Source organism: Heteronotia binoei, chromosome 12, assembly GCF_032191835.1.
Source record: "Heteronotia binoei isolate CCM8104 ecotype False Entrance Well chromosome 12, APGP_CSIRO_Hbin_v1, whole genome shotgun sequence".
Lineage (NCBI taxonomy): Eukaryota > Metazoa > Chordata > Lepidosauria > Squamata > Gekkonidae > Heteronotia > Heteronotia binoei.
Genome location: NC_083234.1, coordinates 13,638,886 through 13,710,526, shown reverse-complemented (window position 1 = coordinate 13,710,526; position 71,641 = coordinate 13,638,886). Strand labels below are relative to the sequence as shown.

Here is a 71,641-nt window from a genome sequence, read left to right as displayed (position 1 = left end):
AAACATTCATAAAACCATTAAAACCATTTAAAGGTATTTAAGATACCTTGCAAAAGACAAAAGGAACTTTGTTCCCAGGGGAAATTGTTTGGCTAATGCCAAGGTTGTGATTACTAGCCACACACACACACAAAGCTTTGGCCTCCCCTCCCCCTTTTCGCCAAGGCTTTTTTGTAGAAAAAGCCCAGCAGGAATTCATTTACATATTAGGCCACACCCCCTGACACCAAGCCAGCCGGCACTGCATTCCTGCTAAAAAAAAAAAAAAGCCCTGCTCTTCACCCATCTTGGCTGGCTTAAGTAGGAGCGGATCAGAACCTTCACACAGTTCAGGAAAAAGATTAGCCAAGCGAGCCCATTTGCATTACTCCTGTCAGGGCTTTTTTGTGTGTAGAAAAGCCCAGCCAGAACTCATTTGCATATTAGGCCATGCCCCTGGTGTCACCTGCATATTAGGCCAACTGCAACTGTGTTCCTGTGTATTCCTGCTCAAAAAAGGCCCTTGTTCCTGCAGCCTGGGCCTGAGCCCTGCTATGCTGTCAGACCGACAGAGCCCACAATTAATTTCACTCTTAGCGCCAAGGACGTAGAGTTGCCAATCCCCAGGCGGGAAGGAGAGAAGCTAAACCTCCGCGTATACTGTCTAGCTACTACTAATAAGAATTTCTTAATCAAGTACAGACAATAGAAATAGAAAAAAAAAATCTTAAATAGCTATTATTAAATCACAATATGCATTCATACAAAAATACCAACAGAACAGCACATTTTCAAGGGAAAGCAACGGTCAATTCTCATACGGTTCATAATTCAACAGGTTCACTTCTCCAACAGCACATTGAAGAACCTTCTTTTGGACTGGAGCATATTTTCCTGAATCCTGAAGTCAGTCTTAATATCTACATAAAATGGGAGAAGTGAACAGTCAACCTAGGAAGAACAAGAACTGGACTTACCTGTTGAATTATGAACTGTTTGAGAATTGACTGTTGGGCAGTCTATATGACTCTAACAAATAAATACATGAAATACATAAAAATGAAATAACATTTGGAGTAAAAGCTGCAGACAGGGATTCATCCGGCTATGCAAGTAAAGGAATCAGGAGGAATGGAGGCCAGGCCACGGTGGGCTTTAAAGTTAAAGACCAGATGGCTGCAAGAGACCAGTGAAGCGATTTAAGGAGATGCTGTTAGGGGAGGGGGTCAGAAGGAAAAGTCAGTGATTTGAGCAGCTGAGGGCTAGAGAGAGGTGAGGGGTTTGTCTTCCTGATTTCCTGTGCTTTGCTTGTTAGTGTGGGCAGCCTTGATCCTTGTGGCCAAGCAGAGAAGAGGGAGCTGAAGAAATCAAGTAGGGCTGCCAAGTTTCCACGGGGGGGGGGGAGGGGAGGGCAGGGGATCCCCTGATTTGGCAGGTCCCAAGAGGCCACCGGAGGATCCCCTTCCCCACAGAGTCGTGTCAGCTTGCGGCGCAATGACATCACCTGGAAGTGATGTATCGCGCCAGGCAATTTGCACAGGGATGCTCTACGAAATCACGGAAAGCACTATGTATTTCACATGGGGACACTCTAGCAATTTTGAGTGAAAGCTCTATGATACCATAGAGTTTCTCCCCCAAATTACTAGAGCATGCCCACATGAAAGCATAGTTTTCTCAGTGATTCCCTAGAGCATCCCCTCGCAGTGTGCCTGGCATGATACATCACTTCCGGGTGATGTCATCATGCCATGCGCACAAAGCACACGCACAAAAACGTCCCCCACTGGCAGCCGCTGGGGACTTGGCAACCCTAAAATCAAGGTGGGAGACAACCGCAGAATGCAACGTCATCCATTTTGCTACATTATAAGAAAAGTACTATAATTGTTTCACACAAGGCTTTTTTTTGTAGAAAAAGCCCAGCAGGAACTCATTTGCACAGTAGGCCACACCTCCTGATGCCAAGCCAGTTGGAACTGCGTTCCTGTGCGTTCTTGCTCAAAAAAAGCTTTTGCTTTTCCCATCCACTACTTACAGGGTCATCAAGCCCTGTTTGCTCCTATAGTCCAACTCAGAAAAACCCATCAAGCCTCTCTAATCTTTTTGTCCAACTCAAGAAAAAACTATTAAGCTATTGCTTTACTGGTGCACACATCAGCTTGTCCCTGGGAGCATTTTGCCCTATATCATGAGTACCTAGCCACCAGTGCATGGTGTGTATGTTCTTGGATCCATAATCACATCCCCAATCCGTTGGATCATCTCTTCTTCTATCCATGAAACACTGGTTATTTTGCTGCTGCCTCTAAAGACTTCTTCTGCCTGAGACTGATAATTATAGCCCTCCCCTGAAACGCCTTTTTCTCCTTCCACCCTTACTTTCTTTAGCTAGCTTCTATGTGTTTTCAGGTGTGTGCTTTTTAATTTTCCTTTAATAAAAATCTTTCTGGTTGAACGTCTGCCTGGTTTATTTCGAGAGTTCTCTTAAGAGAAAAGTCCCTATATGCACAGGTAGAGAATCCTAGTTACCTCCTCTCACTCTGTTTCCTTAAAGCTAATTCCCCCGAACTAATTAATTAGGAGACTGCCTACTTAGGTAACATTTTAAGGTGTGATAATTGCTACTATTCCTAGCATTCAAACCCCCCAAAAAGGATATTTACATCACTTTTTTTAGAAGAGCCCAAAAGAGGACAGACACACACAAAAAGAGGAGGAAACATCCTCTAAAAAGAGGGTATCCGGTAACCCTAACTTTGGGCTTTTCCTGCATGTTTGACTTACTCCTGATTTTATTGGCAGCTGATCCACAGGCAATGGAATTGGGCTAGGCAGAGTTCTTCCTGGCAACTGGTGGAGGATCGTGGGGGACTTATGAGGAGAAAGAGAAAGGCCCAGGCCTCATTGCCGGTATTGCACAGGAAGTAACATCATCACACCAGGAAAAACAGGTTGCTTACCTGTAACTGATGATCTTCGAGTGGTCATCTGTGCAGTCACACACATGGGTCTTGCCGCAGGCAATGAATCCATTCCTCGGAGTTCCAATAGCTCGCCTATAGCGCTTTTGGCGCGCTCCCCTCCCGCCCTGGGGAGCAGGCAGCGACCGCGCATGCCTGGAGCGGGGGGGGAGCGCCCATTCCACTCAGTTTCTTCCAGCCGCCGCTGACATAACACAGTACAGAGTTAAGTAACAACCACAGGAAGCCAGCAGCGGGGAAGGCTGGGTGGGCGTGTGTGACTGCACAGATGACCACTCGAAGATCATCAGTTACAGGTAAGCAACCTGTTTATCTTCTTCGTGGTCTCTGTGCAGTCCCACACATGGGTGACTAGCCAGCTGAGTAACCTGGAGGAGGGTGCTGGTAAAAGAAGATAGTTAGTCACATAAGAAAACAGATCATGTTCCAAGACATAGAGGCAGAAGCGAAAACACTCACCATACTTCAGTGGAAGATGGATCGGAGAACTGCTTGGCCGAAAGAGGCGTCCCGTCTCGCACGAACGTCCAAAGCGTAATGGGAGACGAACGTGGAAGGAGAGGACCACGATGCAGCTGCACAGATGTCCTCTAAGGAGACGCCCTGTAGAAAAGCCGAAGACGTGGAGACCGCTCTAGTAGAGTGGGCCTTGAGGCCTTCGGGAAGAGGCTGTTTAGCCAGTTCGTAACACAACCTGATGGCACTAACTACCCATTTGGATAGTCTTTGGGTAGAAATTTTGTGTCCTTTACGCGGTTTACCGTAGGCCACAAACAGGTTAGGGTCCTTACGGAAAGGTTGTGTGCGATGCAGATAGAAGGCTAACGCCCTTCTGACATCCAGAGAATGCAGGGATCGCTGTCCCTGGTCCGATGGGTTAGGGAAAAACGTTGGTAACGCAGTGGAGGTAGACAGATGAAACTTGGAGACAACTTTGGGGAGGAACGTAGGATCCGGTCTTAAGACAACCTTGTCCCTATGAAAGATGGTGTAGGGAGGGTCATGTCTGAAGGCACATAAGTCACTTGCCCGCTTACCCGAGGTGAGGGCTATTAGCAATGCTGTCTTCCAGGAAAGAAGATTGAGCTGTATTGTCGCCATGGGTTCAAAGGGCGCCTTCATTAGACAGGAAAGAACAAGGGATAAACTCCACGTTGGGACGAACGGTTTAACCAGTGGATGTAGGTGCAGCATTCCTTTGAGGAAGGATTTAGATAAGGGGTGAGAAAACACTGTCCTGCCGTCGATAGTGTCATGGAATGCCGAGATGGCAGACAGGTGTACTTTAAGTGAAGAGTAGCACAAGCCTGATTTCTGCAGGGATAGGAGATAATCTAGAATCAGGTTTAGAGGTGTTACCTCAGGTGTCAAATGATAGGGTGCAACGAAGGAACAAAAGCGCTTCCATTTGCGTTGGTACGAGAGTCTAGTGGAAGGCTTCCTTGCGTTGAGAAGAATATTGGTCACTTCTGTGGAGAGGCAGGTGAGTGTATCCTCCAAGCAGTGAGGGCCAGAACCCGAGGGTTGTGATGTAGTACCTGGCCGTTCGCCTGCGATAGAAGGTCTCCCACGATCGGGAGGCGGCGGTAAGTGTGTTGTGACATTTGCAGAAGTTTGGTGAACCATGGTTGCCGTGGCCACCACGGTGCGATAAGGATGCAGTCCGTGCCATCCCGTGCGACCTTCGTCAACACGCGTGTCAGTAGGGGGGTTGGCGGAAAAATGTAGTGGAGGGGACCTCTCCAGAGATGTAGGAAGGCATCGTCGCCCTTCCTGCAGTAGAAGTGGTGACATTTGGCATTGTCCCTGGAGGCAAAGACGTCCACCCTGGGGGTCCCGAAGCACCTGAAAATCCGACGAAGGTAGGTCAGATTGATGGACCATTCGTGGTCGTCTATACGTATCCTGCTTAGGGAGTCGGCCAATACATTCTGTACACCTGGGAGGTGGATGGCGGTCATGTGGATGCTGTGTTTGATACACCATTCCCAGAGCAGTGTGGCTATGCGACATAGTCGAGGGGATCTGGTGCCTCCCTGCTTGTTTACATAAAATACTGTTGCCATGTTGTCCGTGGAAATCTGGATGTGGCGACCCGCAATGAGAGGAAGGAAGGATTGAAGAGCTCTGTGTACTGCAATCAGTTCTAAGCAGTTTATGTGCAGGGTCCTCTCCTGAGGGGTCCAGAGACCTCTGACAGTCTTGCCTTCTAAGTGGGCTCCCCATCCCCACATGGAGGCGTCTGTTGTCACGATAGCCGTTGGAGTAGTTGGTAGGAACGGCATGCCCTCGAGGAGGTTGTCGAGGCTGGTCCACCAAGTGAGAGAAGGAAGGACTCTCCTGGGGACGGTGAGCAGGGTGCTCTGAGGTTGCACGTGAGGCCGGTAGGCACGTACGAACCAGAGCTGAAGTGGTCTCATTCGTAGCCTGGCGAAGAGGAGGACTGCTGTAGTAGCGGCCATCAGACCTAAAAGACGCTGAATAGTTAGGGCCGGTTGGATGGGATGTAGCTGGACCATCCTGGCAAGGGTGATGATTGTCATAGCACGGTCCTCTGGAAGGAAGGCACGGTGTAAAGAGGTGCGAAGATGGGCCCCTATGAAGCAGAGATGTTGAGTGGGGGTGAAGTGCGATTTGGTGACATTCACCCGCAGGCCTAGAGACTCCAGGAGGAGAAGGGCTTCGTGGAGATTGGCCTCGAGCTGATTTGGAGTTGGTGCAATGAGGAGCCAATCGTCTATGTACGGGAAGACTGTGATGTTTCGTAGTCGAAGAGCCGCTGCCACCACCGCCATGCACTTGGTAAATACCCTGGGTGCAGTGGAGAGGCCGAATGGTAGGGAGATGTATTGATAATGATGTTGGCCGATCGCAAACCGGAGGTATCTGCGATGCTGAGGTCGGATAGTCACATGGAAGTAAGCGTCCTGAAGATCTAGGGAAGCCATCCATGAATCCTTTGGAATCAGGGGCAAGATGGACTGCAACGAGATCATTCTGAATTTTCTGTACTGGACAAATTTGTTTAGCTTCCGAAGATCTAGAATAGGACGCTTGCCTCCATCCCTCTTGGGGACCAGGAAGTACCTTGAGTAGAGTCCCATTCCCCGATGTTGGAGGGGAACCGGTTCTATGGCTTTTTTCTGGAGCAAGTCCAGAATCTCGTGATGGAGGTGATGGGATGGAGGGGTAGCCACGAAGTAGTGGTGGCGAGGCAGCGAAGCGAACTCTATTGCATTGCGTACCCCAGACGTACGATGGTGAGTACCCAGGAGTCGGTCGTGATTGAAGTCCAAGTCCTGTAGAATGGGGAAAGACGCGTGGGGTAGGGTGACTGAATGGGGAAGTCAAAGAGACTGCTTGGTAGGGGGGGATGATTTTTTGGACTGCTGAGGGCGTTGCCTTTGCTGAAAAGAAGGCTTCTGTTGCGCAGGTCTTCTTTTCCAGTATTCAGACTGTTTAGGAGAACGCTGGCGTCTTTGGAAAGATGGTTTCCAAGGTTGTTTGCGGCCAAACGGTTGCGAAGCAGGTTGGGAGACTCCTAGGCGCTTGGCCCTTTTACGACCGTCGTCAACAGAGGACAAGACCTCATCAGTAGAGGCATGAAAGAGGCCGAGGCCATCAAAGGGAAGATCCTCTATCTTCTGCTTGATGTCGGGTTGAAGATTAGTGGATCTCAGCCAAGCATGACGACGCAGGGCAACTGAAGAGGCGAAGACACGGGATGAACAGGAGACCGCATGTCGAATCGAATTAATTTGTTGTTTGGAGACCCTGGAGAGTTCGGAAACCAGGGCTGATGCTGTTCTCTGAGAGGAGTCGGGAAGCGATGGTATCAGTGGTGTGAATTGGTTCGCCAGATTAAAAGTATAAGCAGCAAAATAAGCCAGGTAATTGTTAAGCTTCGAGTTGGTGGAGGCAAGTGTGAAGATTTTCCTTGCCAAGGTGTCTAATTTCCTTCCCTCACGATCCGGCGGCGCGGGATGCCTGGAGGGTTTGGCCTTCATGGCAGAATGAACAATGATAGAGTTCGGAGCTGGATGTGAGGCGAGGAACTTAGCGTCGGGGGCATGGACTCGATAGAGGGAGTCCAGCCTCTTAGAAGTGGGAGGTACTGATGCAGGTTTGTCCCAAGTCTCCTGAAGACCCTCCAGGTGCACCGGTAGCATAGGAAGCAAGGACCCGGGAGGGAAGTCTGATTGCACCAGGTCATGTACCATGTCCGACACTTTGGGGGAGTCCGCCTGGAGAGGTATCTTCAGTGCCTCCGCCATAGAAGTAATAAGGTTGAGATACGCTTTGGATGCATCAGACGGAGAGAGCCTGAGCTGTTGCGCAGAGTCCGAGGGGAGAGATGGAGAGTGGTCCTCCGAATCCGAAGAGGCTGGGGACTCCCTACCCGAGGAAGAGGCCCCCGTGGAGGGGGAGGGTGGATGAACGATCGGTTCTGAGATGGGGGCTGCAGGCTCCGAGGTCTTGGGAGGAGACCGAAGTCGAGAATCCGGGGCCACGGATACAGTGGCAGAAGCAGTACGCGGTTTAGCCACGTCTCGGTACCGAGGGTGCTCACGGCGTTGATGCGAGGGGCCAGCCTCTTGTTCAGATGATAGGAGGCGGTTGAGGAGTCTGGGTGAGTACTCGAAATGGCTTCGAGGGTCACGAAGTCGAGAAGGGCGGTCGAAGTGGAGCTGAGGTGAATCCTCGCGTCGGGTTGTGCGCGAGTAACGAGACCGAGGCGAACCGCCATAACGGACCCGTGGAGTAGCGGGATCACGGTGGAAGTAGGAGTCTGACTCCTGGTATCTACGATGGATGTCCCACTCGGAGTGGGAGCCGGAACGGTGACGGGACCTGCCCTGTCGAGGTGAGGGCGATCTGGATAGAGGAGAGTATTCATATCGCCTCCTGGAGTAGTAATCTTGCTGTTCATAGTAGACGGAGGAACCGGAGTCGTGGCGGCTACGCGGAGAGCGTGATCGAATTCGAATCCGATGGGAGGAGACTTGCGTTGCCGATTCACGGTACAGCGGAGAGAGTGCAACATCGTGGAAGGAGTCAGGTCGCAAAGATGGGCGTAGGTAAGTCTGTGTCGGGTCGGTGGTACGGTCGGGTTCAAGGATCTCAGAAGGTACCACGCTATGTACTGAAGGCGATCGAGATCGAATCGGAATCACCTCCACGGCCGTGGAGGTGTGAGGTGTAAGCCGAGGCATGTCCGTGATGACGTCAACCGGGGTCGACAACTCGGACGGCAGGAGTGGTTGAGCTGAACTCGATTGAGCAGTCGAGGACATGGTGTTACGGGGCTTTATGGGCGCCGCGTCCGCTGACTCGGAATGACGCGCCGGTTCGGAATGGTGAGGTTTCTTAGGCGCCGAATCCGAGTGTCGAGGCTTCTTAGGCGCCGACTCCGATTTGGAATGACGCAGTTTTTTCGAAGACTTGTGGCCGGCTTCGGCGTGCTTCGAAGGTCGTTTCCTGGACTTGTGCGTCTTTTGAGACTGAGGCGCAGCCGGGGCAGCCGAATCTCCCGCTCGAGGTGGGGGAGGCGGCGAGTCGGAAGTGGGCATAGCCCGCAGGGACCGTTCTAAGAGGAAAGCCTGTAGTCGTGCGGCGCGGTTTTTGCGTGCCTGCTTGCCGAAGTTCGCACAATGCGGGCAAGCGTCGACTCGATGGCCCTCCCCAAGGCAGAAAAGGCAGTGACTGTGGCCGTCTGTGGTGGGAATTTTAGCCCCACAGTGCCTACACTTTTTGAAAGTAACCTTCCCTTCCATACGACCCGGACGGTGGGGGGAAGGGAGGGAAGGGACGGGTAGGAAAAAGAGAAGAAAAGCGCAGAAACGGTTTTTTTTTTTGTTTGTTTTGTTTTTTTAGGACGAAACGGGGAAAGAGAAAACGATACCAGTCAAAGTAGAGATGAGATGAGCTGAGGAGAGACGAGCTAAGGAAGAGCGCAGCGAGGAAGGTGTTGTCCGGGCGGCGGAAAGGAAGAAACTGAGTGGAATGGGCGCTCCCCCCCCGCTCCAGGCATGCGCGGTCGCTGCCTGCTCCCCAGGGCGGGAGGGGAGCGCGCCAAAAGCGCTATAGGCGAGCTATTGGAACTCCGAGGAATGGATTCATTGCCTGCGGCAAGACCCATGTGTGGGACTGCACAGAGACCACGAAGAAGATCATCTGGAAACACGCTGGTATTTCGACAAAAACTCTATGGTAAAACTGGCTTATACCATACAGCTGTTGCCCAAACACCACAGCATCACTCAGACGTCACTGGTGTGATGATGCCACTTCCTGTGCAACACCAGCCACTATGTGAGACAGGATGCTGAACAAGATGGATCACTGATCTGACCCAGCAGTAGGGTGACCATAATGTCTGAAGGCCAGCCAGGGACACATTGGGGGGGGGGGGAGGTAGGGGTGTGCGCGCGCTCCGCCGAAGCAGCCTGTCACTAATAACACAGGTCGAGATGCAGGACAGGAACCCGGAAGTGACCGACAGGCTGCTTCAGCGTGCCGCTGCGCCGGCCCCCTGGGCCCCACAACGATGGGACCGATGCCACAGGGACGGGCTCGAAACACTCTATAACCCCTCAAAAGAACAGCAGTCTAGCTCGCTTCCCCCGAGCCCTGCCGCCATAAGCCTCAAGGGGGCTCATTTTGCGGCATCTCCCGGCGGGAGGGTGGCACCCGCACGGGACACATATCAAATGAAAGAGGGGGCGCAGGGCTATCAGAAACAGCCGGCGGAGGGAGTCACGAGACCACCCCACTGGGGGATCCACACCCCGAAAGTGATGAAGGTGGCGCAGACAGAGCCAACAGAGCCAACAGGACAAAATAAATAGGCTGCATTATGCAGCACAGTTGAGAAAGTGCCTTATCCCATATACTGATGAAGTAAATACAGGATCTGAGAACAAAATTGCACCAGAAGACACAAACACAAAGCTCCCTTACACTGAATCAGTGCTTGGGTCCACCAAAGTCAGTATTATCTACTCCAGTCACAAACACAAAGCTCCCTTACACTGAATCAGTGCTTGGGTCCACCAAAGTCAGTATTGTCACATAAGAACATAAGAGAAGCCCTGTTGGATCAGGCCAGTGGCCCATCCAGTCCAACACTCTGCGTCACATAAGAACATAAGAGAAGCCCTGTTGCATCAGGCCAGTGGCCCCTCCAGTCCAACACTCTGTGTAACATAAGAATATAAGAGAAGCCCTGTTGCATCAGGCCAGTGGCCCCTCCAGTCCAACACTCTGGTCACATAAGAACATAAGAGAAGCCCTGTTAGATCAGGCCAGTGGCCCCTCCAGTCCAACACTCTGTGTCACATAAAAATATAAGAGAAGCCCTGTTGCATCAGACCAATGGCTCATCCACTCCACCACTCTGGTCACATAAGAACATAAGAGAAGCCCTGTTAGATCAGGCCAGTGGCCCCTCCAGTCCAACACTCTGTGTCACATAAGAACATAAGAGAAGCCCTGTTGCATCAGGCCAGTGGCCCCTCCAGTCCAACACTCTGTGTCACATAAGAACATAAGGAGGGAAGGGAAGGGAAGGGAAGGGAAGGGAGAGAGGGAGGGAGGGAGGGAGGAAGAAAGGAAGGAAGGAAGGAAGGAAGGAAGGAAGGAAGGAAGGAAGGAAGGAAGGAAGGGGGAGGGAGGGAGGGAAGGAAGGAAGGAAGGGGGGAGGGAGAGAGGGAAGGAAGGAAGGAAGGGAGGGAGGAAGGAGGGAAGGAAGGAAGGGAAGGGAGTGAGGGAAGGAAGGGAGGGAAGGAAGAAAGGAAGGAAGGAAGGGAGGAGGGAGGGAGGGAAGGAAGGAAGGGAGGGAAGGAAGGGAGGGAGGGAGGGAGGGAGGAGGGAGGGAAGAAAGGAAGGCCGCCCCCCGCCCCCCACCCCCGCTTTCGGCCCCCTTACCTGATTCCAGGGCGGCATCCAGCGGCGGCGGCCTCGCGGCGAGGGAGGGAGGGAGCTGCCGGCGCTGGCCTCTGGAGGCCTCCAGGAACCAGCGCCGGGCCTCTCCGCTACCGGCGCTGGCCTCTGGAGGCCTCCAGGGACCAGCGCCGGCTGCTCCGCGGCTTCCCCGCGGCCTCCGCTGGTCCCTGGAGGGCCTCCAGGGACCAGCGGAGGCCGCGGGGAGGCCTTCGCTGGCCAGCGCTGGTCCCGGAAGGCCTTCCAGAGGCTCTGGAAGGCCTTCCGGGACCAGCGCCGGGTGCCCCGCGGCCTCCCCGTGGCCTCCGCTGGTCCCTGGAGGCCCTCCAGAGACTCTGGAGGGCCTCCAGGGACCAGCGGAGGCCGCGGGGAAGCCTTCGCTGGCCGGCGCTGGTCCCGGAAGGCCTTCCAGAGGCTCTGGAAGGCCTTCCGGGACCAGCGCCGGGTGCCCCGCGGCCTCCCCGCGGCCTCCGCTGGTCCCTGGAGGCCGTCCAGAGACTCTGGAGGGCCTCCAGGGACCAGCGGAGGCCGCGGGGAAGCCTTCGCTGGCCGGCGCTGGTCCCGGAAGGCCTTCCAGAGGCTCTGGAAGGCCTTCCGGGACCAGCGCTGGGTGCCCCGCGGCCTCCCCGCGGCCTCCGCTGGTCCCTGGAGGCCCTCCAGAGACTCTGGAGGGCCTCCAGGGACCAGCGGAGGCCGCGGGGAAGCCTTCGCTGGCCGGCTCTGGAAGGCCTTCCGGGACCAGCGCCGGGTGCCCCGCGGCCTCCGCTGGTCTCTGGAGGGCCTCCAGGGACCAGCGGAGGCCGCGGGGAAGCCTTCGCTGGCCGGCGCTGGTCCCGGAAGGCCTTCCAGAGGCTCTGGAAGGCCTTCCGGGACCAGCGCCGGGTGCCCCGCAGCCTCCCCGCGGCCTCCGCTGGTCCCTGGAGGCCCTCCAGAGTCTCTGGAGGGCCTCCAGGGACCAGCGGAGGCCGCGGGGAAGCCTTCGCTGGCCGGCGCTGGTCCCGGAAGGCCTTCCAGAGGCTCTGGAAGGCCTTCCGGGACCAGCGCCGGGTGCCCCCGCGGCCTCCCCGTGGCCTCCACCACTGCCGCCGGGCCCCGCGCGCGGGCGGGGAAGGCGGCGAGGGAGGGAGCGTCCCTGCGCCTGCGCAGGCGCAGGGACGCTCCCTCCCTCACTCGCCGCCTTCCCCGCCGGCGCCCGCGGCCCACCGGCTCCGGGGCTGCCTAAACCGGGACCTTTAATGGTCCCGGTATAGGCAGCCCGGGAGCCGGGATTGGGTGGCCAGAACCGGGAATGTCCCGGGAGACCGGGACGGTCTGGCCACCCTACCCAGCAGTGCAATCCCCCCACCCCCTGCAAACCCCAGCAATATTATCTGCCATACAGCATAAGCACCTATGCAAATGTACTCAGAAGTAAGTCCCACTTTATTCAGTGGTGCTCACTCTTAAGCAATGGTGCACAGAATTGCAGGCTAAGACATCTGGAGATGGGGGGGAACAGGCTCGTAGCTAATCAAGGACCCACAGGGCCTGGCTCCCTGACAGCTTTGGGGGGCCCCTGGACTGCCACTCTCCCTCCTGCACAATTTAAATCATATGGGAGGGGCACCCAAGAGCAGCTGCTGCCCCTCCCATGCCATTTAAAGGGTCCACAAATCAGCTGATTGGTGGGATCCAAATAATGAGGGAGGGGCGGCAGGAGCAGTCACCAGCCTCTTGCATGATTTAAAGGGTCCTGCCTCCATGGCCGCCTCCCACTGTGGCCCCTAGCTACAGGGCTGGGCAGGGAGAGAAGGAAATTTGTGCCTAGCAAATGAATGCTTTGATGGCTTAAGAGAGGAGCTCTGAAAGGTGGCAATAAAACAACCCAGCAAGAAAGGCTATAAATATTGCTGGCTTTAATCACACCCCCCACAGTAAATTTGCTTTTCTTTCTAACATGTAAATATGGGAGGAAGATGTTCTCATTCTTAAAAGCCTGCGGGGTGGGGTGGGGGGGACTGTCTTTGTTCCCCATTCTAGTTGGAAATGTAAACTGCAGTCAGCGCACGTCGAGAAGACGTAGGCAAGATCTGATCTGAAATGTCTTTCTGCAGGCCCTGATGCTGTTTTCCAGACAAACATATCCAAGAATCCACAGATGGGCTTTCATTGCTTGGGAATTAACTGGCAGTTGCTATGTTCAGCCACTGCATTCACTGGAGTGGTCTCACGGGGGTGGCGTGGTCTTAAAATAAAGTGAAGCGACTACTTTAGTTCAAATAGTCAGCTTGGGTCTGCTCAGCCAGAGGGACCTGCTGCAGAGGCATTCAGGGCTCCTACGCTTTTAATACAGGTGCAGAATCTCAGCATATTAAGATTTTGTTTTTGACCCCAAGAGAAGCTGCTTCAGCTGGAATTCTTTCTTCTTTGCAGCTTAAAGGGACACTGACCCTCTTCTGCACAGTTTAAATGGCACAGAACTCCTCTGCGTGTTTTTTTTGTGTGTGTGTATAAACTCCAAATAACATTGAGAAAGCACATAAAAAACCAGGGGTGGAATTCTAGCAGGAGCTCCTTTACATATTAGGCCATGCCCCCTGATGTAGCCAATCCTCCAAGAGCTTACAAGAAAGAGCCTTGTAAGCTCTTGGAGGATTGGCTACATCAGGGGGTGTGACCTAATATGCAAAGGAGCTCCTGCTAGAATTCCACCCCGATAAAAACTACAAAGGAACATGCTGGAAATGTCAAGACATAGATGGGACCTTCTTTGAGCCAATTTGGTGTAGTGGTTAAGTGTGCGAACTCTTAACTGGGAGAACCGGGTTTGATTCCCCACTCCTCCACTTGCACCTGCTGGAATGGCCTTGGGTTAGCCATCGCTCTCATAGAGCTGTCCTTGAAAGGGGAGCTTCTGGGAGAGCTCTCTCAGCCCCACCCACTTCACAGGGTGTCTGTTGTGGGGGAGGAAAGTAAAGGAGAGTGTAAGCTGCCCTGAGACTCTGAGATTCAGAGTGAAGGGGAGGGTATAAATCCAATATCCTCCTCCTCCTCTTTCCATGGTGTACTTGTGAAAAAGCAAAAGGATATTGGAAATAAATACTACAGAAAATGTAGATTATATTAAAGTTTAAATTCCCAATGGAATCCAAGAGTATGCTATTAGGTGTTCTGCCTAACAAATCACCAAAAAATTTAGAAGAGATATTCAAATTCATGGTGACAGTGGCTAGAATTATTTACGCAGCAAAATGGAAACGAGACGTCATTTAGAAGAATGCAAAAATAAACTCGCTGAATATGCAGTAATGGCAAAAACTGACAACCTATTTGAGAAACAGTTCTATTACAAAATTTGAGGATAGACAGTGTGTATTATGTGTACTATGCTAGAGGTCACAAACTTAAAGTGAGACAAATATCATATACAAGCAGATGATAAAAAAAATAGAATGAAAATCTGTTCCAAATGTAATATCTTGAAATAGAATATCTTGAATACAAAAGAGTTCTCTATATGAGATATATAATAGACTTTCTTTCACACCATAATATACTACTTATCTATTAAAGGTTTTAATGATTGTGTAGAAGTGGCATAGATATGTTGAATATACAGTAATGTTGAAACCAGTGTAGTCAAAATAGATTAGTTATGAAGTTTGAAACTTAGAATTTAAATGATTAATACAAATGTACACTGACAGAAATAAGAACAATTATATTTTATAGGTCATATCTTAAAAATTATAATGAAGGGGGTGAAAGGTAAATTATTTTCTGTTCTATATATTATGTACTATACGACTGATAAACGTAATTATGCAGTATAACCCCTTTTTTCATTTTCTTTTCTGTACCTCCCCCCCCACGCCCCATTTTCCTAAAATGAAAAAAAATCAATCAAAGCAAGCAAACAAAAAGAATTCCTGTTTTTCACTTGTGGTCACCCTAGATGGAACACAAGCCCAAAGGGACACTCCATCAGATCTGATGAAGGGCTCTTTGACTTTGGAAAGCTCTGAAAACCTCAGCCTCAAAGGTGAAGTTTGACTCAAATCTGAAACGTCCTCAAGGAAACCGATGATATCAGACAGGCCAGCAAGGAAGGACAGAACGAGAACAACCTGATTTGATAATTCTGGGAATAGGAACATCAAACAATGATCTCAACATCAAAGAGCTCTTATAAAATATTTAAGAGTTAAATGTAGGTCAGACAATGAAGGCATATTTACACTGGAAATGTTTCCTGAACAGCATTCATAAAGGTCTTTCTTCATCTCAGGAGGGTCAAAGGACATTGTTATAATTTTCTGGGAACTTTCCCCAGATCCAAGAAGATAATTTCAGGTGGTCAGCCATGTTTGGCCTACATTAGAAGATCAAGATTCGAGTCCAGTTGCACCTTAAAGACCAACCAGATTCCTAGGCTACGAGAGAGTCAAAGCTCCCTTCATAGATCTGACCAAGGGAGCCTTTGACCATCCAAAGCCTCTATGACAAAAATACTGTTGGTCTTTAAGGTGCAGCTGAACTCAAGTCTAGCTCTTCTCAAATCCAGCTGACAGATCTGAGAGGACCAAGCTTGGAACTCAATTGACAGGAGTTTCTGGAGCCTCATTAGGTTGGGGATGACAGTACATAGGGAGTCATAGAGTTGGAAGAGACCCCCAGGGTCATCCAGTCCAACCCCCTGCACAATGCAGGAAACTCACAAATACCTCCTCCACACACACACCCAGTGACCCCTTCTCCATTCCTAGAAGATGGCCAAAAAATAAAACCACTCAGGATCCCTGGCCAAATTGGCTTGGAGAAAAAACGCTGACTGACCTCAAAGTGGTGAACAGCATCCCCTGGGCATGTAAGAAGGGGCCATGAGAACTGAGCACTGATGCAACCCATCCTGCCCTCTTTCTCACGATCTGCCAAAATACACGGAATCAGCATCACTGTCAGACGGCTGTCTAGCCTCTGCTTTAAAACCTCCAAGGAAGGAGAGCCTCCTGAGGAAGCCTGTTCCACTAAAGAACCGCTCTAAATTGTCAGGAAGTTCTTCCTAATATTTAGTCAAAAACTCTTTTGATTTAATTTCAACCCATTGGTTCTGGTCTGACCTTCTGGGGCAACGGAAAACAACCCCGCACCATCCTCTATATGACAGCCCTTCAAATACTTGAAGATGGTGATCATCTCGCCTCTCAGTCGTCTACTCTCTGGGCTAAACATGTCCAGCTCCTTCAGCCTTTCCTCATAGGACTTGGTCTCCAGACCTCTCACCATCTTTGTTGCCCTCTTCTGGACACACCCCAGCTTCTCTATCTCCCTTCTTAAAATTGTGGCGCCCAAAACTGAAAGAGCACTTCAGGCTCACCTCACGCCATTTTCCTCCAGGCCTGAAACTACTCTGAGGAGCCACCATTTGCCCTATAACAAGTATTGATGGGTTCCACATACAGCCCACCTAAGGGTCCACTTTGGGCCAAACAGCAGCTTTTGGGGGCTGTGTCAGAATGAGGACCTAGCACCCGAAGGAGCATCTGTGTGGGGGGGGGAGGGGGGGGAGATGCACAACGCCACCTGCACTGTGATTTTCCCTTGAACCCAATCCAGAAGCATCAGGATGAAGGGTTTTGGGTTTTTTTTTTTTTAACAGTAATGGCTTCACACCTGAGGCCACAAGTTTTAAGCATTGATTCCATTGCCTTGGGGCTCACACTAAACTGTAGGGTTATTTTACTATCCCCCCTATGGAGCATTTCCATTTGATTTCAGTTTACTGCTTATTCGGAGCCATCCTCTGAGCCAAGATGTGTGAGTTACATCCGCATTTAATAGAATCTGCCTCACTCGGAGTGCTTTGGGGGAAGAAATTACATTTAACAGACTATTTGGGGACTAAATTAAGGTGTATGGCAGGGTGTAGATTAAAACTCATGGCAGGAGAGAAAACAGGAAAGCTTTTTCCCCCTATTATTTTTATTTTTACTTGGAAGCATGATGCTAATAGAATCCAGATTAAAAAATAATGGATCCAAATAATATTTATTACTCTGCATGCTTGCTCCGCTCCGAAGAAATTATAAATGAAGATTGTTTCCCTCCGGTGCAAAGGTTTTTAAATAATCCTTTGTTTTATGGGCATGAAAGAACAAACAATTCACATGAAACGTAGGAGGGGCAATTAATAAATGCCTATCTAATCCTCTCTTACATTACAAAAGCTAAAACTGGAAATGTAGGTGACAAACAACAGAGTTCCCCCTCATTAATAATAATTCAGATATATATAAGGCTGGAACCTTCACCTCCATATCACATAGAGTTGCCAAGTCCAATTAAAGAAATATCTGGGGGCTTTGGGGGTGGAGCCAGATGACATTGGAGGTGGAGCCAGGAGCAAGGTTGTGACAAGCATAATTAAACTCCAAAGGGAGTTCTGGTCATTACATTTAAAGGGACTGCTCACCTTTTAATTGCCTTCCCTCTATTGGAAATAATCAGTCAATCAATCAATTTATTGCATTAGCACATACTGCCGTATTGGAAATAATGGATAGGGGCACCTTCTTTTGGGGCTCATAGAATTGGACCCCCTGGTCCAATCCTTTTGAAACTTGGAGAGTATTTTGGGGAGAGGCACTGGATGCTATGCTGCAAATGTGGTGCCTCTATCTCAAAAAACAGGGTCCCCCAGAGCCCCAGATACCCACATATCAATTTTCCATTATACCCTATGGGAATCAGCCTCCATAGGGAATCATGAAGTGCCCAGCAGACATCCCCCCTCCCCCGCTTTCTAATGACTCTGAAGTGGGGGGAGGGCCTCCAAACCGGGAGATCCCCTGCCCCCACTTGGGGATTGGCAGTCCTAATTTCACAAGTCCCTCTCCAGTGCAGACAGGCATTCGCCAGTGGAAGAAAACCTGACAAAAGGAAGTTTGTGAATCCAACTTAACAGAACGGAGTAGGGTTACCAACTCCAGGCAGGGAATTGCTGGAGATTTTTTTTTGGGGGGTGGAGCCTAGGGAGGGCAGGGGAGGGACCTCAGCAGGGTATAACAGCATAGACTCCACCCTCCAAAGCAGCCATTTTCTCCGGGGGAACTGAACTCTGGAAATTGTCCAATGCAAACCAGTGGTCCAGCTAGTGCAGCATCCTGCCTCACACCGTTTCCCTGGAGGTCCAGCAGTGGAGCATTGAGGCCGAAGCCTTCCCCTCCTAGCACTGAGATTTGGACGTTGACTGCCTCTGGACCTCTCCTCCATGAATCTATCTAATCTCCTTTTAAAGCTATCTATGCCTGTGGCCGTCGCTGCCTCCTTTCTTGGTTTCTTTTGCACCATTTCTCATCACACACAGGCTTGAAAATACCATCTGGAAAAATGCGTGAGAAAGCTGATTCACGTGGTCCAAACCAGGGGTGGCCAGACCGCGGCTCAGGAGCCACATGTGGCTCTTTCACACATATTATGTGGCTCTCGAAGCCCCCGCTGCCCCATTGGTTGGCTTGGAGAAGGCATTTGAAATTAAAGATGCTTTTTTTCTACCTCTGCCTCCTTCCCCATCTTCCTTCCTTCCCATTTGGTGTCGTGGTTAAGTGCGTGGACTCTTATCTGGGAGAACTGGGTTTGAGATCCCCCACTCCTTCACTTGCAGCTGCCGGAATGGCCTTGGGTCAGCCATAGCTCTCGTAGGAGTTGTCCTTGAAAGGGCAGCTTCTGGGAGAGCTCTCTCAGCCCCACTCGCCTCACACGGTGTCTGTTGTGGGGGAGGAGGGTAAAGGAGTTCATAAACCACTCTGAGACTCTGAGATTCAGCGTGTAGGGTGGGATATAAATCCAATATCTTCTTCATCTCCTTCCTTCCTTCCAGCTCTCAAACATCTGACGTTTATTCTATGTGGCTCTTATGTTAAGGAAGTTTGGCTACCCCTGGGTCAAACAGAAAATGGTACAAAAATCCAGAATTCCCACCAGAGAGATGCAAAAGGGAGTCGAACTGCACGATAAGAAGTTTGCGATCATCCCTAGTTTAAACCTCCTCATTCCGGCAATGTCCTTTGTCACAGTTACATGTTGGAGAGCTCACTTAAACCAAGAAGATTAATCGGCTTAAAGACACTTAGATGAAGGCCTTCTAGGAGTAACCTTTTTTTTGGGGGGGGGGCGGTTTAAGGGGGGGAAATGGTTGTAATTTATTCCATCCACAGTCTCTCGTTCTTCCTCGGCCCTTTGACCCGGCTATTGATCCCGAGTTAATCTGCCAAGAGCCATCCAAGTTCCTACACGTGCTGGGAGACCATCAGGAGTTTAGCAAACAGGCGGGTTCCATAAAGACACAAGGTCACCGGCGGGGCACGGTAAATATACCAGCCGCCGCTTCCTCGGCACTCTCCCGGCAGCAAATCACCCTCTTACTGCAATGCAGCCCTTCCGCACGTTGTATTTTCTTGCAATGGAGAAAATGATAGGCTCCGACACATAATAAATATCTGCTGCTGTTCTGTAATAGGCACTCCACTTTGCTGGGAAGACTTTGCAAAAAGGTCACGCAAAATCCTTCAGGGGGGAAAGGGCGGGTGGGGAGAGAGAAAGCGGCTTCGAGCTGTCAGTCTGTAACCAAGGCTGCAGAACCGACCTTGAAAAAGCAGTAACAGTTCAAGTATAAACAGGAGAGCATGCCAGGCGGAAGCTCCTAGCAGCAATCGGGCTTTTTTTTTTGTAGCAGGAACTCCTTTGCATAGTAGGCCACACCACCCCTGATGTAGCCAATCCTCCAAGAGCTTACAGTAGGCTAAGAGTGCTAAGTGTGCTAAGAGCCTTGTAAGCTCCAGGAGGATTGGCTACATCGGGGGTGGTGTGGCCTAATATGCAAAGGAGTTCCTGCAACAACAAAAAAAAGCCCAGTTGCTACTAGGAATTTCTTCCTGGCCTCCAGGTGGGGCCTGGAGATCTCCTAGAATCCTAAGTGATCTCCAGACAACAGAGATCAGTTCTCCTGGAGGAAATGTCTGCTTTGGAGGGTGGACACTTCTTTACAAGGCGTGATCAAAGATGTGGAATTTGCTGCCAGAGGATGTAGTGATGGCCACAGGCATAGACTCAAAAGAGGATTAGATAGATTTATGGAGGACAGAGGACTAGCCATGGTGACTAAAGAGAACTTCCATGTTCAGAGGCAGTCAACACCTGAATCCCCGTGCAGGAGGGAACAGGGAAGGCCTCAGTTTCCTTGCTTTTAGCCCTCCAGAGGAACTGGTTGGCTACTGTGGGAGACAGAATGCTGGATTAGATGGACCACTGGTCTGATCCAGCCGGACTAGGGTTGCCAAGTCTGTGTTGGAAAATGCCTAGAGACTTTGGGGGTGGATCTAGGAGAGGGCGAGGTTGGGGGGGGGCGCTCAGCATAGCACAATGCCACAGAGCCCGCCCTTCAAAGCAGCCATTTGCTGCAGGAGTAAATATCAACAGGTTCCGATGTAAATGAATAAATAAGTGAAAAAACACCAGAATAACTATAACACTTTTACACAATATAGTGTATATGCAACCTACTATTATCAAAATACATGCAGAGCAGTAGTCATCATTAGTAATTTATAAACCACTCCTGATACTAAATTCACAAATGCTCATAATACAAACGGAGCTGGAAAAAGAGTTCTTTTCACTCCCCCTCAGTGGTTGAAGATAATAAGGTACAGTTCCTCAGAGGCAATTGCCTTCCTGCTGTTCTTCCTTATGTTCAGCAACTTGGGTGGAGTTCTCAAATCTCCAGCACAGCTTGTCTCCGAGTGAGTAAGGGACCACACCCCAGGATTCTTCACGGTTTCAGACCTTCGTCAGCCTTTTTCTCTCAGTGTTTTATCCTGGAGCCTCAGTACAACATTCAACAACTTGGATCAACGCAAGACCCAGAATGCGGAGAGCCGGAAACAGAAAGAGCAATTAACATGCGTTGATCCAAGTTGTTGAATGTTGTACTGAGGCTTTTGATTTAATTTCAACCCGTTGGTTCTGGTCCTACCTTCTGGGGCCACAGAAAATTCCACACCATCCTCTAGATGACAGCCCTTCAAGTAATTAAAGATGGTGATCATATCACCTCTCAGCTGTCTCCTCTCCAGGCTAAACATCCCCAGCTCCTTCAACCTTTCCTCATAGGACTTGGTCTCCAGACCTCTCACCATCTTCACCACCCTCCTCTGGACCTGTTCCAGCTTGTCTATATCCTTCTTAAAATGTGGTGCCCAAAACGGAACACAATACTCCAGGTGAGGTCTTCCCAGAGCAGAGTAAAGTGATACCATCACTTCACATGATCTGGACACTATACTTCTGTTGATACAGCCCAAAATCGCATTTGCCTTTTTAGCCACCGCATCACATTGTTGACTCATGTTCAGTGTATAGTCCGCTAAGACCTCTAGATCCTTTTCGTACATACTACTGCCAAGACAAATCTCTCCCATCCTATAACCATGGTATTGTACTCCACTGAGGTCCTTTCCTCCCCAAACCGTCCTCTCTGCAGACTCTACCTTCCAAATCTCCAGATATTTCCCAACCCAGAGCTGGCAACCTTAGGCATGGATGAGCGGTAGGATCGTGCATTACCCCAAAGCACATTTCTCCTCCCCAGTCTGTAAACTGCAAAGCACCTTTAAGGACAAACCTTGTTAGACTTGACATTTTAATTCAGGCAATCAGAAATCTCAGATATCAGAACATGATCGTAGTGATGCCATGTTATTCTGTTGCTCCTTTCCAAAATCTATTCTAAACCCATTTTGTAAAGTTTTTCTTTTGCATTATGGATTTGTAGAAACCCCAGCTAAGTCATAGCAACATGTTAAATTGAGACTTACCCTGTATTTGGTGCAATTCCAAATAGATCTGACTGTGGCAAGAATTCTTTTGTCTCTTTGTGCTGAAAACTCCACACACTTGGGGTGGGATCTACAGATGTCAGCTTCCAGGTGGGTCTTGCAGATCTTCAGGAATTACAACCGATCTCCAGACGATAGAGATCAACTCCCCTGGAGGGGGGACTCTATGGCATTATACCCCGTGGAGGTTCCTTCCCTCTCCAAATTCCACCCTCGAGCATCCAGGAATTTCCCCATCCAAAGCTGACAACCCTAATTTTAAATTGAATGTTTACTACTGGACTTCAGCAGGTCTTTGCATTTCTACTTTAGGTCGAACAAGAGGTCTTTTAACAAACAAAGCAGCAGGGAAGGGAAAGCCTGGGACATTAAGAGAGATCATTAAATACTTAATATGCATTTTATCTCAAAAGCTAATAAAATATCAGTTCAGACGCACATTTAATCACCAGCCAATAAATACAGGGTAGCTAATGAGCCACTGGCTAACTTGGTTGCACGACAAAGATAAAACGGAAACAGGATCAGAAAGAAAGCAATAGAATTTTGCCACGGTTCCTACGGACATACCGTAGTTTTAATTTGGTTACATGGCCCTTAGAGCGATGGCTGCTGTTTGTGTGCCTAGGCAAAGTCATGGTAATTATAGCCAGGTGCAATTAATTTATTTTAAAAAGGCCATTTCAAAGGAAGCACCAGTTTGTCAGCCAGAACAGGGAGAGCTGCGTTTCTCTCCACGGACCTGCCGTCTTGCAGCTCTCAAGGGGTCATCTGCATGCGTCGCATCAGCGTATTAATTAAGCGGGTCTGGAACCAGCTCCGCTATTGCATTACATCTTCACATGTCTGTTCCTGGACAAAACCAGATTCTTGTCAATGTCTCCATTCCAAGAAGCTAGGGTTGCCAATTCCTAGGTAGGGGCAGGGGATCCCCCACTTTGGAGGCCTTCCCCCCGCTTCAGGGTAATCAGAAAGGGGGGGGAGGGAAATGTCTGCTGGACACTCCATTATTCCCTATGGAGAACGATTCCCATAGGGTAAAATGGAGAATTGATCCGTGGGTTAACTGGAACTCTGGGTGGGGCGGGGGCTGTCTTTTGAGGTAGAGGCACCAAATTTTCAGAATAGCATCTGGTGCCTCTCCTTAAAACGGCCTCCAAGTTTCAAAAAGATTGGACCAGGGGGTCCAATTCTATGAGCCCCCAAAGAAGATGCCTCTATCCTTCGTTATTTCCAGTGGAGGGAAAGCATTTAAAAGGTGTGTGGTCCCTTTAAATGTGATGGCCAGAACTCCCTTTTGGAGTTCAATTATGCTTTTCACACCCTTGCTCCTGGCTCCATCCCCAAAGTCCCCAGGTATTTCTTGAATTGGATTTGGCAACGCATGCCACAATGGAAGAAAACTGAGATGATCAGGGCTTTTTTTTGTAGAAAACCCCCAGCAAGAATTCATTTGCATATTATGCCACACCCCTGATATCACCATTGTTCCACACAGGGATTTTTTTGTAGAAAAAGCCCAGCAGGAAGTCATTTGCTTATTAGGCCACACCCCATTATGCCAAGGCAGCTGGAGCTGCAAATTAGGAAAAAGGTTTACACCCCCACAGAACACAAAGTCTTTGATGGGAGCTGCCATCAAATCTTTGAATCTTGGCCTCCAGCTCCGCTTTCCTTTTCAGAAACTGAACACAGTTAATCCGTCTCTTAGATGAAACAATTTGCAGCTTTTCCGTACGTTGGGGTTGGGGTGTTTGCCCCTCCCCCACTCTCTGGTCTCTGAGAAAACAGAAGGCCTTTCTGCTCCCCCATCTATTGTTTCAGAAACTCCACACGTTCGCAATAGACCCAAGAGCGCCCCCTTGTGCTCAACCTGCAGATTAAGATTCATATTCACCTTTTCCTAAGAATCTAAGCCACCCACTGAAATAAATATAAAGGACGCTAGCAACACCTTAAGGGCAAACATAGCGAAGCAGAAGATTCCGCTTCAGTAGATCTGTTCGCCCAGCTTTCAGGCGCTGGAGGATTCCCTTTGGGCTTTGCTGCAACGGACCCGCATAGCTACCCCACTGGCATCTGTATGCAATAGGCTACACCAGGGATCCCAAACGTGGTGTGTCTTTCCTGGTGTCCATAAAGTATTCTCAGGGCCGGCCCTAGATTGTCTGGCACCCTAGGCAAGGCTAGCTTTTGGCACACACCCCTCCCCCCGCACTGATAATGTCACTAAGTCACATGGGGGGCACCCAATTTGTTACCCCCAATATAGGGTTGCCAATCCCCAGGTGGGGGCAGGGGATCTCCCGGTTTGGAGAGCCCCCCCCTCGCTTCAGGTTCGTCAGAAAGCAGGGGAGGGGAGGGAAATGTCTGCTGGGAACTCTATTATTCCCTATGGAGATTTATTCCCATAGAAAATCATGGAGAATTGATCCGCGGGTATCTGGGGCTCTGGGGGGGCTGTTTTTTGAGATAGAGGCACCAAATTTTCAGTATAGCATCTAGTGCCTCTCCCCAAAATACCTCCCAAGTTTCAAAAAGATTGGACCAGGGGGTCCAATTCTATGAGCCCCAAAAGAAGCTGCCCCTATCCTTCATTATTTCCTATGGAAGGAAGGCATTGAAAAGGTGTGCCGTCCCTTTAAATATGATGGCCAGAACTCCCTTTGGAGTTCAATTATGCTTGTCACAGCCTTGATCTTGGCTCCACCCCTAATGTCTCCTGGCTCCACCCCCAAAGTCTCCTGGCTCCACCCCAAAGTCCCCAGATATTTCTTGAATTGGACTTGGCAACCCTAACCAGAAGGCTGGCACCCTAAGCAATCACCTAGTCTGCCTAGTGGCAGGGCCAGCCCTGAGTATTCTTAGAAACTGGGTGGACCGGTTGGGGCTTTTGCCTAGTAAGGCTTTTGATTGGCCATTGGAGATTTGATTGGCAGCAGCTGCTACCCCAATACAAAGAACTTCCCTGCGTGACTTGAAGGTAAGCCGTGGCAGCCATTTTATGGTTATGACCACCAGGAGGTGGAGACAGCCCTTTTGTGGCTGCAACCACCATACTGTGTCCAAATTCCAAAGGTGCACACAGGCTCGCGAAGGTTGGGGACCCCTGGGATAGACAGCTAAGCCTGAAAAGTATGCTCTAATATGTTTTTGCAGTGCATTGTATGAAGAAAAAAAAAATCAATGGTTCCATCAGGTTTCCTGCAACCTTTCAGGGGCTATTTTACCCAGCAAGGAGTAGGAGACAGCTAGGCCCTCCCAAGGAACCTCGCTGGGATGTTGGGGGCTCCTCCATCCCATAATATAGCATCCATTCCTGCTCATCATTTTACAAATAAGTACCGGTATATTTTCTCTCAGGAGTCCTGTAGTGCAAAGTGGCAAGCTGCAGTACTGCGGTCCAAGCTCTGCTCACGACCTGCTCTTCGATCCCAGCAGAAGCTGGGTTCAGGTAGCTGGCTCAAGGCTGACTCAGTCTTTCCATCCTTCTGAAGTTGGCAATGTCACCCCAGAGTCAGCAACGACTGGTGCTTGCACAGGGGACCTTTACCTTTTTATACTTTTATACTTAGCTTTGTATGTTAGAGGTATTAAATTGCATTTGGAAGCTATTCGGGGCAAGGACCTATGTTACTGTTTGCGCAGTGTTCGATATGATTTTGAGCATCTTTTTTTTTGGGGGGGGGAGGGTTCAGCCATCACGTCACAGCTGATTTATGGCAACCCCGTGGGGGCTTTCAAAACAAGAGGCATTTGGAGATGGTTTCCCATTGCCTGCGACCCAGGATTTCCTCAGTGGTCTCCCATCCAAAATACTAACTAGGGCCCACCCTGCTTAGCTTCTGAGATCTGACAAGATCAGGCTATCTAGGTCAGCGTAATCTAATGAACCATGATTGCAATACTCTGTAAAGAGAGTATTGGAAGGGAACTTTATTACCTTTTATGGCTATCCAGACGAAATGGCCAAGCCACACCGTTTTACCATGTGACCACAGCCAGTTTGCACTCTTAAACAACAAACTGCATGTATTTCAGCCCACAGTACCTGATCCCCTCGTCTGATGAAGTGTGCTTAGAGAGCACACGAAAGCGTACATTCTCAATAAAACTTGGTCTTAAAGGTGCAACTTGACTCCTGCTTTGTTCATCTGTAAAGAGAGGGCAGACTTCCAGCTATCATTCCATCAGTTAGCCTCCCTTGTAGCGACATTGTGTCTTACTACAGGTGCGATCTTGCTATTACTACCATCATTTAATCTGGGCCTATAATTGCTTATTCTGTGTGATGTGCCCTTCCTACCTGTGGTGCACTTTATTTACTGTTTTTATTGTTTCTGCTCGTTTAATTTTAACTTATTGTTTTAACTCTGAATTGTAGGTTTTTATTGTTATCACTGTATGCTGTGATCCGCCTTGAGTCCGTTTACGGGAAAGGGTGGAATATAAGCCTTCTAAATGAAATAAAATAGATAAAATAAGGTGACATTCCACAAGAGGAGAAACAAATATGGATCTGGGAGGAGCACAAGGGGAGAGAAGAACAGAATGTGTGGCATATTAAGCTTCTTGGGGATTACAAGCTTTCCTATGAGCAAGTACCCGCTTTTTAAAAAGTAACATGGTTAAATATAAAATGGAAAGGATAGGGTTTTGTTTAAACTCAGCATGGTACAAGATATACAGAGTGGGCTTTAAAATTAACGTGATTGATGCCCTGACCTTAAATTCTGCGCATCTAAAGACACGCATACAGTCCATCTGGAACGCTGGCTTCTCTTTTTAATGCCAGTGGTTTTAAGGGGGAGGGGGAAGATTAATTTAACTGCTGCGGCGCTAAGGGAAACATCAAGCTCCTTCTGAGACAGAGAGCAATAAATCTTCAAAGCTCCGCACAAACCTGAATTCAATCCCGCATATGGGCTGGCGCTTTGGGATTATATAATTAAGGCTGTAATCCTGCGGCTGCTTAATTGGGAGCAAGCCCCATCAAACGCGGTAGGATTTATTTCCAAGCAAACAGGCAGAGGATCTTGGCTGTAGACAAGCGCCAGGCTTATCTTCAGTCAAGAAATGTCTTCTGAAATTCTGGGCAGCTTTCAGAGAATCAGGATCTTGCGTTGGTTTTCCTAGCTCGGGAAGCTGTTTTTGTAAGGTACCTGGGACTAGCTGCTACTGAAGATGTAAAGCACCTCCTACATAAGAGAAGCCATGTTGGATCAGGCCAATGGCCCATCCAGTCCAACACTCTGTGTCACACAGCGGCCAAACCCCCTCTGCGCACCATGTTTTTCCAATCCCTTCTTGAAGCTGTCCATGCTTGTAGCCACCACCACCTCCTGTGATTAAACAAAACCTGTTTTAAGAGTAGTAAATCTAGGGTTGCCAACCCCCTTGTGGGGCCTGGAGATCTGCCAAAGTTAACAACTGATCTCCACAGCACAGAAATCGGTTCTCCTGGAGAGAACGTCTGCTTTGGCATTATACCCTGCGGGGGTCTCTCCCCTCCAAACCCATTCTTCGCAAGCTCTAACCCCCAGGAATTTTCCAACCCAGAGTTGGCAACCCTAGTGACCCCCAATGCGGCACCATGTCCACTGATACATATCCCAGTGCGCTTGCTTTATGAGTTTTGGAGTTAAAGCCAGAAGTTTCTTCAACTCATGAATTATTGTATACCCCACCTTAACTGTGGCTCAAGGCTACTTACAGTTCTGAAAATCGAGAGCAAATCAAATATTGTAAACCCCCTTCAATAAATGCTGACAGTGTAAGCCCCATTAAAACTCCTCACTATTAAAAGCCTTATAACTCCTCCTAAAAATTGCTGGGTCCCTTCACACCTTTTTAGGGAGTCTGTTCAATAAGATTATTGAGAGCCAGTTTGGTGTAGAGGTTAAGTGCATGGACTCTTATCTGGGAGAACCGGGTTTGATTCCCCACTCCTCCACTTGCACCTGCAGGAATGGCCTTGGGTCAGCCATAGCTCTGGCAGAGGTTGTCCTTGAGAGGGCAGCTGCTGTGATAGCCCTCTCCAGCCCCACCCACCTCACAGGGTGTCTTGTGGGGGAGGAAGGTAAAGGAGATTGTGAGCCGCTCTGAGACTCTTCGGAGTGGAGGGTGGGATATAAATCCAATATCTTCTTCTTCATTAGAGTAGTCCATGCCTTCCATGGGAAATCAAAACCTGTGTCACTTCCTCAGAGATCCCAGTGTACCTTCAGAAGAGCCCAGGGAGACTCACCTGTGGGTCCACAGGGCATTCAGATGAAAGATGCTCAGTTTGGAATCTCCCAACATTGAGATCGGATCTGTCCCCATGGCAGCCATTTTTTGGTGGCAGTCACTGCTGGTCCTCAAAATTCCAAAAGGGCAACAGGTTCAAAAAGGTTAAAGACCTATCTTCGATGCTTGTTTCACCAAACAAGCATAGCTCTCAAGCGGCCGCACCAAACACAGCTCACCAGCTGTATATTACAGCTTGTCAGGAGGCTGACCAGGCGTGGCCAAACTGCGGCTTGGGAGCCACATCTGGCTCTTTCTCACATATGTGGCTCTTGAAGACCCCATCAGTCAGCTTGGGGAAGGCATTTCTCTTTAAATCACTTCTCTGAGCCAAGCCATCCAGCTGCTTGGAGAATGCATTTAAAGTTAAAACTGCTTTCTTTCCACTTCTCCCTCCTCCATCTTATTTGCCTGCCTTGTGGCTCTCAAACATCTGACGTTCATGTCTTGTGGCTCTCAAGCATCTGACGTTTATTCTATGCGGCTCTTATGTTAAGCAAGTTTGGCCACCCCTGTTCTAGACCCAAGCAGGTTCCGAGTCTGTGGTGGACAACCATACAGGGCCAATGAGCCGTGATCAGCTTGGAAGAGAAGCCACGCAGGAACGCACAATATAGGGCTGTGGCTCACAGGCAGAGCATCTGCTTGGCATGCAAAAGTCCTCAGGTTCAGTCCCCAGTATCTCCAGCATGAGACCTGAGACCCTGGAGTCTGAGGCTAGCAGGCAATACTGATGGACCAAGGATCTGGTTCAGTAGAAAGCAGCTTCATGTGTTCAAATAGGCTAGCTCACCTACACTGTCGCCTGATGGTAGGCAATCCCACAGCCAATTCGTAGAGCCAGGACCACTTGGCTGTATACTCACAGGACACGTGATACAGCCTTCTTCCTGAAGCTAAGTTGTCAAGTTGTTGGAGGGTAGACCTCCTAGCAACCCCCTGGATACTATTTTTACTTGCATCTGGAAAGAAAGACGAGATATAAATACATACAAGCCTGTGCACCTTGTGACCCATCAAGCCAAACATCTCCCACCAGAACCTGATAGACCTGTTGCTGCCTCCTGCACACACCCACCCCCCCCAGGTCTGGACTGCAAAACAAAGGAACTGCCAAACACTTGGTAAGACCATTATTGTCTTGGTGGGTGTGCAGGACCAGCAGACAGAGTTGTGCAAAAACATCATTGTTGCCTAGAGCAGAGGTTGCCAATGGTAGCTCTCCAGATGTTTTTTGCCTACAACTCCCATCAGCCCCAGCAATGGCAGTTGTAGGCAAGAAACATCTGGAGAGCTACTGTTGGCCACCTCTGGCCTAGAGACACAACATCTCTCTGGAACAGATTCACTGTATTTCTTCTGGTACATTACCACTAGCAGCCCCATCCCCATCCCTTTCCTTTTTGAGACTTTCGTGGAAGCTGCCCGTGTATTTTTGTGGTTTCAACTGCAGAAATCCTTGGAAGACCACTCCCACAAAACTATTCTGCAGCCAGTTCATTGGGAAGTTCTTCTCTTTATTATTTGTCACCAGGAAAAAAAAAACACACACGTTAGAATAAGCAAATGATCAAAACAGGTCAACAGCTTCATATAATTGATTCACCTTTACTTTTTTTCATTTGCACACAATGTGGTTCCCTCTTTCTCAGTCTTGTTCAGTTGCTGTAACCTTCAGGATGCAAAGGCCCTGGAAAAATTGGATGGAGGGAAGGGGGTTGGACCATTTCGGCATACATCACCTTACAGTGTAGGGCAGGGGTGGCCAACGGTAGCTCTCCAGATGTTTTTTGCCTACAACTCCCATCAGCCCCAGCCAGCATGGCCAATGGCTGGGGTTGATGGGAGTTGTAGGCAAAAAAAAATCTGGAGAGCTACCGTTGGCCACCCCTGGTGTAGGAAATGGGCAATCCATCACCACACAAGGAAGCAACAGACAACTGTGCACATTACACTTTTTGTTGTTGTTGCCAAACTGCAGTGGACTTAGTGACCCAGTACAGTTTTCAAGGCGAAAGACGAATAAAAATAGTTTCCCGTTGCTTGCCTCTGTAGCGCCCCTGGACTTTCTTGGTGGTCTCCTATCCAAGTACTAACCCAGGCTGACTCCGCTTAGCAGAGTTGGAATTCTAACAGGAGCTCCTTTGCATATTAGGCCACACACCCCTGATGTAGCCAGTCCTCCAAGAGCTTACAGTAGGCCCTATAAACTCTTGGAGGACTGGCTACATCAGGGGTGTGTGGCCTAATATGCAAAGGAGCTCCTGCTAGAATTCCACCCCTGCTGCTTCGTTTCAGAGACTGGGATAGCCTGGGCCATCCGGGTCAGGGCGCACTGCACGCATGCACTAACAAAGACAAGCAAAACACTTTCGTTTCCCTCCCCCTAATCACCTTCTTGCCCCAAAATCAGACCTAACGGATGAGTTTCCATGCCCAGTGCAGGCAACGACTGATCTCCCTACTTAGAAAAAGACTCTGAGAGCTACAGACGCTGTTTCTCCAGCTCCCAGCTTCAAGAACCCCTCAGGCTAAGCATCACACACGGCAACAGTATACATATGTGAATGTCTTTGTACAAAAGATATTTTTTTTCATCTTCAGCTGAAGGCATGCATATAGTTCTCCTTAAAACTTCCGGTTTCCTCAAGAGGCTAGAATCATTCATGATTCTATGAGCAACAGCAATTGTATGAAGCCCTGTGTTAAACCCCCCCCCCCACAAAACAGCAAACTCCAAGCCCCCTCTTCACCCCCACAAACGTGGATGGTGGAGGGCAAAGGGAATAATATAAATATAAAAGTGCTTGTAGGTTGCGGGGAGGAAGACAGTGGCACACACACTCTGGAAAGTGTGCCAGAAAGCCTTTCTTCTGGTACGTTACCACTAGCAGCCCCATCCCCATCCCTTTCCTTTTTGAGACTTTCGTGGAAGCTGCCCGTGTATTTTTGTGGTTTCTGTGCACAATGAGGGCTAGCAGCTTTTTGTGCTGTTTAATACAAGCTGAAATTTATCAGAGGACTGGTCATGGTGCTCAAGAATCTGGTACAAACAGCAAGTGTGACCACATATAACCAGTTTTACAGCCCTCGATTGTTAACTTTGGTCCCCTTGAGCAAGAGGTTTATATTAATCTTTGGGTTCTCACCCTGCTAAAGTACACAACTGTCGGCAGGAACTTTCATCCACCCGTGGTGATAACCCAAAGTTTAATAGAAGCCTTTTGCTCAAGGGGACTGAATTGACAAATTATAACTACTAGATCGAGATGTATCCTATAGAAAGCAAAGAATTCTCTTTTTAATTGCCTTGTGGTTGAAGCATTGCAGATTTATACCCCGCCCTTCTCTCTGAATCAGAGACTCAAGAGTGGCTTACAATTGCCTTTATCTTCTTCCCCCACAACAGACATCCTATGAGGTGAGTGGGGCTGAGAGAGCTTTCACAGAAGCTGTCCTTTCAACGACAACCTCTGTGAAAGCTGTGGGTTGAGCCAAGGCCATGGCAGCAGCTGCAAGTGGAGTGGGGAATCAAACCTGGTTCTCCCAGATAAGAGTCCGCGCACTTAACCACTGCACCAAACGGGCTCTCTGGTTGCAAAAGACTGCCCAAGGAAAGACCCAAGGGAACTTACTGAAACCATCAGTAAGAATCAGCTAAGGTGCCTCCGGTAAATTCTCAACTGGGTTAGGAAAGCAGATGTTCCCCTCCTTTCCTTGTCTGTTTGGCCTGAAAGCCACAAAACTGCTTGGCCTGAAAGCCACAAAAATATCTTTTCATCTTTATTGAATTCCAGGTCCAAGGAAATCACTTCAACGTTACTAACCAAAACAACAAAACTTACTAGCTTACTAATTAGGGTAGCATCAAAACATTCACAGCTTCACAAAAGAGAAATGCTCTTCATTCTTGATAACCAAAGGCAATCTATAAAACCTGTGTAAGGTCAGCTGCGCTCATACTTTGAAAGTATTGACAAAGAAAGGCACTTTTCAGGGCCTGATTAAACAAGTAAATATCTTGCAGGAGATAATCGTAATCAGTAATCTTTTAAGGGCATATATGAAATGTTATGGAGTGGACCTTGGTTTTGCTGTCTTGTTACAGCTGACTTGTGGTGACCTCCGATGGGGTTTTCAAGGCAAGAGATGTTCAGAGGTGGTTTGCTATTGCCTGCCTCTGTGTCATGACCTTGGTATTCCTTGGTGGTCTCCCAAACAAGTACTGATTGAGGCTGACCCTGCTTAGCTTCCAAAATCTGATGAAAAGTGACACGGGTTTAGGAGGGATGGTGGCTCAGTGGGTAGAGCATCTGCTTGGTAAGCAGAAGGTCCCAGGTTCATTCCCCAGCATCTCCAACTAGAAAGGTCCAGGCAAGTAGGCGTGAAAAACCTCAGCTTGAGACCCTGGAGAGCTGCTGCCAGTCTGAGTAGACAATACTGACTTTGATAGACGGAGGGTCTGATTCAGTATAAGGCAGCTTCATGTGTTCATATGGTATCCAGGGCATGGCAGGAGTGGAGGAAACGACATTAATAAAAAGCACCAGGGCTTTTTTGAACAGGAACGCACAAGAACACAGTTCTAGCTGGCTTGTCATCAGTGGGTGTGGCTTAATATGCAAATGAGTTCCTGCTGGGCTTTTTCCTACAAAAGAAAAAGCCCTGAAAAACACAGCACTCTCAAACCAGTTTTTCCCACCCTGCACTTGGGATGAAAAGGTATTAGCAAGTTCTTGAAAGATTAGCCAAGGAGAGCAGGAAGAATCCCTGCTGGCTGCAATTTACCAGCAAGTGATTCTAAGCATGAAATTAACTGATGTGTGGATAGCCTACAGAAGTTGTGACACAGTAAAAGCTCAACACAGTAGCCAACTGCTCAAAACAATTAAACGTATGTCTTTAATTCCTTTAAATGTAAAATTCAGTTGGCAATTTTTTTTCCTTCTTCCCTACACACAGGCACGCACACCCTCCCCACAAAACAGAGAGAAGTGTTCCAGAAAAACCTTCATCTGAAAATCTTGATTCTTCGCCTGAAGCAAATCATAAGGCCTTCTCAGTAGAACAGACACATGTATCCTATGGGAAGGTAAATATATCAACCTCTCGAGTGCAATTCCCTACAAAGCAGAGGCAACAGCATTTCTGAAGGCATAATAAAGACATCTTTTTAAAAATATCGAGTTCCTGTACTGGGGTTCTGTATTTTCCACAATGCTTTTTGGTTGAGGAATAGTAAAAAAAAAAACCCTCAGCAAAGCTTATTCTGCAGCATCGACAACAGAAGTCAGGCCTGTAGAAGTGTTACAGCTCAAATACACTTCATGCAAACTACTACCCTCTAGACATCTGACATATACCAAACAAATCAGGGTGTTTCAGTATTTTTTAAAAAACAGCTTCCTTTGACGACAACCTACAAAACCACCACAACTTTCTTTTTTTTGCTTTCCATCAAACTATTCCTTGTATTTCTCTTTGCCTCAACAGACTGGCGCGTTTGGGAAAAAACCGGGCATGCCATCTGTTACAGGCTTCATGCTGGTAATCCATTCTGTGTGCAAAAAAGCCATTACTGTTACCTTTTTATTCCACCCCCACACAATTGTCCAGATATCCCTTTTTAAACTCTAGTAAATGCAAAAACAATCGCAGGTTAATGGCAGAGCACTGACTGGTAGCGTCTTCAAATCAAATGTTGGTATTACACGAGAGCTGCTTCTAAGCCCGGGCTCCAGTGCTGAAGGGCCATTTTGAAGCAAAGAAGCCCAGGAAGCCAATGCCGGGCTCATAGTCTCATTTCTGCGGCAGTGGCAGAACTCACTTGCCAGGTTTTGGCTCCAATGCATCTTGGGAGAAAGGAGAGAGGATTCCGATATGGAACATGCTGTTGTCATTAGCATGGATATTATACTGTATACTGAAGACATCTTAGTAACTTTTGCTTCATCTCGCACGGTCCATTGCACAACCCTGTGGGTGTCAACTGCAAAATCCCGTCCCTTGGCAAGACCTACAGTGCCAGAAGCCTCATGACGTTATATGAGAGGTCAGTTCTACTTTGATGCAGTTCTTTAAAAACAAGGCTGATTTAAGACATTTCCACCTATTTGTTTTTAAGACTGTTGCCGTTGTGCATTTTCTCATCCCCGGAACCATTTCTCATCCCACTCGATTCACTCTCTTTCAGCTTTTTCAAGTAATCATGAGGCCCCATCCCTTCAAAAGAGGAGGGGTTTTTAAATGAGCCTCCTATTCGGTCCCAGAGCGTGAAGTACTGGCCGTAGTTGTAATCGAAATACAGGTGGTGGTCAGTGTGATGAGCAGCCCCGTTGATGATCGGCTTTAAGGCATCGGGAACCCGGTAGTCCCCGTCGTGGATGGAGATTGTCCAAACGTTGACAAAGATGTAGAGGCCCAAGTAGGTCACCTTGTGCAGAGGGAAGAGGAAGGGGTAGATGTGGTAAGGGATGCTTTGAAGGAAGCCATCCACGGGGTGGAAAGCGTGGCTTGCAAACGGAGTTGGGATCTTCCACAGATGATGAGGCTTGTGCAAATGCTGTGGAAGAAGAGAGAATCAGTGCCCTGGATTAAACAAGGAAATGGAAAAAGAAACTGGATTTATATCTTGCCCTTCAGAGTCTCAGAGCAGCTTACAGTCTCCTTTCCCTTCCCCACAACAGACACCCTGTGAGTTTGGCACCCTTTGGCAGGGGAGGGCGGGATATAAAAATAAATTTATCTTATCTTAAGTGGGGCTGAGAGAGCTCTCTGAGGACTGCTCTTGAGAGTTATGACTGACCCAAGGTCACTCCAGCAGATGCATGTGGAGCAGTGGGGAATCAAACCTGGTTCTCCCAGGTAAGAGTCTGTGCACTTAACCACTACACCAAACTGGCTCTCAGGTCTTCCTGTTTTCCTACTGCCTTTTACAAGCATTATTGCCTTTTCTAGTGACTCCCACCTTCTCATAATATCTGCAAGGTTTTTATTTTACTGACACACAAAAAAGTAAGTTGATCATAATGCTGGCTATGTATATTTTTTTAGGATGCTGCACACACTTCAGTTATCCCATCTCAAAAAGGATGGCATGGAGTTAGGAAAAGGTACTGAAATGGGAAAATAAAAGGAACAAAAGGCTGCAACATCTTATGTAGAAGACCTGGGATATTTGGGAGCTTTTTCAGTTCAGAAAAAGGGAAAACAATGGATAGCTCAGGGAGGGGGACATAATAGAGGTTTTTAAACTAAGGGCTTTTTAAAAAAATCATTTTTGTAGTTTTATGGTCTCCTTGCTGGACAAGTGTAATTTTCCAGGTAAGTTTTTAAAAATATAATTAAAAAAAACCCTTGAAGCTTTCACAGCTGCCATCATAATCTTTAATTAATTTTTTTGGTCTTTCAGGCCATGTTTGTTGATAAGAATGTATCACTTTAGACATTGTGCCAATCTTTTCTGTCGGCATCATCAGTAATCGCAGTATAAAAGCAACTAATGAGCTATGTAGGTGGAACCTCAGCTTGCATCGTTATGCTGGTGGCACTGGAATTTCCTCTTCTCTGCGAAGTAATTGAAGGATGATGTAATTGTTCCTTATGTAATAAAGCTTTCCACACTTCACTGACAGAATGTCCTGTCTCCCAACTGATGTTCTCGGGGCGCTGTTCTATCTCAATGTAACAGCTTCTCTTCTAGATAAATTATAATAGTCATTAACCTTTGCGATTATTTCCACGTTATCAAACAAAAAGGTTGTAATTTTCTTCTATGCCTATGGAAGTTATTGGATTTATATCCTGCCCTCCACTCTGAAGAGTCTCAGAGCCGCTCACAATCTCCTTTACCTTCCTCCCCCACAACAGACACCCTGTGAGGTGGGTGGGGCTGGAGAGGGCTCTCACTGCAGCTGCCCTTTCAAGGACAACCTCTGCCAGAGCTATGGCTGACCCAAGGCCATGCTAGCATGTGCAAGTGGGGAATCAAACCTGGTTCTTCCAGATAAGAGTCCACACACTTAACCACTACACCAAACTGGCTCTCAAAATGGCATGTTGGACAACTGCTGATTTTCCTGGTTGTTTCAATCATATACTGCACTCGTGTTCAGTCTTCCTAATAGTTACTGAACAATCAGTCTTCCCAATGTAAACCTTGCTACACCATGAGGATGAGTGAAGGTGAGGGCCTTCCCTGGACTTCGTACCCAAGGAACTGGTTATCTACAGGTATGTGGCATTTGTATATTCTCCCTCACACTTATTTGGAGATCTTTTCCGGTACCTGGGTTGCATCCTGTGAGTTGGAATGCTCGGGCATGTTTCAGCGCTGCACTAAGTAGACCATTCTCTGGGTGTAGTGTACCATTTGATGCTCACTCATACCTTATAAAAAAGCTTATGATGGAGAAATCGATGAATCCAGTAGATGCACATGTCAGTGAAGAAAAGAAAAGACAGCATGCTGAAGATAACACCAAACCAACCTGTAAAAGGAAGGAAAGAGAGAGACTCCAGAATGTAACTGAACAAATGGGAGTTGGGATCATGAGAAGAAAAACAACTCTCCAACTTTTATGGATGGGTTCTGAGGTTTGTTAAAAAAAAAAAAAACCTCTCCAACATTCTGCGCATCTATGTCAAAGAACAAATGGAAGGCCAAAGTAGGTGATGTGCTAGGAGTTCAAATCAGGAGCTTTTCTAAAGTCACTTATGGGGCACATGGGCCCGTGACTGAGAGCAGGGCAGCAGTGTGAGGGGAGGAAGCCTCACCCCAGACCCCAACCTAAAATGACCCTCAGGAGCTACTCTCTCAAGCAGGGGTCTCCAACCTTTCTGAGCCCATGGACACCTTTGGAATTCTAACACCGGAAGGCGGGCCCAGCCACAAAATGGCTCTTTTGGGAGATGGCACCAACAACAAAATGGCCCCCGTGGGAAGTGAAGTCACACACACTGAAACATTTGTTTGATTTTTTTTAGTTACTGCTCACCCAAAGGGTCTTGCAGCGACCTACAACATTAAAACCTATGGTAACAAAACAACAAATATAAAATAGTAAACTATTAAAACTTGTGGCTACCACCATACTACTAATAGAAACAGCCCAAACATGTGGTTACCCTCCAAATGCCGACCTGAACAATTCAGCCTTGCATGCCCTGTGGAAACGAAACATGTCTGGCAGTGCACGGCTGTCATTCAAGAGTGCATTCCTTAAGGTAGTGGCCGAAACTGAGAAGGCCCTTCCCCTGGTGACTGCTAACCCAGCCATCCTGGGGCCAGGCACCTGCAAGAGGTCCCTAGAGGATGACAAAAGGGAACCCAGGGTGTTGTAACAGGACAAGTAGTCCTGTAGGTGTAAGGGTCCCAAGACTGTAAGGGCTTTAAAGGTTAGCACTCACACCTGGAATTGGATCTGGAAACTAATTGGTAGCCAGTGCAGCTATTGCAGAATTGGAGTAATATGAGCTGACCATGATGATCCAGCCAGCAACCTGGCTGCTGCATTCTGGACCACCTGCAGTCTCCAAAGCATTTTCAAGGGTAGCCCTCTGTAGAGCAAACTGCAATAGTCCAGTCTGGAGGCGACTTTTGCATGGATCAATGTGGCAAGGTCTGACCCAGTCAAGTAGAGTCAGCTGGCAGGCCAGACATAGGTAAAAAAACACCAGCTGTGCTACCATGGACACTTGTTTATCCAGTGATAGCCCAGAATCAAACCACACCCCAAGGCTCTTGCATCCAAGCACTGGAACAGTGCCGAGAGTCTTGCTGCTGCTGCTGCACCCAACTCCAAGCCTCAGGGCAATCTCAGCAAGAAAGTGCATATGTACGTTAAATAACGCTGGAGAGACAACCGAATCCTGTGGGACCCCACAATTCAGGTCTCATTGGGAAGACTTCTCCTCTCCGAGAGCAACCCCCTAAGAGCATACCTGGAGGAATGAGGAGAATCAACTGAGGGAGGCAAGGCGGTCAAACAGGGCCAAATGCTCAACCATATCAAAGATCGCTGATCGACCCAGAAGGATCAACACGGCTGGCGTGCTTTTACTGAGATGTACACAGAGATAGCCAACCAAAGTGACCAGCACTGTCTTGGTCCCAAAGCCAGGCCTGAAGCCCAACTAAAAAGAGTCCAGGATGTCTATTCCAGGAAAACCTGGAGCTGCTCGGACACTGCTCGCTCAACTAGCTTCCCTAGAAAAGGTAGATCAGACACTGGGTGGGAATTGCCCAGTCTGAGTGCAAGGGAGAAGAGTCGTAGTTTTGAAAAATACACTGGGAAAGAGGGGCAAGAGAGAATAAAGCAAACGCTGCGGTGGCAGCTGCCAAAGAAACGGTGCTATGTCAATCTGCATAGCCAGTCAGATCTTCGGTGGTAAACTGGAAGCCCTGATGGGCAAGAACCCCAACTGGTCCCATTCACTTCCTAAAAGCACTTAGTGGGTGCCAGAAAATGTGTCGGCAGGCACCATGTTGGTTACCCCTTCCCAGCGGACGTTTTGCAGAAAACTAGGTGGTGGAGCTGATTAGCATACCTCATTAGCATATGCTGCTCCCCCACCAGCCAAAAGCAACCCTACACAAGAAAGGAACATCCCGGGCAAGCGAGGCCTGCTTGGTCTGGCTAGATATCCAGCCACCCAAGCAGTCCTCACTCACCTGGGGCTCTTCCTTGGCTACCCACCCCCCAGTCAAATGGCCAGCAAGCCACCCACCACCCAAAATGTGGAGAAAAGGTGGTGCAGGCTTCTCCAGGGGTTAATGAGGGCTGCTGGGGTCGTGGCAAAGCTCCTGGTGGCTGGCTGGCTGCCCACTCTCCTAATTCAGGGATCGTTATGCAGCTGCACCTCCTATTCAATGAACAAGGTAGGTGGGGAGGAAGAGGGGGAACCCTCAGAAAGGTTCAGGAGCTGTGCACCTGTGAGCTCCTGCTGAATTCAAGGCCAGCCCCTGCCCCAGAGGCATTCTGGTTCATGAAAACAGAACAGGGGGAAAGCTTGCACCCAACACCCCCCTCCCCCCATAAGTGACTTTAATCTAATGGGAGCTCCTGACACAGAAGTCCCACCATATTTGTCTGGTGAATAAGCAATAGCAACCAGACTTAATGGACCCTCATGAGGTAAGAAAGCAGGTGTGGGGTAGAGGTTAGAATGTTTAACCCACAAATATCCCTTCTCTGCCACAAGGCTTGGTGGGTGACCTTGGGCCTGTCACTCATTCTCGCGTTCACCTTGAGGGCAAAATAGGAAAAGGAGAAGCGCGAGTGCTAGCTCTCAGCCTCTTGGGAGGGAGGGCTGAAAGAATGCGGACTAAGACAAGTAGGCAGCCGCAACCAAATAAAATCTGCTCCTTAAGGCCATCTGATGAAATAGGATGCTGCTGCTTCTGCATTGCACACAGGCTAATCCGAAGAGGCTGTTTCCATTGTTACTTCACCGGAGTTCATCTGCTAGGCCACAGAAGAAACGTTAAAGCCTCGGGCCCACAGATGACCACACAGGAGGGAAAAGAGGCGGTGCTTTTTGCTACAGATCTCTCTCCTAACACCAATCACTCCCACCCCCAACCATCTTGGGGGTGAAGAAACAAAACAATGGTGCTGTGGGAAGAAATGTTATTCACTCTATGTACCCCAAATAGGATCCTATTATTTAATTACTGTACCACTTAATTTGTCATACTAATACCTGCACTACACTCTTGTTCTTTCTGGGGGTTCCTGTCTTCCAATATCTTAATGCACTTGTCACTGAATATCCCATTTTACTGACGGTACTGACTCACTTCGTGTAATCCGTCTTGAGTTCATCTGAGAAAAGAGGACTACCAGCTCCAGTTTCCAACTGGAATGTAAAACCAGAGTGGGTGTGTGAGAGAAACGAGGCTTGCCTCCCCCTTCTCCCCAGGCCCCCCTTTCTTTTCAGCATTTTGAGAGAGATCGTTGTCTAAGACTAGCCAGCAAGCGGTTGAATTTGCTCCAACAGTTCAGTTCCAGACATCACTTTATATATGTTTTATTGATAAAGCATACAAACTAAAACCCACATATATTTGGGGGAAGAACTGTGGCCAGATGGAATGCCCCAGAACATAAATGGAAATACCATAGCTAGCTAGCATTTCCCCATTTATTTTCTAGTATTTTGTGCTTATACCTCTCTCCCTGAGATGGATGAAGGCTTCTCACATGACAAAGGCATGACAATCCTTAATAAAATAAGCACCTCCAGTTCCCCTATGTAAGGGTTCCCCCTCCTGGGCCAATCTGAACTTGGGGTTACAAGTTCAAAATCCCATCCAAATTGACTTTTAACCAAGAGCCAGTCTGGTGTAGTGGTTAAGTGTGCAGGTTCTTATCTGGGAGAACCAGGTTTGATTCCCCATTCCTCCATTTGCAGCTGCTGGAATGGCCTTGGGTCAGCCATAGCTATCGCAGGAGTTGTCCTTGAAAGGGGAGCTGCTGTGAGAGCCCTCTCAGCCCCACCCACCTCACAGGGTGTCTTTTGTGGAGGGAGAAGATATGGGAGATTGTAAACCACTCTGAGTCTCTGATTCAGAGAGAAGGGTGGGGTATAAATATGCAATCGTCTTCTTCAAAGCAGAGATGAAAGGCTCATTCACCCATTCGCAAAATCAGAGCCATGTGTAAATTTGTGCATTGTGAGCAATAGGCTAAGTGTGAGGTCTCCATTGAGAGAGTCCAAGGCAGTATATTTTTGCCATCAAGTTGCAGCCGACTTATGGTGATCCTGTAGTGTTTTTCAAATCAAGAGACATTTAAAGGTGGTATGCAATTGTCAGCATCTGTGTCATGACCATAAGAACATAAGAACATAAGAGAAGCCATGTTAGATCAGGCCAATGGCCCATCCAGTCCAACATTCTGTGTCACACAGCGGCCAAATATATATATATATATATATATATATATATATATATATATATATATATATATATATATATATATATACACACACACTGTGGCTAATAGCCACTGATGGACCTCTGCTCCATATTTTTATCTAACCCCTTCTTGAAGGTGGCTATGCTTGTGGACGCCACCACCTCCTGTGGCAGTGAATTCCACATGTTAATCACCCTTTGGGTGAAGAAGTACTTCCTTTTATCCGTTTTAACCTGTCTGCTCAGCAATTTTATCGAATGCCCACGAGTTCTTGTATTGTGAGAAAGGGAGAAAAGTACTTCTTTCTCTACTTTCTCCATCCCATGCATTATCTTGTAAACTTCTATCATGTCACCCCTCAGTCGACGTTTCTCCAAGCTAAAGAGCCCTAAGCGTTTCAACCTTTCTTCATAGGGAAGGTGTTCCAGCCCTTTAATCATTTTAGTTGCCCTTTTCTGAACTTTCTCCAATGCTATAATATCCTTTTTGAGGTGCGGCGACCAGAACTGCACACAGTACTCCAAATGAGACCGCACCATCGATTTATACAGAGGCATTATGATACTGGCTGATTTGTTTTCAATTCCCTTCCTAATAATTCCCAGCATGGCGTTGGCCTTTTTTATTGCAAACGCACACTGTCTTGACATTTTCAGTGAATTATCTACCACGACCCCAAGATCTCTCTCTTGGTCTGTCTCTGCCAGTTCACACCCCATCAACTTGTATTTGTAGCTGGGATTCTTGGCCCCAATGTGCATTACTTTGCACTTGGCCACATTGAACCGCATCTGCCACGTTGACGCCCACTCACCCAGCCTCAACAGATCCCTTTGGAGTTCCTCACAATCCTCTCTGGTTCTCACCACCCTGAACAATTTAGTGTCATCCGCAAATTTGGCCACTTCACTGCTCACTCCCAACGCTAAATCATTTATGAACAAGTTAAAGAGGATGGGACCCAGTACCGAGCCCTGCGGCACCCCACTGCTTACCGTCCTCCACTGCGAAGACTGCCCATTTATACTCACTCTCTGCTTCCTATTACTCAGCCAGTTTTTGATCCACAAGAGGACCTGTCCTTTTACTCCATGACTCTCAAGCTTTCTAAGGAGCCTTTGATGAGGAACTTTATCAAAAGCTTTCTGGAAGTCAAGGTAAACAACATCTATCGGGTCTCCTTTGTCCACATGTTTGTTCACCCCCTCAAAGAAATGTAACAGGTTAGTGAGGCAAGATCTTCCCTTGCAGAACCCATGCTGAGTCTTCCTCAATAACCCGTGTTCATCAATGTGCCTACTCATTCTGTCCTTGATAATGGTTTCTACCAACTTTCCCGGTATTGAAGTCAGACTGACTGGCCTGTAATTTCCCGGATCTCCTCTGGAACCCTTTTTAAAGATGGGGGTGACATTTGCTACCTTCCAGTCCTCAGGAACGGAGGCAGATTTCAATGAAAGATTACAGATTTTTGTTAGAAGATCCACAAGTTCAACTTTGAGTTCTTTCAGAACTCTCGGATGTATGCCATCCGGACCTGGTGACTTATTAGTTTTTAATTTGTCTATCAGTTGTAGGACCTCCTCTTTTGTCACCTCAATCTGACTCAGGTCTTTCAACACCCCTTCCAATATTAGTGGTTCTGGGGCGGGCAAACACTTCTCATCTTCCACGGTGAAGACGGAGGCAAAAAATGCGTTCAGCTTCTCAGCCATTTCCCCATCCTCCTTCAGTAATCCTTTTACCCCATGGTCATCCAAGGGCCCCACTGCTTCCCTGGCTGGTTTCCTACTTCTAATATATTTGAAGAAATTTTTATTGTTGGTCTTTATGTTTTTTGCAATATGCTCCTCATAGTCCCTTTTTGCCTGCCTGATCACAGTCTTGCATTTGATTTGCCACTGCCTGTGTTCCCTTTTATTAATCTCACTTGGACTGGTTTTCCACCGCTTAAAGGAGTCCTTCTTACCTTTTACAGCTTCCATTACTTTGTTTGTTAACCATGCTGGCCTCTTCTTATACCTGTTTGTGCCTTTCCTAACTTGTGGTATGTATTTTATCTGAGCTTCTAGGATTATAGTTTTAAATAGTCTCCAAGCTTCCCCAAGGGTTTTGACCGTATTTACCTTTCCTTTCAGTTTCCTCCTCACATGCCTCCTCATCTCAGAGAATTTACCCCTTTTAAAGTTAAATGTGGTTGTGGCGGTCTTTTTGGGCAACTCCCTATTTATACAAATGGTGAAATCAATAACATTATGGTCACTGTTCCCAAGCGGCGCAATCACTTTTACGTCTCTCACCAAGTCTTGGGCATTACTTAGGACCAGATCCAGGATCGCCCCACCCCTGGTAGGTTCTGAGACCATCTGCTCCATAGCACAGTCATTGAGAGCATCAAGAAACTCAATCTCTTTCTCTCGACCAGAACACATATTGACCCAATCAATCTGCGGGTAGTTAAAATCACCTATTACGACACAGTTTTTACGTTTAGCCGCTATCTTTAATCCCTCCATCATATTATAATCGTCCTCTCTCTTTTGATTTGGTGGGCGATAACAAACTCCCATAGTTAAATTTCCTTTTGGGCCCTCTATTTCAACCCAAAGCATTTCTAAAAGGGAATCTAATTCTCTGACCTCAGTCTTACTGGACCGTATATCCTCTCTGACATACAGAGCCACCCCACCTCCAACCCTTCCCTCCCTATCCTTCCGATATAACTTATATCCAGGAATCACCGTGTCCCACTGATTCTCCTCATTCCACCAAGTTTCTGAAATTCCCACAATGTCTATGTTTTCTCCCAACACTAAACATTCCAATTCACCAATTTTACTTCGGACACTTCTAGCATTTGCATACAAACATTTATAATTTCCCAAGCAAGCTAGGCCCGCCACCTCTCTCCTGCCGCCTCGAGACTCTAGCAGACAGTCCATACTGTTTGTCACCATCACAGTGGACAACTCTGATCCGTTACTCGGTAGAAAAATAGAAGCCAACACTTCATCTCTTTGAGACGAGTCCTCCCGAACCAGAGACATTCCATCTCCTGTCGGCTTTCCCCCAAGATTTAGTTTAAAAACTGCTCTGCCACCTTTTTGATTTTAAGCGCCAGCAGCCTGGTTCCATCCGGAGACAAGTGGAGACCGTCTCTTTTGTACAGCTCCGGCTTGTTCCAGAAAGCATCCCAGTGCCTAACAAACTTAAACCCTTCCTCCTTACACCATCGTCTCATCCACACATTGAGACTTCTAATTTGCGCCTGTCTCTCCTGCCCTGCACGTGGAACAGGTAGCACTTCCGAGAAGGCCACCTTGGAGGTCCTGGCCTTAAGTCTCCCACCTAGCAGCCTAAATTTCTCCTCCAGGACCTCACGACTGCATTTCCCCACATCGTTGGTGCCAACATGCACCACGACCACAGGCTCCTCCCCAGCACTGTCTATCAGCCTATCTACTACACGCGTAATGTCCGCTACCTTCGCACCAGGCAGGCAAGTCACCATACGGCCAATACGCGGTTTCGCCACCCAGCTGTCTACTTGCCTAAGGATCGAATCACCAACTACCAAGACCCCCCCTCTCCCCCTGCCCAGGGATGGTTCCTTGGCGCGAAAGGATACCCGCTCACCAACCGAAGAAGAGGTCCCTTCTGAGGGCGCATTCCCCTTATCCTCAGCAAGGTGCCCTGTTCCCTCTAGACCCTCACGCTCTCTGGCAGCAACGGGGCTGCCACATTCAGAGTGGGGCTCATCTAATACGCCCCCAAGAGTCTTCCCCAATTGCCTAACTGACCGTCTCTGCTTCTCCAGGGCAGTCACCTCGGCCTCAAGGGTACGAACTCGTTCCCTGAGGACCAGGAGCTCCTTGCATCGAGCACACACCCAAGACTTCTGTCCTGTGGGCAGATAGTCATACATGTGACACTCAGTGCAAAACACTGGAAAGCTCCCACCCCCCTGCTGGCATTCTACCTTCATGATATATATATTAAATATACAGTCCTCTTTAAACGCTGTTGTTTACGTGGCTCCCCTTCTGGAAGGTCAACTTACCTTATTGGGAGAACAAGGAAATCAGGGATCTGGGTTCCTGGTCCTTAGGAAGCCCCCAGGCACAGAGCCACAGGCCAAGAGCCCTTTAGCTCTCGCCCTTCGGCTCGCGCCAAAGGCTCGCGCCTTTGGCAAGGCGCAGCTTAAAATGCAAAGAGGGTGGAGCAGACCACTCCTAAGCAATCATCAACAATTACTCTCAATCAATCAATCAATCACTTTCACCTTTAGCCCACTCACCCAAACGTACAGCAGTTCCCCAGCTATCACAACTCAGCCTTTTCAGCAGTCACCCAAGCCTCAGAATGAAGTCTTTCAAAACGCAGAAATTCTTAGCAACTTCTCCAGCTGTCTCAGCTTATCAGAGCTGCTCTGTTCTGTTCCTCTCAGGCCATGGGCTTCCTTGGTGGTCTCCTTTCCAGGGCTGACCCCGCTTAACTTCCAAGATCTGACAAGGACAGGCTAGTCATGTTAGGGTTACAGGCTGTATGTAACAGGATGACCCAAAAGTGGTATCTGTATGTATGTTGATTCTATTCCTTTATTCCCCCGATCAATAAATGTAAAGTGCTATCCCTCTTCCAGAGAATGTAGTTGGGCATTTTCTTGTGACCTGAGACAGAACAACTCTGTTTTCTGATAGGAACCTTTCCTTAATGCTTTTTACCTGGCAGGTCCCCAATGTGCCTGACTTAACTAGCATCCGTGAGGGCAGTGAGGTACTAAAAACAAAATTCATAGGCTAGCAAGTCTTATGGCCTTATGGCTGCCGTTTCAATCCATAAGTATTAGTATTTCTTTTCATTTCTAACTCTTTCCCGCCTTTTCACTAGCAATACCAAGAAGCCATGCAGAGGCTTTAGAAGCTGTAAGTGAACTAGTGGGACACTGTTAGTAGTTCATGTAGCATCCTCGGTGCCAAGGTATGTTCTTGGTGAACAAATGCTTAAAGAGATGAAACTCTAGAATTTTTTGAGAAATGACGAAAAGGCACTACCGTTTCAAAGACAAAATACTGCAGACTAAATGACTAGCTGCCTGCAGATTAGGCACAAAGGTTTGTCACTGTTTTGGAAAAGCGGTCTTATGGAGGGAGGGGCAGAGGGGAGAAATGGCAAAAGGGCTGAATTCTTCCAACGTGTTAGTTCCTTGCTTCAATCCCCCTCCCCAGCCTTTTTTACTCCATGAATTAAAACAGCCATTTGTACCATGTGTGTATAAGTTTGTGGGTTTGTATGAGTGAGTTTAAGCCACTCACAGAAATGAAGGAAATAGCAAGAAGGGAAATGTTTCCCAACTCCGGTGCTCTCAACATCCCCCTCCCTCCTAAAGCAGCTTTATCGCATGCATTATGTGTAGTTCAGCCCCAACACAGTGAAGAAAAGTGAACCAATTTTCAATGACAAGTGGAAAGGTGAAACGGGCTAAGACAAGAAAGAAGCTAGACAGATGACAGAAAGAAGGGGACATGGAAATCAGTGTGGTAGAGTGCCCAGAGTGTAGGACTTAGAAAAGAGAGCCCTGGGTTCAAAATCCCTGCTATAAGGCCACAAAGTTCACTTGGGGCAGTAATTCTCTCTCATCCTCACCTACACTGCAGGGCTGTTGCAAAGGGGCAAAAATGGCTTCACCCCATCCATATATACTATCCCAAACTCCTCAGAAAAAGGGCGAGATGTACCTGGGAAAAGAAGAGACTGGGATACAGCTGGTGTGCTAAATAGTTCTCTTACCATAAGGAGAGTCCTCAATGTTGTCATACAGTCTGCTGTAGCCTCTCACTTCGGCAAAGAAGATAGCAACGGTGGGGACGCTGATCCATGGCAATGATTTGACACTGTATTTTATCTCGCGCGCCACCTGATTCTAAAGACAAAAATAGGCATTTCTTACAACTTTGCCCATTCAAACTCTTCAGAGTACTTTATGTACATTATCACAGTAATCTGCCACTGCCATATCTCTTTAAAGTTGTGTGTGTGTGTACACCCCACACCCACTCTTATAATTATCCTGCTCATGTATGTTTTATTCTGCTGATCTACGATTACAACAACTGATTGGTTATCACAGTAATCCTCACCCTCTACAGTAGGCCAGTATGATTACCTTCATATTACAGATAAGAGTCTGCAGCCAAATATGGTGGCTAGCCAAAGGCCACCTAGTGAACTCACAATGAAGGCAAACTGTGATAGTTCTCAATTCAAGAGCCTTAGGTATTATACCACTACACCTTTAAAGGGTGTTTATTTTAAAACCAGTAAGTCAAATTCAAAGCCAAATCATAGTTCTTGAAACAAGACACAACTTGTCTGAAAGAGGTCTGTTAGTAAAAGACCTGGGAAGGGAAGACCCAAACCTTCTCCCCATTGATAGGAAAGAACAGGCTGTGGGGTCCTCTTTTAGTTTCCTGCTAATTCTGTGGGTGCTTTGTGGGTCAGCTTCATTTCTTCCTCTTCCAGTAAGGAAGTATATGTGCACCCTGTTATCAGGCACTGCTCCTTCCTTTAATCCTGCTGAGGTGCTTGTGTCCCACCACAAGAGCGGAGAATTCTGTTAATGCGCCCATGCCTTGCCCAATCATCCTGAAAAGTCCCGCCTGTTTTCTAGGGCTCTGAACCAATCCTTGTGATTCAGGCCTCATGCAAATTCAAGTGACTGGCTGACAATCAGATTCCATGGAACTCCAGTCGAACTTAAAAAGGGGGAAGAAAAACTTTTTATTTTTGGACTCTCTGGCTCTGAAAAAGGGTGTCAACCTAGCCAGGCTTTTATTTGGCCTTTTCAGTTAGAGTTTGGCGTAGGGAAGAATGTTTATTGCAGTAAGACAAATAAGCATCCTTTTAAGGGCCCGCCATTCCTAACTGGGGTGTGTAGGTTGTGCTGTGAGAGAAAAGGGCAGCCTTTAACCTGTTGAGGTAACCTGTCCAGAGAAAGGGGGGGATCAACTCTCCCCTTACGTGTTATTTCTTTCATCTGAAAGCCAGCTTTACTTTTACGTATCTAAGTTATCCACACATCATATTTACCTTCTGAAACACTTTATTTTCTGTTAAATAAACATTTGTTGTTCATCTTCATCTGCGTCTGTCAAGTAAAAACTCTAAGAAGCAGGGGTCTCTGTTTTCCTTACACATAAGTATAGCCTTCAGCTAGCAGGTTTCCAAATAAGAGACCTTCAAGAAGCACATAGTTTACACACTACCAGTCTTTAATTTAAAGCTTGTCTCCTCCTTTTTACTAGATTGTGAGCAGCTGAGATATAAAGAATCTATAGTAGAGGTCAGAGCAGGGGAACTGTCCAGAAGGCAGAGCGACCGTGCCCCCCCCCCCTCCATCAACCTATAGCTGCCACAACCTCCTTTAATAGAAGGGCCTATAAATCAAGCACATGCACCTTCTGCGTGCCAAGCACAAAGGCTGGTGTTTAATCCCTGGTCTCTTCAGTTAACAGGTATCAAAGGCTGGGAAAGACACTTTGCACTGAGATAAATCACTAGATCAAATGGAGCAAAGGTCAGACTTGGCTAAGGTAGCTTCCTGTGTCTATGCTCTCAAAATTGCTACCACCTTATTCCACAGTCACAGATGTAAGCAAGATTGCACAAAGGGAGCAAGGGGGAAAACATGAATAGGAAAGAGGTACATCAAGTATGAACAGATAATCATTCCAAAGACCCATGCAGAACAGCTGGAGTATGGCATCTTCAGAAGCATACCTGCAGTATCAGGCTTTTCAAACACACCACCTACTACTACACCACCACCTACTACTATTATGAATAAATTGCTTGTACTTTGGAAAGATGATGAGAGCCAGTTTGGTGTAGTGGTTAAGTGCGTGGACTCTTATCTGGGAGAACAGGGTTTGATTCCCCACTCCTCCACTTGCACCTGCTGGAATGGCCTTGGGTCAGCCATAGCTCTGGCAGAGGTTGTCCTTGAAAGGGCAGCTTCTGTGAAAGCTCTCTCAGCCCCCCCCCCCACCTCGCAGGGTGTCTGTTGTGGGGGAGGAAGATAAAAAGAGATTGTAGGCCGCTCTGAGACTCTGATTCATAGTAAAGGGCGGGGTACAAATCTGCAATTCTTCTTCTTCTTCTAGCGTGGATTCCTCAGAATGACTATGCTGGCCAAGATCCAAAGAATCCACTCCTGTGCAAACAGTGAGATAGTCTGAGATTCCCTCTACATCCTCCCTCTGAAAATCAAGGAACCTTCCAGCATAGCATTTGGTATAGCACGTGAAGCTGCATAGGTGTGCACATTGGACACTTTGGATTTTGGGCACAGACACAAAAACGTAATCAAAAGAAATGAAGAAGCACTGGTAGAATGCTAAATTCTAACAAGCATTTCCCTAGCAATTGACTCTGCCCCAGTTTCTGGTCTTCCTCAAACACCAACACTTGAGTTCAAATGACAATGGATTTGAGAAATGAGAAAAGAAAGCACCCCAGCTGCAAGCCTATTACCTACCTCTAAAAACTGGGCATGTTTCTTCAGAGTGTGATCAAATATGAAGTAGTAGCTGAGAGTGCCAAACAGAAAATAAATGATGAGTCCGCCAAGGTTGGTTATGACAAAGAGGCTGATCAGCTGTCGGAAAGGATCCTCTTCTGGCCATGTTGCTGGATAAACACAGGGCGTCAAAATGCAGCTGTCTGCGTAGTTCAGGACGAGGTCCATTGCAGCTTCTGCAGAAGAGTCACAAAGAAGAGAAGTAAAGCACCGCGAGAATGAACAAATAGGTTGTGGCATAAATTTCGTGAGCCAGAGGCCATGTGGAGTGTTGACTTCAGCATGCAGGTGCAAAATACAGACAACACTATGGCAGGGGAGGGCAGCAGAGAGAAAAGATTTAATTACAAAAAGAGAACCTTAACCGATCCAAGAGATAGATGTATTAATATTATTCAATAACAATTAATGGGTTGGATACAACTGACTGCCAACAGAAGAGCCACTTAAGTTGAAAAAAGATAGTTTCAGGTGGGTAACTGTGTTGGCCTGTAGCAAGTAAAGAAGCACCTTAAAGATGAACAATATTTTCAGGGTATGAGCTTTCAAGAGCCAAGGCTCCCTAGTTGTACCTGAAAATCTTCAGCATTCTTCTTAATTATGAAAGTTTGGAGATGGTGCCTAATATACCAATGAAAAGTCTCAGATCTGGGAACCATTCATCATCTTCAGCAATGGAAGTTCAACTTTTAATGAAAGCGCTGCTGGACTTGAAAAGTTCCACAAATAAATCAGCAGGCAGTGTCCCAAATAAACATTTCACTATGCAACAAAAAAAAAAATCAACTGGGCTGCTTCCAAATCTTTGAGGCTTTTGAAAGGATGGACTTTCCCATTCAAATGGATGAAACTGACAGTTACCACAGCTGCTTTCATGATATTGACTTATTTTAAGCATGTCTGAAGCAACTGGAAATAAAATGTTCACCACAAATGATTCAATGAATAGGGGGAGATCTAGAAGATCTGGGATCACATTTCAAGAGTACAAAAAGCTCCACCTTTCTACCAATCCACTGCAGCTGCTCCATCAGCTACAAGTTTATCCAGTTGTACTATCAAAACTTTGTCAAGTGTGTGCTTTATATTATTATTAAACAGCATTTATAGCCACCTTTCTTCCTTACAGATCTCAAGGAGACATACAACATAGGAAAAAATGCATAGAATAAAACACATTTAAAACATGAAGCTGAAATTTAAAACCACCACTTAGGACTGCTACTAAACTTAACCAAATGCAGTCCCAAATAAAACTGTGTTCAGCTGCCTTCCAAAGGTTGAAAGTGAGGGAGCCAGGCACTCCTACCCGGGGAGTCTGTACCGTAATCAGTATCTCAGCACTACGAAATGTTTCTTTTACTGTCACTACGTCCAAGATTTCTTTTGACCATTATATTTATTGGGACATAGGGACAAAGATCACAAGCTGATGTTTGACTTGGCTATCTGTGAACTCATCAAAAACCAGCCTGACTGCAGAGAATTCTTCAGATCATTCTGCACCCTATTTACAATACCAGCTCCAATTTGCAGAGATGGTACAGGGGTGGGATTTTCCCATTGCTTAATTTTTCCATGGAAAAGTCTTATTAAAGACTCAACGGCCGTTTTCGCACTAGCGTTTGCTCCGGCGTAGCGCCCCATTTACCTCCGGATCTTCTCTTGGATTTCGCACATGTTGCTCCGGCGCTTCAGGGATTTTACGCCGGAGTATGTTTTTCAGCATGCTGCCGGAGTTTCCGAAAACCTCCGGATCCACTCCGGATCCACTCAGCGGAGTTTGCTGTGCGAAATCCATCCACGCCGGATCGACTGCTTTGTGGGCGTCACCCTCTCCCTTTCCGTCCTCCCACCCCATCCACCCGCTTGGCCAATCATCAGCCTTTCGCGGCGCTTCCCCAAAGTGCCGGCACGGCCATTTTTTTTTTTTAAACTTCACAGTTTTGCGTAATAGCGATATTTCGAAATTAACAAATAGAAAAAAAAAACCCCTCCTGGAATAGCCTCAATTGCCACTTCAATTGGTTTTGTTAGAATTTTTTTTTATTATTATTGACTTTAGTTGCGTTATTTCGCTGTTGCGTTATCTCGATAATGCGAAAACGACCATTGTTGGGGGGGGAATCTAGTGCCGGTGCGGGCCAAAGCGTTCATGTGTGTGTGTTTTAAAAAGGGAATGCCTCCCTCAGCTGTGCCACCAGGATTTCTGGACCTGCACAAAATCGCCATGTATAAAATGGGAAGTTGGAGTCCTGCATTCTTCTCCCTGGCTACATTCCGCTCAGTTAGAAAATAGACGCGAGCTCGCTCTTCACACGCGCCACAGAAGGGGAAGGAGAGAATGGGGCGGGGGGGGGGGGCTCTGGCAGCAGGAATCAGTCAGGTCCCCGTTGCAAGCGCCAGCCGGGGAGGGGAAAGAGAGCGGAGGAAATTTGGGGGGGGGATCTAGTGCTTCAGAATTTGGGGGGGGGGGGGGGAATCTAGTGCTAGGATTCTCCACTGTGAATGCTTTCGTTAATACATAAAGGGCTGTGGAGGATTCTACAGCTGCAGCCAATCCATAAGCAGCAGCAGCACACGTGATGCGGTTTGTCCAAGAAAAGAAGGGGAGGGAACAGCTCGATGTTACGTTAGTACGTCATTACGCAACCAGACTTGCGCTTAAAAAAAAAATGATTGACAGGGCATCGAACTCAAGTCGATGCCAGTGGGAAAACGATTTGAGCCGGGGCTTCAGGGAAGGCGACTCCGCAAAGAGTCACTAGTGGGAAAACGAGAAAAATGATCCGGACATAATTGCGCCGCGGAATAAGGGGAGCAAACGCTAAGTGCGAAAACGGCCAACGTTTCATAAATTAACACTGAATGGATACCATTGCCAATATAATATCAAGGCCCATTAGAACTTTCAAAACTGTAACTTACGTTTTTCAGGTGACTGAAAAACTGGACAAAACGATAAATAAATTTTTAATTCATCTGTGAATGGGAAGAGGGAATAAAGCCAAAAAGGTAAATAATAATCCTTTTTAAAAAGTTATTCATTTGGTTGACTGTGCAGGTCAAATCTAAACTAAAGATACCATTTTTATTTCTATGCCACCTTTCACAAAAAAAACTGAATAAATGCATCATATATCATTAGTACCATATGAAACTAACAAGCAATGCAAGCAGAGATGTAAAAATTTCTGGATATTCTGAAGCCACAGTGAGAAAAACAAATTTGGGGTTGGGGGAACCCCACCTTACCTGGAAATTTGGGGATACTGGAAGTACATGCTATATATCACCACAACCCTGGTTACCAGTGCTCTTCCCATAGAACTGGGGAAAGAGGTGACTAAGAAGAAGACTGCAGATTTATACCCCGCCTGTCTCTCTGAACTGGAGACTCAGAGCAGCTTACAATCTCCTGACCTATATCTTCTCCCCCACAACAGACACCCTGTGAGGTGGGTGGGTCTGAGAGGGCTCTCTCACAGCAGCTGGCCTTTCAAGGACAACTCTTGTGAGAGCTATGGCTGACCCAAGGCCATTTCAGCAAGAGGAGGAGTGGGGAATCAAACCTGGTTCTCCCAGATAAGAGTCCACACACTTAACCACTACACCAAATAGGCTCTGTCAGTAAAGGTTCATATGAACACATATGAAGCAGCCTCATACTGAATCAGATTCTTGGCCCATCAAGACCACTGGTGTCTAATCAGACTGGCAGTGGATCTCCAGGGTTTCAGGCTGGGATCTTTCACATCACCTACTACCAGGTCCCTTTAACTGGCGATGCTGGGGTCTGAACCTGGAACCTTCTGCATGCCAAGCAGTTGCTCTAACCACTGAGCCACAGCCCTTTCCTTGCCCAGGTTGTACAATGCCCCCCCTTTGAAGTTCACCTGCCACCTACACCATTGGCTTTTTAAGTATATGGTGAAAACATTTTTCTTCACCTAGATATTGAAATTGTTTTTAACCTAACTTTTAGGGGGCTTTGAGCCCCCCTCAGTATGGTCTGCCTTCCATAACTTTTATACTACTGGTTTTACTATATATTAGTTTAATACTGGACATTTTATTACTTTTTTTTAAAACCCCAATTTTATTCTCTTTTTCATATATTGTTGTTAAGCTGCTCAGGCAAAGGTTTTTCCCTTAGCAACATGAGCATATGTGTAACTCAAGAGCTGAAATCAAACTGTTAAAAAGATGCCTACACCAGTTTGGCCACTTCCAATCAATGTTCCCTCTAAACTGTGGAGTCTTGTGACCAAAAATTCTACTTTGTGAGCTACTGGCATTGAAGTTGTAAATTAGTTTGCTCTGGGGCCATTTTCCTGAGCTAAGACAAAAAATGTGTGAGCTGGAGGCTAAAAAACCATAAACTAGCTCACACTAACTCAGCTTAGCGGGAACACTGCTTCCAATAAAAGGAATTACCAAGTGGTCTCTTCAGTTTACGCTACCAAATACAAAAATCTCAAATTTGAGCACAAACTCTTACACCACCAGCTTGAAAGCAAAAAGAAAAGGCCATATGAAACAAGTGAAGGCACAAAAACAGCAAAGGTGCATATAAGTCTTACAATCCAGATTCAAAAGCCAATAATGTGGTGTTCACTTAATGATTGCAAATCTCCTTCTCAATTTTTTTTTTATACAGGAAAGCGGGGGGGGGGGCAATTTCAGAGAGGTTTTGTACACCCTGAACTGATTTTTCCCGGGGGGGGGGGGAACTAGGAAAATATTCTCTTTCTTAACCTTGGCTTTCTGAGAGACTAGCTCATGTCTCATAGCTATGACTCACAGAGCAGACCCCGGTTTACCAACATGAAATAATCTTACTCCTATTTATTTATTCTTCCTACTATCTCACTAAGCAAAATTTGAACTTAAACCAACTTAAGTCTCTCTTCCTCCAGGCTAAGATTCTGAAAAATTATTACTTTTTTTTAATTTTTATCTTTTTCTTAGGTATTACACAAATTTGTCACTATGAAAAATAAAAAAATTGTCGCAGCATAAAATGTTGGAATCCAGAGCCTAATCTTTGCGACAGATGAAGTACTACATTACCTTCAATGGGCAGAAACATGTACAACTACATAACAAGGCTAGGCTAGACTGATTTCGTTAGATCTTGGAAGCTAAGCAGGTTCTGCCCCGACTGGTATTTGGATGGGAGACTTCCAAGGGTGGTGACAAAGTGGCCATTTAAAGCAAGCTATCCCCCACCTTTCATCCCCAAGGGAGGAGCCTCAGCCAATGGAGAAAACAGAGGCTTGCCTCAGTAGTTCTGCTGCGCAATTGAGATAGCCTGACAAAGCAAGCTGTGATGTGGAAGGAAGGAAGCAAGAGAGAGGAAGAAGGAAGCAGATGACACACAGTTGCTTGGGGGCCTGACAGAAGCCTTAGGCTGTTTCTAGCGCTGCCAACCTCTCCAGGTGATGGCTGGCGATCTCCAGAGATTGCAATTCATTTCCAGGCGACAGACAGCCGTTCCCTTGGAGAAAATGACCGCTCTGGAAGGTGGACTCTATGGTCTTATATCCTCCCCCTCCCCCTTAAGCCCCCTCACGCTCCGCTCCCAAATCTCCAGGTGTTTCCCAGCCGGGACCTGGCAACCCCAGCTCTTCCCCCCTCCTTTCCCGACCACCGTCCCTTTGCTCCCTACCTGAGGTCAGGTAGTCCTCTCCAGGGACCCCGCCCCTCGCTGCCTCTCCTTCTTCCCTCAGAAAGCACGCGAGGGAACCGCCGCCGCCGCCGAGAGAAAACGGTGAAGCGAAGGGCGTGGCTTCCAAACTGCCAAACGCTTCTCTCTCAGCCAATCGCCGAAGAGGAGGGCGGGGACGGCAGGTCCCCGAAGCCCTAGCCTGATGAGACGTCAGCGCCTTAGCCGGAGTCGCGCGACGCTGGTCAGTTCGACCGCGTGACTCTGATGCCGGGACGCGATTGGAGGAGGTTGAGCAAAGGCGGGGTTTGGAGGGGCCGATGAAAAGCAGCGGGAGTGAACGCCTCCCGCGCCTGAGTGTTTGATTGGAGGAGAGGCGGGGGAGGGCGGAGCCACATGTTGCCCGGGTAACGCTGAGGGAAACTGCCGGGCGGTGGCGTTCGAAATCCTCAGGTAAAAATAGGTGAGGAAGGAGCGGGCCGGTCGCCTTAGTTACAAGTTAAAGTGTGGGTTTCCAGCAAGTTGAGACCGTAGCTTGATTATTCACGCATACAAACCCAGCCTGGCACTTAAAAAAAGAATCCCACCCGTATTCCAAGAATCTGAAAGAGAATTTCCCTTCCATTTAGCTTCACAACAGCCCTGTGAGGTAGACCAGGCAGAGCATGACTGGCTCAAAGTCTCCCTAGGGTTGCCATCTCTATGTTGGGAAATACCTGAGGAATAGGAGGTTGGGGGGTGGATCCTGAGAAGGACAGGGTTTGGGAAGAGGAGGGATTCCAATGGGGAATAATGCCATAGAGTCCACTGTCCAAAGGGACCATTTTCTCCAGGTGATCAGATCTCTGTTGCCTGGAGATCTGCTGCAATCCCAGGAGATCTCTAGCCAACACCTGGGGATTGGCAACCATAGGCCTCCCAGTAGACACATTTGAATCTGGGCCTCCACCGTATTGACCGCTTCCTCATGGGGTGTGTGAATGGAGTGTTGTCAAGTCGTTTCCAGTTTATGGTAACCCTATGAATTAATGAATTAGATTTAGATGAAGATGAAGATGAAGTGAAACTGAAAGGCACATTAACAATTTGAGATACGCAGATGGCACCGGATTATTGGCAGAAAACAGCAAAGACCTGAAATGGATACTGTTGAGGGTTAAAGCAGAAAACGCCAAAGCAGGATTAGAGCTGAACATCAAGAAGGCAGAAGTTAATTACTACTGGGCAACTATACAACTTTCAGGCTGGTAATTAAGATGATCAAGATGTTGTTTTTTGGCCCCCTAAATTCACAGGATCCTCATTGCTGTCAGATGGCCATCTAGCCGGTTTGGTGTAGTGGTTAAGTGTGCGGACTCTTATCTGGGAGAACCGGGTTTGATTCCCCACTCCTCCACTTGCACCTGCTAGCATGGCCTTGGGTCAGCCATAGCTCTGGCAGAGGTTGTGCTTGAAAGGGCAGCTGCTGTGAGAGCCCTCTCCAGCCCCACCCACCTCACAGGGTGTCTGTTGTGGGGGAGGAAGGTAAAGGAGATTGTGAGCCGCTCTGAGACTCTTCGGAGTGGAGGGCGGGATATAAATCCAATATCTTCTTCTTCTTCTTCTTAATAACCTCCAAGGAAGGAGAGCCCACCACCTCGAAAGGAAGCCTGTTCCACTGAGGAACTGCTCTGCCGGTCAGGAAATTCTTCCTAATGTTGAGCCAGAAACTCTTGATTTAATTTCAACCCATTGGTTCTGGTCCTACCTTATGGAGCCACAGAAAACAATTCCACACCATCCTCTATACGGCAGCCCTTCAAGTACTTGAAGATACCCGCACACTATGCAATGTGTATAACCCAAGAAGGAGAAGTCAAGAGAGCAAAGCAGGGGCTTATCGCTACCTTTATGCATAAGCTTGACAGGCTGGAAAACTGGGCTGTAACTAATACAATGAGTTTTAACAGGGATAAATGTGAACTTCTGCATTTAGGTAGGAAAAATTGTCTTGGCAGTAGTATGTGTGAAAAGGATCTAGGAGTCTTGGTGGACCATATGCTGAACATGAGTCAACAGTGTGATGCGGTGGCTAAAAAGGCAAATGCAATTTTGGGCTGTACCAACAGAAGTATAGTGTCTAGATTACGTGAAGTGATGGTATCACTTTACTCTGTTCTGGTAAGACCTCACCTGGAGACTTGTGTTCATTTTCACCTTCTGAAGGTTCCTTCCAGGTAAACTTCAGTAGTTGCAGTCTCCGACTTTGCATAATACAGAAATCTCCAATGAAGTCTAAAGGGCAGCCTTGTCTGATAATGCCTATCCTTTTATGTAGGGGGTCATAACAGTTAATCTCCAAAGACATTCCAGTCTGCATGGTCCTAATCTTTGAAGTCTGTCAGCTAAGAAAAGCACTTTCCCCATAAACATATGAAGCTGCCTTATACTGAATCAGATCCTTAGGTCCATCAAAGTCAATATTGACTACTCAGACTGGCAGTGGCTCTCCAGGGTCTCACGCTGAGGTTTTTCATGCCTACTTGGAGGTTTGTGTTCAGTTTTCGGCACCACATTTTAAGAAGGATATAGACAAGCTGGAACGGATCTAGAGGAGGGCAACGAAGATGGTGATGGGGCTGGAGGCAAGTCCTATGAAGAAAGGTTGAAGGAGCCTGGAGAGGAGGCGGCTGAGAGGTGATACCATCACCCTCTTCAAGTACTTTAAGGCAGCTGTGCTACACATTTTACTAGTCTAATCTGGAGATGACCATGGTGTGCATCAGAGTGGCAAGGTCAGAATGGGATAAACAGAACAAGACAAATAGGGGACTGATGTAGGTAATAAAAAGGGTCTTCACCATCCTGTTTGTCCAGGGTAATGTTATGGCTCACCATTCAGCTCAATCATTCTCCCAGGTACCCCAGCCAGGTCAAGCTGATGGTGAATCTGATGATGACTGAGAAGCACCAGAGTCATCAACCAGGACAGGTACTCCCCAAGATTTATAGCTGGAGTAACCTCCTTCCAGGAATTGCAATCTGAGGATGAGAGAATTTCTCCACCTACGCTGCTAGAGTGTCGAAAAGAGAAGAGACAAACAGAAGCAAATGTGGCAATAAATAGTCACACCTGGAGAGTCTGCTGCCTGCTTTTAAAGGACATGCCTCCTTTTAAAGGACATGAGACACCTGGACAGGGAGGGGCTGTTGCAGTCCTATAAATACTGGATGGTTATGTCAAGTTCTTTATCGACAACAACTTTCATTCTAGCTCCCTGCTTTTCCCGGTGACTCCCTGGATTAGCCTTGTTTCCTGACTCCTTGTGCTTCAATCTTTACTCTGGATCTGATTATACCTCTTGGACTTACTCTCTATATCCTGGCCCCTTGTGCTATGATCTTTGTTCTGGACTTGTCTACACTTCTTGGACCCACCTCACAGTCTGATTGTTGTGATTTTATCTCTGAACCAGACCTCACCACACCTCTTGGAAATCACTCTACCTTGACTCCTGACACTGTTGCCTGGATCTTTTGTCTGAGGACTGTAGTTGGGAATGTCTGCCAAACCCAGACATGGGGGCTTTCCGTAACTTACTGGCACTGGTCCTTCTGTTTGGCCATGAAACTTGAGTGGCACAGTCAGCAATCTAGCAGCCACATTCTGGACTGCTTGAGGCTTCCAAAGCAGCTTCAAAGGCAGGCTTACACAGAGCACCTTGCAGTAGTCTAATCTGGAGGTGACCATGGCATGATCACAGTGGCAAGGTCAAACAGGACAAATAGGGGGCGAGAATCTAGGCTTGATGTAGGTGCTGAAATGTAAAACATTGTCTTCACCACCCTGTTCATCCTGGGTAAGGGGAGAATTGAGCCATGTCTCTAAGCTCCTAATGGAGTCCACTTCAGAGAGCTGGACTCCATCAAGTGCAGGTAAAGCTGACCACCCCAGAACCTCAGATCTATCCAGCCACATGACCTCTGTTTTTGAAGGATTTAACTTCCACCAACTCCCTCCTAACCAACCCACTATGGCATCCTGGTGTAGCCTGGGGCAAAATCTCAGCAGCTGGCTGCTTTTAAAGCAGGAGGTAGAGCTGGGCGTCAGCTGCACATTGGTGGCATGCAACTCCAGACCTCTTGATGATCTCTCATAGAGGGCACATATAGATTGGGAAGAGGAGCAGTCACTGCAAGACCCAAAGGTTAGGGCCCAGGACTTCCTCCATCAATGACTACTCTTTGCAAGCATCCCTGGACCAATAAGAACATAAGGATTCTAGTGGAGCATCCTGTCTCACACACTGGGCAACAAGTTCCTCTGGATGGCCAGCAACAGGGCATAGAGGCCAAGGCCTTACCCTGATGTTGCCTTCTGGCTCTGGGATTTAGAGAGTGCCTCTGAATGTGGAGGTTCCTCTCAGTCACCATGACTAGTAGCCACTGATAGACTTATCCTCCATTAAAGCTGTTAATTCCCGTGGCCATCACTGCATCCTCTGTCAGCAAATGACACGTTTTAATCACTCTCTGTGTAAAATATTTGCTTTTGTCTGTCCTGAACCTACTGCCCATCAGCTCCATTGGATGTCCTTGTATTTTGGGAGAGGGAGAAAAAGTTCTCTTTGTCAGCTCTTTCCACACCATGCATAGTTTTATAAACCTCTATCATGCCCTCCATTAATTATTTATTTTCTAAACTGAAAAGTGTCAGACTCTTCAGCCTTTCCTCATAGGGAAGGTGCTCCAAGCCTCTAATCTCCTTGGTCATTCTCTGTACTTTTTCTGGCTCTGGAATGACCTTTTTGGGATATGGTGACCAGAACTGTATACAGTATTCCAAATGAGACTGCACCATAGAGCCATACAGGGGCATTGTAATATTGGCCATGATGTGACTCAGAGAGTAAAGGGAAGGGCAATTAAAGAGACCTACATGCCCTCCTTTCACTTGCTGACATGCACCACTACAGTGGCATTCCTTACAAAATGTAGGGGAGACATTTAAAGAGAACCCTCTTATGAACCGAACAGACTGCCGCAAAAAACATGGTGGTTCTCAAACAATGCTATTGCATGAGTCATGGTTCACGAACCAACAAACTGGTCTGGTTCATCTTGAAATTTGGTTCGTAAGTCAGTTCATGCCCATCCCTAACCAGGACTTGGAGACTTATCAGTTTTTAATTTCCACAGTAGGTCTAGAACTTCATCTCTGGTCACCTCAATTTGGCTCAGTTCTTCAGACTGCCTTCCTGAAAATAGGGGCTGTGCTCTGTATATGCTCTGTACATGCCCCATGCTTTCCACAGCCAATACAGAAGCAGAAAAAGTAATTGAGCTTCTCTGACATCTCCCCATCTTCCTTTCGCAATCCCTTTATTACTTTGCCATCCAAAGGCCCCATGCTTCTCTAGCTGGTTCCTGCTCCTGATACATTTAAAAATTGTTTGTAATTTGTCTTGATACTTGTAGCAACCTGCTCCTCAAAAATCATTTTTTTGCATGCCTGATTATTGATTTAGATTTCTTTTGCCGGAGTCTGTGGTCTCTCTTGTTCAGTTCATTGGTACAGACCTTCCACTTTGTAAAAGAAGCCTCTTTACTTTTCGTAGCTTTCTTGACCCGCATTGTTAACCACACATTGCATTGTTAACCACACATTGCATTGTTAACTACACATATTTACACTTTTAGAAGAAGACCACTGCAGATTTATACCCTGCCCTTCTCTCTGAATCAGAGACTCAGAGCGGCTTACAATCTCCTATATCTTCTCCCCCTCACAACAGATACCCTGTGAGGTGGGTGGGGCTGAGAGGGCTGCCCTTTTCAAGGATAACTCCTGCGATACTTATGGCTGACCCAAGGCCATTCCAGCAGGTGCAAGCGGAGGAGTGGGGAATAAAACCAGTTATCCCAGATAAGAGTCCGTGCACTTAACTACTACATCAAACTGGCTCTCTTTCTTTTAGACTCGGCAGTGCCTTTCCTAACCTGTGGAAAGAGGAGAACCATCTCAGTGAAGTGCCCCTCATCCTCAGGGAGGCTAGGCCAGTTGATCAGGACCAAATTGTCAGCTGTGTCAAAAGCAGATGACCGATCCAAGGTAATTATGTCAAGATAATCATGGGTCATCACCCAAGGCTACCAGGGTTATCTCAGTGCCAAATCTTGGCCTGAAACCTGATCTAGGACCAATGTCCTGGTCATTGGTCCTGATCTAGGACCAATGTCTCATCCAGAAGATCCTGAAGTTGTTTGACCACTGCTTGCTCAATCACTTTTCCCAGGAATGGAAAGTTTGATGCTGAGTGGTTATTGGCTAGATCCATCTTATCTGAGTGGTTATTAGCTAGGTCCATCTTATCTGATGATGCTTTTTCAGAAGTTGCCACCACTTCTTTAAGAGAATTAGGGAAAGAGCCCTGATAGTGGGAGAGATTAATAATTTCCTTCAGGGCTGCTCCTAGCATCTCCTTCAAGGCTTTCACCACCCAGGAAGGGCAAAGTTCCAAGAAGCAGGTAGTAGGCTGAATCTCAGTCAGGAAGACCCTGTCAACATCAGACTGGAAGAGCAGGCTAAAGGAGTAAAAAACAAAACAAGAAAAGGATCCAACATGGCAGGCAGAGCCTCCAGTTTGCCACTGGTTCCAAACCTCGGCCTAGTCCTGGTGGAGGGAAGAGACTTTATCTTTTAAAAATGTCGCAAAAGAGTCACAGCTAATAGCCAAATCGTTATTCATTTTAGGAACAAATTCAGGAGTGGCCAGCTGCTGAATTAGGCTAAATAATTGCGCCAGTTGCAAACTAGCAGATACAATGTAGGTGGAGAAGATCGGTTATCTGTCTTCACTATCACTTCATGGGCCTGTAAATGGGCTCTATAAAGTGTTCTGGATGCTTTGTCATGAATATGTCAACAGCGTTGTTCTAGCCTTCTAAGAGCCCTCTTTGTTTCCCTCAGCTCCACCGTATACCAGGGGGCTAGGGAAGTTCAAGAGCATAGAGAACGTCCAGAAGCAGTTTAGCTTCCTGCTGGCTTAAATTCCAGTCCTCAATCAGCTCATCGAGAGAACTGACAGCAGGTCCATACAGACCTTGCAGAGCATTCTGGAAACCAACTGGATTCAAAAGTCTCTGTGGGCAAGCATAAATAAGCTTGTCAACCCTGGGGCAGAATTCAAAGCGACTTTCACAAGGAAGTGATCTGACCATGCCGCTGGTTCACACAGAACTGCAGAACTCAGCCTGCACAAAGTATCAAATTCAGCGTGTGGCCTGTTTTGTGCATGGGAGCCAAAACATCCTGGGGAATCCCATTGTTGTCATGTCAGCCGTGAAATCTGAGGTAGCCCCCGATGTGGTGGCTCTGGCCCTTCACTTGAATAGGTGGTGGTTCTGGAGGGCGGGGGTGCCAAGATGTGGCTCCAGGATCCTTGCGAAGAAGGCTGCAATGAAACACAGGTTGAATCTTACTAAACATTTTGGGCAAGTCCAGTTTGACTGTCACTTTGTTGATCACCCTTTTGATCTTGAATGGTCCCAGGAACTTGTAAGCTAGTTTCTTGCACGCCTGTGGGAGGGGGAGATTTTTGGTAGACAGAAGCACACTTTCCCCCTCCTTGAATTCCCACTGTGGGGAGTGTTTTTTGTCAAAATAAGTCTTATAGTCCTGTTTGGCTGTTTCCAAGTTTTCCTGGATCACCTCCCAACCTTTCCTTACTCCTTCCCATCATTGTTGGCAGGAGCTAGGTGGCGCTGTTCCCACGGTAGAGAAGGGAACGGCTTGCCCTCATAGCCATTCACGATCTGGAACGGGGTGGCTTTAGTGGAGCTATGCACGCTATTGTTGTACCCATACTCAGCGAATGGCAACAGCTCTACCCAGTTGGACTGCTAGTAATTGATGTAGCAGCGGAGGTACTGCTCCAAAAGGCCATTCATGCGTTCCGTCTGCCCGTCCGTCTGAGGATGGTACGCGGAACTCAAGCCCTGCTCTATCCCCGCCATCTTGCAAAACTCTCGCCAGAAGTTGGCAACGAACTGTGGACTGCGGTCGCTAATGACCTTGTCGGGGAAGGAGTGGAGCCTGACCACGTGATGAAAGAACAAATACGCTAGCTTCTTGGCCGTGGGGAGCTGCTTGCAGGGGATGAGGTGTGCCTGCTTGGAAAAAGTGTCCATCACCACCAGTATCACAGTTTTTCCCTGTGAGGCTGGGAGCTGTACAATAAAGTCCATGGACACTACTGACCAGGGTCTGGAAGCGGTAGGCAGGGGCTGTAGTAAGCCGGGGGGCTTCCCCCCTCGCCTTTTGGCCATTATGCAAGTTGGGCACGATCCCACAAATTCCGAGATATCCTTTTTCATCTGGGGCCACCAAAACTGGCGATTTACCAGGTGTAGCGTTTTCACATATCCAAAGTGGCCAGCTAGCTTGCTGCAGTGGCAGTGCTGCAGTATTTCAGCGCGGAGGGTCTTGGGCACATAAAACTTTCCCTCGTAGTACCAAAACCCTCCTTCCCCTTTCACTATGCCTTCTGGCCTTCCCTCTCCTTCTTTCTCGGTCTCCTCTATTAGTTTGTTGCCCCCCCCCCATGGTTCCGGCCGCCCTGTTTTCTTCCCGGACCTGGTTGTCACTCCCCCCGCGACGGCAGAGGGGGGAATGATTGAGTCAACGACCTCCTCCCGTTGGCTCTCGTGTTGGGGCAATCGAGATAGCGCATCCGCCAGAAAGTTTTTTGAACCGGGGATGTGCTTGAGCATAAAGTCAAATTTAGCAAAGAATCCCGCCCACCGGATTTGCTTGGCCGTTAGCTTCCGCCGACCGGTTAGGGCCTCTAGGTTTTTATGGTCAGTCCAAATTTCAAATGGCACCCGGGCCCCCTCCAACCAGGACCTCCAGGTTTTCAGAGCATAGGTTACTGCGAATGCCTCTTTGTCCCAAACCGACCAGTTCCTTTGCTCATTAGAGAATTTTCTGGAGATATAGGCACAGGGTTTGAGCCTCCGCTCCTCGTCTTTCTGCATCAGAATGGCTCCGACGGCTACATCGGAGGCGTCGCATTGAACCACGAAGGGTTTGAGTTCGTTAGGATGGGCTAACACGGGTTCGCTTGTGAACAATCTTTTTAAACTTCCTTCCTGTTGAAATTGTGTTTATGTTTATGGATTTTAATGGCTTCTCTGTGTAATCTAACATGCTAATTGGATGTGTTGACCTCTGAAATGGCCTATCATGAACAGCCTGGCTCAAACTGAGTGCTGAGGCTTCCTTTATAGCGTCTATCCGTCTCATGTTGGGTCTTCCTCTTCCTGGTGCCTCCAAGTTTTCCTAGCATTACTGTCTTTTCCAGTGACTCTTAGCTTTTCAAATTGTGTGGCCACAAGTACGATAGCCTCAATTCGGGTATTTTAGCTTCTAGGGAGAGTTGAGGCTTGATTTGATGTGGAACCCATTTGTTTGTCTTACCTGGCAGCAAAACAAAAAGATGTAAAACAGGATATTCCTGACTGGTTGTTCTATCCTTGATTATTATTTTTAATATTGTTGCTATTTTCATTTATAGTCTGTCTTTCTCACTGGGACGCGTTGCATTTCCGCATTTGCCTCTACAATGCCTTTAGCATTGTGTTCAACGTTGAACAAGCTTGCCTCTCTCTTTTACAAGGCTGCACTGCCTTCCTTTTATGTACCCATTGCCCTGTCTCTGTTATTGACTACTGTGGGACGTATTTCTATAAAAGCCTGATTAAAAAGTCATGAAGCTGGACCAGGAAAAAAAAGTGGGGGGGGGGCATGGCTTTTGAAACCATTATAAAAAAAGTAAAAGTTCAGACTTCAGGCTTTTCCACATTCTTATTTTCTGCGTTATTCTTGCTTAGGGCCCCCCCCCCCCCCCACATTCCCCATGTATTTTACTCCATCTAATGGTTGGTTCAATATTACATCTCTTTATGTTGGACATAAAGCAATATAATATATATTGAACTGACCACTAGATGGAGAAAAACCATGTGTAAACCCCTAACAGGAACACACAAACAAGGAAAATGAAATTGCCGAAAAGCATCCAGAGAGGCTCAGAAAGTATGCTGTATACAAAGTAAATACAATTTTTTTAAATAACCTTGGCCAAGATTTATTTGGCTTGATTGCTGTCCTGTTTTGCAGGGAAGACGTGGAGAATTTCTATCACTCATTAGCAGAAGCAGAAAGAGGATTGTCTGCCAAAGCATCTGGAGGAACCGTGCAGGTTTCTGCCAGCGACTACCTAAACAGGCCTGTTGATTTCAGTAGTACAGATGAAATAGTGCCTGAAGCACTCTACTCAGCTTTGCCAGCACAAGTTAGTAACAAACAGTCCACTTGCAAATGTATAGGAGAAAACGATGGGCCCCATCAAATCCAAAAGGTGCATTAAGAACCAGATGAGCAAGACATGCTCAGTGAGATCATCTTGCGCTGCTGAGGAGGATGCTAAGGCCCAGGGCTTTTTTTGCAGCAGGAACTCCTTTGCATATTAGGCCACACACCCCTAATGTAGCCAATCCTCCAAGAGCTTACAGGGCTCTTAGTACAGTGCCTATAAGTTCCAGGAGGATTGGCCACATCGGAGGGGCATGGCCTAATATTCAAAGGAGTTCCCGCTACAAAAAAAAAAAAAGAAAAGTCCTGGCTGTATGTATTATATTTTTAATTTGATTCACCAGATTGAACTGGAGTTTGTTTTTCTTATCCCTGTAGCAATCAATGAGCTGGGATCTCTGTTTCTGTGCCGGTGTGTTACTCGTTAAGATACTCGTGAAAGAACTGCACTCATGGAACCCTTCACATTTTCCCACAAGGTAATAGGTAGTTGCCTTCTTTCCCCACCCAGGGGATTGTTCCCCTCTCCCCAAGATAGACGGCAGGATACACTGGGAGATCCTTCCAACATCCGTTGAAAGATGATAAAAGAAGAATTGCCGATTTATACCCCGCCCTTCTCTCTGAAGCAGAGTCTCAGAGCGGCTCACAATCTCCTTTACCTTCCTCCCCCACAACAGACACCCTGTGAGGTGGGTGGGGCTGAGAGGGCTCTCACAGCAGCTGCCCTTTCAAGGACAACCTCTGCCAGAGCTATGGCTGACCTGAGGCCATTCCAGCAGGTGCAAGTGGAGGAGTGGGGAATCAAACGCAGTTCTCCCAGATAAGAGTCCGTGCACTAAACCACTACACCAAACTGGCTCTCAAAAGCAAAAAAGAGGGAGTTGGAGTTGGAGATAAATAAGAGAAGTTCATTTAATTGCATGTATTTAGAATTGGTTTCTGAAGGGGTGCAGTTCCAGGCCTAAGAGGCAGTGAGAAAGGAAAGGGTAAAGATGCTTGAGGGAACAGGAGACCTTGGGAGGCTGTGGGTGGGAAAGCTAGAGGAGGAAGGTCATAGGCAAGGACTTATTGGGATGGAAGAGCCGAGAGATAAGGAAGATACATTATTTTCATTTCCTTCCCCCACAGAAGACTTTCCCTGTGGCCTGTGCTCTTGCTATTTCCAAGTAGAAGGGTTTAGATGGCTTTAAACAGGAGGCTTGGCAAATTCATGGAAAAGATGCCTTGCTCTGAGCTCCCCTCCAGCAACAACATGCAATCTCCATATTAGGAGATAATATACCTTCATCTAACAAATGTTGCAGGGGTTGGGGTGGGGGGAGAGAAACATAGAAGGCTAGTTCCTCCCTGGGTGTTTCCCTGACGCAGCTGTGGTTAAGTTGCTATGAGAAAGTGAGACTAGATAGATTTTTAGATCATCAGGAAAGGCAATTAAAAAAAAAAAATCCGATGGACCTTTTTACTTCACTTTGCAAGTCGGGTGAAATTGCCTCATTCCGCCGAATATTGCATGCTAGGGGCCCGGCCTTAGGAAGTAAGCCTTTAAAAGAAAAGGCAGTCAGAACAAAACACACCAAAATGAGGGGTATTACACTTTCCGTATCATAGCATAGAAACCAATGCTTTAGGGGAAACTTTTCAAAGAATGACACTGTGGTAGTATATACAGATATCTCTTAGCTGAGAGGTCAGCCTTCTGTGTTTTTCATCATTGCTGAGCCTAAAGAACTCAGTGGAGTTCGGGGAGGGATGGTGACTCAGTGGTAAAGCATCTGCTTGGTAAGCGGAAGGTCCCAGGTTCAATCCCTGGCATCTCCAACTGAAAAGGGTCCAGGCAAGTAGGCATGAAAAACCTCAGCGTGAGACCCTGGAGAGCCACTGCCAGTCTGAGTAGACAATATTGACTTTGATGGACCTAAGGATCTGATTCAGTATAAGGCAGCTTCATATGTTTATGGGGAAAGTGTTTTTCTTAGCTGACAGACTTCAAAGATTAGGACCACGCAGACCGGAATGTCTTTGGAGATTAACTGTTATGACCCCCTACATAAAAGGATAGGCATTATCAGACAAGGCTGCCCTTTAGACTTCATTGGAGATTTCTGTATTATGCAGGGTCGGAGACTGCAACTACTGAAGTTTACCTGGAAGGAACCTTCAGAAGGTGAAAATGAAAAATCCAAGTGAGTAATTGAAAATGTCTTTTATTTGCTTTGAGAATTACTGAACCGCTTTTCCTGTGCCAAATTGTAATTGATCTTAGATTTTGCGTGCTTGGCTGTCATCAGACCTTTATGAAATTTAAAATGATCCCCCCCCCCCTTTGCAAAATGAAACAAAGTGCACATGTCATAGAAAAGGCCATGTTCTTTGCCAGGGTTTCAATTACAGATGCTGAGGATCAAATCTGTCTGGGAGCAGATTTCATTGCCTTAAAGTTCCTAACACTCGGACGCTCTTTTCTCTAGGCTATACTGCATGTGCCAAGAAAATGAATGTAATTCATATAATGTGAGCAGCGAATTCTGTGGCGTGGAACTGATTATTTACCAGCCCTTTAAAGATGTGGAAGAAGAACTTACAGAGCCATCACTGCCAACTACACCTATTTTATTTTTCAGGCTCAGAGCCAGATTAGTCTGTGGCTGTTTGTTAGAGAAGACCAGATCTGCAATGCGATCTAAAACAGAGTTGCACCCTACTAAACCCTTTGATGTCAGTGATTTTAGAATGGCACAAGCAGGGATCAGCAAGGACTTGCTGGAGTCATCTTATTTAAACCTTCTCTGTTATTTCCCCTTTGCTGGCTTTCACAATAGCCTCTCTGCTTTTTCTGCTTCCTTCTCTCCTCTCCCCAACTTTAGTTTCTTTCCTCTACCTTGCAGCCTCTACACAGGAAAATAAGGGCAAGTGGTCCAATGGTGGCCAAGGACCTATTTCACAAAGGGAAATCTGCAAGGGCTTGAAATGGGCAACTCACTCTTCCCTGTATTCTCCTCCCTACACTATTCCCTCTTTCCCTTCCCTTCTCCTGGTAGTCCCCATATTATCACCTTTCCTTGCTTCTTTTTCTCTTTCCCATCCCTCAACCAACCTAGAGCCAGTTTGGTGTAGTGGTTAAGTGTGCGGACTCTTATCTGGGAGAACCAGGTTTGATTCCCCACTCCTCCACTTGCACCTGCAGGAATGGCCTTGGGTCAGCCATAGCTCTGGCAGAGGTTGTCCTTGAAAGGGCAGCTGCTGTGAAAGCCCTCTCAGCCCCACCCACCTCACAGGGTGTCTGTTGTGGGGGAGGAAGGTAAAGGAGATTGTAAGCCGCTCTGAGTCTCTGCTTCAGAGAGAAGGGCAGGGTATAAATCCGCAGTCGTCATCGTCGTCTTCTTTTATGTATCCCCATCCTTGAAAATATTGATATTTATTTACTTATTTTATTCATTTATTAATATTACAGGCAGTCTTCTATAATTTTGGAGGGGTTTAACCCCCGTGTGTGTGTATGGAGAGGAGAGAGAGAGAGAGAGCAAGATTTCAGATTTTTCTGCCACCCTGAGGCTTTTCAGGTTGTAGAAAGATCTGTCCGGTCTGTTGATGACTCTAACCTTTGGATTTAAGTATCCACATTGTGACGAACCCAACGGTGACTGCTTTAAGGGACAGCATGCTCCAGGCAGTGCCAGATGAAACCCTGTGGAGGCCTCTAGGCAGCCAAAATCTTGGAGGCCCCCTTGCAAATTATTTTCGAGTCTTAGTGCCTGCCCCACTGCCCGCAGCGCCCACTGCAGCCTGCAGGCACCTTCTTAAAAGCCCCTTTGACAAAGCTGTGGGGGAGAAGCAGAGAGAGGCAAACTTGGTGACAATGCCAGCAGTAGCTGCACCAGGCAAGTCGGGCAAAGAGCAGCTCAGTTGCTGGCTGCGCATGTAGGCTGGGAGGACTGCAAGCAGAGGGGAAATGGGGGGGAGCTGGCCAGGGGGCCCTAAAGGTGTGGGGGCCCACAGGCCAGTGCCTACTTGGCCCAATTGTTAATCCAGCATTGGCTCCAGGTGGGGAGAGGGAAGATTTAAACCCCAGGGACTGGGAGGAGGGGGCCGATGGGTAGTGGATGATCGGGCGCATGTGGCTGTACAGGAAAGGTGGAATAAAGCGCTGACTGCAAGCAGACCACGGCTCTGACTGCGCTGTTTTGTGACACACATATCTGGTCATGTTGAGAATTAGATACAGTATATTGATTGATAAATCTGCTTAGGACTTCACTGTTGGCCATGCTAACATCTTAAAGACTATCTCAAGGACCTGAGCTTTCACGGACCAGAGTTCACTTTGGCAGGCACCAAAATGGATTTAACAATAGCAAGCATATGTGCTGAAGAGCTGAACAATAAGTATGACTGGTTTCAAATGCAACAAATAAAAAGTTTGATGGAAAATGATATTAAATCAGAAGGAATTAGACGCGAACAAACAGAAATGGAAAAAGTTCTGCTAGGAGATGATGAAAAATTAATATCGAAAATATATGTTATTGTTGAAATGGTCTACAGAAGAAGAAGTAGTAAAATCTCAAATGATTAAATGGGCAATTAATGCAAACAAGGAAATACAGATGGATACATGGGAGTATCTTTGGAAGAACTCTATGAGAATATCAACATGTCAGAGTATTAAAGAGAATTGTTTTAAGATGATGTATAGGTGGTATATGACTCCTAAAAAACTGGCAAAGATGAGTAAAAAGATGTCGGATAGATGTTGGAAATGTAAGAAACATGAAGGTTCTTTTTACCATATGTGGTGGACATGTGAAAGAGCGAAAAAGTTCTGGCAGATGATACAACAAGAAATATCTAAGATTCTGGGATATGACTTCAAGAAAGTAGCAGACTTTTCTGTTGGGATTACAAATGGAAAAATTTCCAAAAGAAGATAGAACTTTAATTTGGCACTTGCTCTCAGCTGCTAGGACAATGTATGCGCAGTTGTGGAAGCAAGAAAAAATACCAGAGAAATGGGATTGGATTGTGAAAGTTTTATCATGGAGTGAGATGAATAAACTAACAAGAATTCTAAGAGATTATGATTTAGAAGTGTTTAAAAGGGATTGGAAGAAATTTAGAGGTTATGTAGAGAAAGAATGGAACATAAAAAGACATTGGACAATTTTTTAATAATGAGTATTAGGAAAAGGTAGAGTGTGAATTTAGATTGTTATAGTTAAAGGTACCTTTATAAGTGAACTTGAAGTATATAACTTCAGCGGGAGTCTAGAAACGGAGAGAGGGGGGATTAGAAAATATCATATGGGTTAGGGATAGAGATGATATAAATGGATATTGTTACCATATGCTATTAATAAAACTGTTTAAAAACAATAGCAAGCATGTGGATTGTTAGCAGGTGAGTTAGCACTCACCAAAGGTGTTCCCTTTCACCCTGACTAGGATAGCCCAGGCAAGCCCTCTCTCATCAGATCTCAGAAGCTAAGCAGGGCTGACTCTGGCAAGTACTTGGATGGGAGGCCTCTTTGGAATACCAGCAGTCAGGAGGGCAGGGGCAGGCTTTATTTAGGCACCTTTCTGAAAATCCCCTAGGCTTCCTCTAGGGGTCAGTCACCATGATTTCCAGGTGGTCACCATGATTTCCAGGTGTACACACACGCTCAAACACATACATACACACAAAGATGTTCCCTTTGGGAAAAAACTAACACAGTCCCCCCCCCCAAAAAAAGCCCCCATTGAAATAGTTATGTGTATAATTTGGTGCAACTGTTCCAGGCTCATGATGCATTACATGTTCCCACCCATCTTTCATTCCTAGGGCCATTTTGGAAAAGTTTATACAGTTTGTACAAGTTAAGTTTATATAGTTTATGCATCCAGGTGGGCAGCCACATTGGCCTGAAGCAGCAGAACAAAGTCAGACTGGAAACTGAGAGACCTGTGTTCAAATTCCTATTCCCCCACTAAAATTTTTATTGTTTTCCGCACAGGATTGCAGATATAACAAAAAATCTCCGTGTAACCCTCGCCCTACACCCTCTTCCCCAACATG

At 47.2% G+C, this 71,641-nt stretch overlaps 1 protein-coding gene across 1 annotated transcript; it reads right to left on the bottom strand.

Annotated features, from left to right (window-relative positions):
- Positions 1-32,954: 32,954 nt before the first annotated feature.
- Positions 32,955-55,523, bottom strand: SC5D (sterol-C5-desaturase). The gene is made up of 5 exons (XM_060250853.1): positions 55,236-55,523; positions 49,523-49,740; positions 46,777-46,909; positions 36,455-36,555; positions 32,955-34,628 (listed from the first exon to the last, which is right to left on the bottom strand). The coding sequence occupies exons 2-5, from the start codon at positions 49,730-49,732 to the stop codon at positions 34,176-34,178; spliced, it is 897 nt and encodes a 298-aa protein (XP_060106836.1). The 5' UTR covers positions 49,733-49,740; positions 55,236-55,523; the 3' UTR covers positions 32,955-34,175.
- Positions 55,524-71,641: the final 16,118 nt, after the last annotated feature.

What these genes read in the sequence shown, in the direction of transcription:
- SC5D (XM_060250853.1), bottom strand. Translation starts at nt 49,732, where the DNA reads ATGGACCTCGTCCTGAACTACGCAGACAGCTGCATTTTGACGCCCTGT. An exon ending in CATTGAGGACTCTCCTTATG is followed by an intron (nt 36,556 to 46,776) that starts GTAAGAGAACTA and finishes TTCCTTTTACAG; the next exon opens with GTTGGTTTGGTGTTATCTTC. An exon ending in ATCATAAGCTTTTTTATAAG is followed by an intron (nt 34,629 to 36,454) that starts GTATGAGTGAGC and finishes CTTCTTCCACAG; the next exon opens with CATTTGCACAAGCCTCATCA.